Below are 60,948 nucleotides of genomic sequence, written 5' to 3'. Positions count from 1 at the left end.
TTTGGCAGACTGACTTCTGCTCTGAGCCTCACTTTCTTAATCTGTGAACGGTTATAACAATTATAATTTCCCTCTTTGGACTTTTGTAAGGATTAAATGAGATGATGCCTCAGACAGTGCTTGGCCAACATCATGAGCCCTAGGGATTTGAGAGCAGCTATAAGAACAAGGACGATGGCCCTGGCTGGTATGGCTCAGTGGATTGAGCGCCAGCCTACAAAGTAAGGGGTCACTGGTTCGATGCCCTATCAGGGCACATGCTTGGGTTGCTGGCCAGGTCCCCAGCAGAGGGTGGGAGAGGAGAAACAGATTGATGTTTCCCTCCCTCTATTTATCCCTCCCTTCTCCTCTCTCTCTGAAAATAAATAAAATATTTTAAAAAATATGATGATGATGATGACTGCTGGACCACACACCTCCGGACCACACACCTCCCAGAGGGTTACAATATCCTTGGGGGAGCAGCACTGTCCTTAGGCACGGTTACATAATTAACTCCCCAGGGGTGTGAGTTTCCCTGGAGTCCTTGGTCTCTCCAAGGAAGAGGCCTGAAACTTTTGAGGCACCCATGAGGGACTGCTGTAACTCAGCTAGGAACCCAGCAACGGAGGCTAGACTTGAAGCCCTAAGAACCCAGAGCTGACCCTGCAGGCCTTCTTCCCTCTGCAAGAAGGAGGGCGTCTTCCCTACGCCCTCACTGTAGCCTGACTCTCCCTGCCCATCTTCTGGGTTTCGGCCTCTCCGAGCAACCCCGTCGCCCATATTCCCAGTCTTCTGGTACCTCAGAGTCTTTTTTGAGACTCTGCCTCCAGACTTGGCCTATGAGTATTGCTTCTATGGGTCCTCTACGCCGTTGCCGGCTCCACATAGCCATCTGATCAGCTCTGATTTCCTGTTTCCCTAAGCCTCAGGCTTCATCCATTCCTGCCGGCTGCGGACAACAGAGACTTAACACGTCCCTACGCGCTGGCCTTCATCCTTAAGCCCTGCCTTCCTCTCTCCTGGCGACCCCCCAGTGCCCCTTGGGAGCACATTTGTTCCTACTCGGTTCGCCCCCTCGCATCCTGGTCTCACCCCCGGAACCCCCGGCCCTGACGGTGGAGGTGGGGTACCTCCGGTGCCAGCCTTGTCCCCAGGACAGCTGCAGCTTGAGGATGGAGGAGGGAGCTCCCGAATGCATTCTCTTTGGTCACTTCCTCCCCAGCTGGGATTGGGGCTATCTGGAAGGCCAAGACCCCATCCCGGAGGAACGGAGGGCACAGCCGCCTCCCCATTTCCGATGCTGGGAAATGCTTCCCACCCATTCCACCCCACCCCTGGACAGCTGCCCCCATTCAGACTCAGGGTTGGGGGTGGGCAGGGTAAAACCAGGCTGGGAAATGTGGTCTTGATCATCCTCCTGGGTCCTGACCGTCCCCATCCACCTAGCAAAGAAAATTCTGCCTTTTTTCAAAAGGTCTCTGCCTCCTCACTACAAGAGTTGTAGATCCCCTCCCTCAGAAGGTACCACCTTTCCTATTACGGGCTCCCAAAAGAAAATCTGGATTCCCGCAGTGGGCAGGCGAGGAGGAGGGGCAGCAGGTCGCGAATGTCGAGGACTTAAGTTATCTGCAGACTCCGAGTCTCCAAGAAGGGTCATGACCCCCGGGACCCCATCCCACCGCCACCCCCTCCTTCCTTCCTTCCTTCCTCCCCTGTCGCGCGGCCCCTTTAAGCCCAGAGCCGGCCAGTCCTCAGTGGCTGCGCGCCCGCGAGAGTGTGTGTGAGTGCGCTGGGAGGGGGCGGGAGCAGTGTCTCCATGGCGACGCGGCGGTGACGTCGCCGGTCGGGGGGCGTGGGCGTCCCGGCCCCGGAGTGCGATATTAACCCGGGAGGCGGCGGCGGGGAGGGGAGAGGCACTGAGAGGCGAGGCCGGGTGAAACGGCGAGGGCGGCCCGACCGACGCGGGACAGGACGGGACGGGGCAGCGCGGGCGCCGGGAGCTGCGGCCCGGAGTCGGGGCGTCTCGCCCCGGGTCCCCCAGCATGAAGACCCCGGCGGACACAGGTGGGGGCGGGGGCAGCACGTGTGGGGGAGACTTGTTGCCCTGGGAAACCAGGCGGAGAAACTTTGGGGGGGCGCCGAAGGGTTCCGGACGAACCCGAGGGATCCCTAGTTCTGGGGGACCCCCAAACACGCGAGACCTGTTGCATCTCACGGCATGAGCGGGGGGGGGCTGTTGCATGGGACCCCCAATTTCTGGCTCTGGGCGGAGTGGTTTACATACTGTAAGTCCTGGTTCTTTCCGTGTCTGGACCCCGAAAGCTAGGCTTCCCCACTCCCGGGATACCCGGGGTGGCGAAGTCCCTCCCCGCCGCTCTGTCACGTTGCACTCTGGGGGCCGGGACGTGTGCTGGGCGTGGGGGGGGGGGGATGTCCACGGGGCCCGCTATCCCTGGTTTCGTGCTACGCGGTCCGGCCCGTGACCTTCACCGCAGAGCGTGCCCTGCACCGGCTTAGAGTGGGACAAGGATGGCCCTTAGCAGGAGGGCGTGAGTGGGGATCCCGTACTTGGGGTCCGGGCTATGCTGCCCTTCCCCCGTCCGTCTCCGCCGGCTCCTCGCTCCCCCGCCCGCGCGGAGTCGCAAAGTTCCAAAGCGCAGCCCGAACGTTCGAAAAAGGAACTTTTTGTTTCCGACCTTAGAACGCGCGGCTTTAAGGTGGCTCAGGAGAGACCTGGGTACCCTCTTCCCGCCGCGCGGGGGGCTGGGGGTTGAGCGGAGTAGGGAAGGTAGTGTGGACGCGGAGGCTCCCCCCTCACCCCCCCCTCACCCAGCTCTTCTCTTTCAACCGGCCGTCTTGTCCCTCCGCCCCCCTCTTCCCCGCCAACTTGCTCCTCCTTAAGGGGCCAAGGTTCCCCTCCCCCCGCTCGGTTGGCGGGCGGGGGGCAGCGGGATTAACCCCCCCACTCGGACTTTCCCCCCCTCCCCTCCCCCGTCGCCCCCGGGCTAGAGCGGGCTGGACTTTGCGCCTGGGCGTGCTGGGGGGAGGGGTCCCAGCCGCCCCCCGCCCGTCTACCCCGTCGGAATCCGGCCCCGGGCGGGGACGGGGGAGGGGGAAGGGGGCCGGGCGCCGCTGTTCAAACTTGTTTCCTTCCCCCGGCGGCGGCTGCGGCTCTGCTCCTGTGTGCGGGTGTGTGCCCCGACCGGCCCACCCACCCACCCCGCCCCCCCCCCGCACGGCGGGTGGGGGCGGCTCTTAAAGGGCTCGGAACCGGGCTCTGGCGCTCAGGGATAGCCCTTAGGGATCCGGACTGAGTAGGGGGGCTGGGATAGGGGGGCTGGGGCAGGGGTGCGGAGTGCTGTAAGGGTCAGTCACGTGCAACCCACATCTCTGGCTCTTACGGGCTCCAGCGACGCTGGGCTTTGGGGGCAGCAGGAGACTACCCTTGTTCCAGGAGTGGGCCCAGGCTCCCAGACAACCCCGCCTCATTTTTCCTCCCTGCTTCGGGCCTTCCCCTGGTGGGACCGGCTGGGCCGCTCCCCCAACCCTGTCTTGGGGCCGAGCCGAGTGTGGGTTCTCAGGCTAGGGGAAGGGGCGGGGGCCTGGCATGGCCTCCTGGTCGTCTGTCGGTGCATTGGTCCGTCTGCCTCCTGGTCGGTGGCTGTGAGCCCCTCCATCCGATTCTCCATCCTGGCCCCTCTGTCCTGCCGCGGCTGTTTCCCACTTCCTGTTTTCTTCCCGGCTCTGGCGCCACCGAGGGCTGCCTGGAGTGGGGGAGGTGGTGGGCCCCCCCCAGGAGGCCGGCATGCTCTTCCTCTACCACCACTCCTCCCTTCCGATCCCCCTAGTCTCTTAAAAAAAGTTTGGACAGTCAAGTGAACTTGGGGGGGTGGTGTCCGGGAGTTCACTTCCCCCAGGTTTCCACAGTCTGTCAGGGAGAATCTCTGCTCCGCCTCTGGGGGACCCAGGTGTGCCTTCTGGGACCCCGCCATACCAGCCCTTCCTGTCTGTCTGCTGCTGCTTCTCCACCCTGTCTCAACAAGGTCCTGAACCCCTCTCAGTGTCAGCTGCTCTCTCCCTGCCGCTACTGTACCCCCATGCTCCAGAGGTCCTGCACTCCCAAGCTTTCTTGGTGCAGGCCTGGTGGTTCTCTGATTTAAGCACGTGGACTCAGACACAGCACACACTCACACACGCTCCCTGCTCCCCTTGCCCGTGCCTGGCTCCTGGCTCCAAGGCCTGGGGAACAGAGCCCCATTGAAACACCCTGACGTCACCCTCCCTTCTTCCTTCTCCCCCCAAAGCTGGGAACAGGCCCTCATGTATGCCATGTCCTATGAGGAAAGCTGGTATAGGGGTGGGTCCCTGCCAGGAGTGCGAACTTGGGTCCTGGCCCTTGAAGGGGGTTGTCCAGGAGAGGGTTTCACAAGGGGGCCTGGGACAGCCCTTTGCATGCAGCTTGAGGCCTTTCCAGAGTCCCCCACCTCCTTTCCGAGTTCCTTTGTGTTGCATATAGTCTCTCTCACTCCTTCTCTTCTGCAAAGTTTATTTTTAGCCTCCTGCTCCCCCGCTCCCAGGACTGTCGCTGCACACGTTGCCTGGTTACCGGGACAAGGAGGCTGGGGTGGGTGGGTTGGAAAGGGTGGCTTTAATTTGGGGGGCAGGGTGGAAGTCAGCACACCCCTCCAACCCCAGACTGATGTCTCAGGGGCCTTGCTCCCCCTGCCCTGGGTTTGAAAGCCAGATTGGGGTTTAGGTGGGAGGAACATGGAGCTTGGTGCCCTGGTGGAGCCAGGAGCTTTTTGGAGTAGGTTGGAGGGTCCATGGAACTAGAGATTTCATCATTTGGGTTCCCAAGGGTTTCTGGGGTCTGGGTTCTCTAGCAGGGTGAGTATAATGGAATGAATACCTGGGTTCCTGAGAGAAGGATGGGGCTATGGGCGCTAAGGGGTCCAGGGAGACGTTTTCAGGGGCTGTCACTTCTGAATGGAGCAGTGACTGCCAGTGTCTGCTGTAGGTTATATCCCTGGAGTCCTGAGGGGCTGGTTTGAGGCTGGGATTTCTGAATGGGGCAAGGGGTCAGTGGAGAATGCTGGCCAGGAGTGGGGGAGCTGGGTCTCTCTGGGGAAGAGAGTCAGCTCTGGATTTAGAGGGGGTAGTTCCTGTGGGAGCAGGAACTGCTTGCTGATCCCGTGTGTCCCCAAGAGGAGTCCCCTGTTGGATTCCAGACTGGGGTGGAGTCTCAGCATTGCCCCAGGCTTGGTTGGTACCTGCCTGAGCTGGGGCTTGAGCCAGGGCTAGTTTGGAGAGAGGCTGACCCACACAGCCTGACTAGGGCTTGGGACCCCGCCCACTCTTTGCTGTCTACCTTGGCCTTCTCCCTCTAGTGGCACCAGGGCCCCTGTCCTGCCTCCCCCCCCCCCTTTCCTTTCTTCCCCTTCCCTCCTCCCACCCCCTCCATTACCGGCTGCCTAGTGCTGAATTATTGATGGTCCCTGATTACCCGGGGGTTTGGGAAATGACAACAACCGCAGCCCCCTATCTCCTCCCCCCAAGGCTGCCCACCCCCTCCAGGGACTAGCCAGCCCACCACCAACCTCTATCCAAGGTTAATGCTGGGGGTGGGTAGGCAGGTGGGCAGGGAGGAAGCTGAAGATGAGAAGGCAGAAGAGGAAATAGGCTTGAGCAGTGCTTGTTCAAGACTGAGGCTTGGGTTGGGGCCCTTACCCAGGTTGGGCCCGTGTGCCCGGGTCCGGGGAGGGCAGTACAGTACAGAGGGTCCAGGCTTGGGGGGCCTGTCTCAGACAGTCTGGGTTTCACTCTCCAGGGAAGACAGAAGCTTCTGTGTGTGCAAGCGCTGACCTCATCGTCAACCAGCCACCCCACCCCTCCTGGTCCTTTTAAGAAAAAAATCCTCTCGGGTCCTGGGGTGGGAGTAAGGGCTCTGGTAGGTCTTGAGAGGGAGACAGTGTATGTTTCTAGGAGGGGACCAGAGGAGCTTGCAGAAGAAGGGGGGGCCAGTATGACTGGCCCTGAATGGCAGTGGGGGGGACCTGGGGGGCTCTTGCCCCAACCAGTCTGGCCACGTGTGCCCCTTCCTGCCCCTCCCCCACTGGCAGCCCTACCCGTCGGCCTGGCTTGGTGCCTGGCCCCCTGGCACTGGCCCCGGGACCCGCCGCCGTCGGTTTCCTGTTTCTCCCGGTGTCGCTGGAGCAGGCTCCAGCTTCCCCCCCTGCCCGCCCCCCCATCTAGACCCCTCACACAGACAGACGCATACACTGTCTCTCTTGCCTACCCAGGTCTTAACTTGGTTTAAGGGAGATGGATTTCCCCGCGTTGAAGGTGGGGTAGGAGGTGGGTCCTGGGAGGGGACCCAGAGCCCTGGACTTGGCACCCTCACCCAGGGCCACTCCCCTGCCTCCTGTCCCCAGGCTTTGCCTTCCCGGATTGGGCCTACAAGCCCGAGTCTTCTCCTGGCTCGAGGCAGATCCAGCTGTGGCACTTCATCCTGGAGCTGCTGCGGAAGGAGGAGTACCAGGGTGTCATCGCCTGGCAGGGGGACTACGGGGAATTCGTCATCAAGGACCCCGACGAGGTGGCCCGGCTCTGGGGTGTCCGCAAGTGCAAGCCCCAGATGAATTATGACAAGCTGAGCCGGGCCCTGCGGTGAGGAGGACGGAGCCCCTGGGCACATGTGGACAGCTCCCTGCCAGTTGGGGAGCCCTTGACCCGTGGGAATAAGCTTTAGGCTTGACTCCTGGCTCTTTCAAATGGTAGCTGTTTGACCTTGGGCAAGTCCTAAACCTTCTCTAAACCCATTTGTCACACAGAAGTGTCCTGAGGAGAGAATACAGTCATGGGTGTGGCCTCTAATCTGGCCCGAGACCTAAGGGGAGAGCTGGTCCCTACCCTTTGGGTCCTTGATTTCTCTTTTGTGGCTCAGGTTTCTTAGTCTCCCTTTATTCACAGCACCTAAGGCATGTCATAGTATGGGGGTTCAGACTTGGGTCCCCTGTGACTGACCACCGATTGTGTCTCTGCACTCACAGCTATTATTACAACAAACGCATTCTGCACAAAACCAAGGGGAAGCGGTTCACCTACAAGTTCAACTTCAACAAACTGGTGCTGGTTAACTACCCTTTCATTGACGTGGGGCTGGCTGGTGAGTACCAGAGTTGGCAGGCATGGCCTCTGAGGGAGGGGAGGGGTTGGTCTGTATGTCCAGGCTAGGCCAGTGGCCTTGACACCATGTCTCCTCTCTCCTGCCAGGGGGTACAGTGCCCCAGAGTGCCCCTCCAGTGCCATCAGGTGGCAGCCACTTCCGCTTCCCTCCCTCAACACCCTCTGAGGTGCTGTCCCCCACTGAGGACCCCCGCTCACCGTCAGCCTGCCCTTCGTCCTCATCTTCCCTCTTCTCGGCTGTGGTGGCCCGACGCCTGGGCCGAGGCTCAGTCAGTGACTGTAGCGATGGCACTTCAGAATTGGAGGAGCCACTGGGAGAGGACCCCCGGGCCCGACCTCCAGGCCCTCCGGAGCTGGGTGCCTTCCGTGGGCCCCCACTGGCCCGCTTGCCCCATGACCCAGGTGTCTTCCGTGTCTACCCCCGGCCCCGGGGCGGCCCTGAGCCCCTAAGCCCCTTCCCTGTCTCGCCTTTGGCTGGGCCTGGCTCTCTGCTGCCCCCTCAGCTCTCACCAGCCCTGCCCATGACGCCCACCCACCTGGCCTACACGCCCTCACCTACGCTGAGCCCTATGTATCCCAGTGGTGGTGGGGGCCCTAGTGGCTCAGGGGGAGGCTCCCACTTCTCCTTCAGCCCTGAGGACATGAAACGGTACCTGCAGGCCCACACCCAAAGCGTCTACAACTACCACCTCAGTCCCCGCGCCTTCCTGCACTACCCTGGGCTGGTGGTGCCCCAGCCCCAGCGCCCAGACAAGTGCCCGCTGCCACCCATGGCGCCTGAGACCCCACCAGTCCCCTCCTCAGCCTCATCCTCCTCTTCTTCCCCATTCAAGTTTAAGCTCCAGCCACCCCCGCTGGGACGTCGGCAGCGGGCAGCTGGGGAAAAGGCTCCAGCAGGCGCTGACAAGAGCAGTGGCATTGGCAGCGCCGGCAGCACAGGGGGGCTGGCTGAGGGGGCAGGGGCACTGGCCCCGCCCCCACCACCACCGCAGATCAAGGTGGAGCCTATCTCAGAAGGCGAGTCAGAGGAGGTGGAGGTGACTGACATCAGCGATGAGGATGAGGAAGATGGGGAGGTGTTCAAGACACCTCGCGCTCCTCCCGCACCTCCCAAGCCTGAGCCGGGCGAGACACCTGGGCCTGCACAGTGCATGCCTCTCAAGCTGCGCTTTAAACGGCGCTGGAGTGAAGACTGTCGCCTAGAGGGTGGTGGGGCCCCCACTGGGGGCCTCGAGGATGAGGGTGAGGACAAGAAGGTGCGTGGGGAGGGACCCGGGGAGGCTGGGGGTCCCCTCACCCCGAGGAGGGTGAGCTCTGACCTCCAGCATGCCACAGCCCAGCTCTCTCTGGAGCATCGAGATTCCTGAGGGCTGTGGGCAGGGGACCCCGTTCCCCCACTCCCAGTGCTTCTTTGCTGCCTTAACTCCCCGGTGTCCTGGAGGTGAGGGCAGCTCTAGTCTCTTCCTTGCCTCCTCCCTTTCCTTTCCCTGTATTTTGTATAAACTTATTTTCTTTTTTTTTTTTTTTTAAATTGTGAGGGTGGGTGGGGTACCCAGGGCTGGGGGCTATCCCATCTCTGCGGGTTTCTAAGCTCCAGGCAAAGTGGTGGTTGGGGGGAGGGAAGGGGGGCCAGCTCCATTCTGGGGAATTTATATATCAATTGAGGTTCTGGCCTCAACGCCCAGGAACTTTTTTATTACAATCACTTAGGAAGTAAAGCCTTGTCTCTCTCCCTGTTCTGTGCCTCCTGTACTCCTCCCCATCCACCTGCAGCCATTCTCAGCCCATATCCAGCCTTCCCTGCCCCTCCAGGGGCCATGAGTGCCTGGGTTTCTAACCCCACAGGGTTACAACGGGAGGGATGGACATTTATGATGAACCAAAAATTCCATGTGTGGGGGTGGGGTGGGGGTCAGAGGAGGGTGAGGGGTGCCACCATAGGCCACAAATCTCTACAAGTGCCTGCTATCCCTCTTCCACTCCTCACCCCAGCACTGGTCCAACCCCTTCACCCCCAGCTGCTCCTAGGATCAGCCCATAGGCAGGCAGGTGGGAGGGTGGGAAGGGTGTACCCTAAAACCAAACTGGAAGCCCCTTCTGCCTCCCAGCTGGGGCCCCTTGGGGTGGGGGGTCTGTGGTCAAGCCTTATTCTGTATTGGGGACGGAGGGTGGGGGGAGGAAAGTTGGGGGCTGTTGGAGAATGTATTCAAAACAATAAAACTTTGGACCTTTAGATGGAGTGATCGGTCTCACTGCAGAGCCCTATAGCCTGTGTAGATTTCTGAAGGATGGGCCTGGACTGGCTCCCCAGTGGATCTGTGGCCAGAGTACCTAACCCCACCTGAATGGATCAAATCCAGGCCTGGGAAAGGATCTCTTGTCCTCATGGTGGGGCACATTACCCCCAGGGCCTGATTAAAGTCTTGGGCATACTCTGACCATGTCATTGCTCTCCTGTCCTATGGGGGCCACTTGTCCTTGGAAGCATTTAGAATCTTTACCTGTTGCCTGAAGTGACTTTTCTCTTTGCCTCTGAATTCCTATCCACATCCCCAGGCTCTGGTCAAGGCCTGGGCCTCCTTATGCACTATACTCGAGAGCCCCCCAGCACATCACTGTCCTTACAGCACTTCTGAGTCTGGAGTCCTTTGGGGATAGGCCTGTAGTCTCTTGAAAGGTAGACCTTAGTGATCCCATGGAACCATGGGACTACCCTCCACCAAGTTGAGACAAGACTGGCTTAATCAGAATGGCTATTGATGGACCTACTGTACCCACTGTACCCAGGACCTAGTAAGGAATTGTGATGCTTTATCTCACACATCAAATGAGGTAGCAGCCAATGATTCAGTTCATGACTTGCCCAAGGCCATAAGACCAGCCAGGACTTTAAAAGGCATGTCTCGGAAGCTCTTCACCCTAATTTTCCTCCTAAAGCCAGGATGGTTGGGTCTAGACCAGTGTCTTTGGTTCTGAGGTGAGCTCATCAAGCTAGAATCCCAGGTTGGGGAACTCCCATCAGAAGTGAGAACATCAGAGGACTCCAGAAGACGTGCCTTTCATGACAGCCCAATTCCAGTGCAGCTGAGGTGCCTGAGGCCCAGAGAAGGAAGGAGTTCCCCAAGGCTACACAGTCACTGAAAGAGAACAGCAGGACCAGCCTGTTGGAATGGCTTCACTGAAACCCCACCCTGTGCAACTGAAGGGGAAGGAACTGGCAACTCCTGTCCACTCTCTCGAACCTCATTTCATGCCAGCCCAGGGTGGGTGGTCCTAGATGATGCCCTATTGGCAGTGAAGAGAGGATCCAGGGCTGGGGTATTGGCAGGAAACTGAGGATCCAGTGGCAGCCTGTGGGCAACTGCTCCCTCTCCTGGGTGATGTAAGTCATTCCCTGGGGTGGGGGCCACTGGGCTATTTCTGGAAGTTGGGATGAGGCATGTCTCCTGGCAACAGATACAGCTGAGTTGGTGGTGGTGATGTGATGGATAAAGGGGGGATGTCATCACTGTGGGGAGGGGGAAAGACCCTGGCTGTAGTCTTAGTGCCTTCAAAGCACCTCTATCCAGGTCTAAAATGGATTCAAAAGCCCTCAGTTCCAGAACTGCTCTCCAGGTCAGACCAGGCCCAAACAGACTCGCCCCCAATTCTATTGACTGGGATGTCACGGGTGGCCTCCGGTCTTGAAAACTCCAGTGGATCCTCTCATCTTTAATAACCTACCTAATTCTATGCATACGTCCTGCAAGACCACACCCTTGCTCCCTTCTACATCTTCTTGGATCTGATTCCAAGTAGACACTCCTATCAGACGTTCCCTTCATACCTATAAAGGACGCCCACAGACGTCCAAAGCTCCTTCATCCTTTCAGGTCGCTCAGAGATACCCCTCATTAAGCAGTACTTTCTCACATTCTCCCACAAACTGTTTAAAAACACCCCAAGTCCCCTCTGATTTCTCTGCTGGTCCTCAGTAAGGCCCCTTCTCTCCATGGACTCCCCTGACACCCATAGGTCCCTCAAAGATACTTACAACCCGCCTCAGTGCCACTCAAAGTTTTCATCCCACACAAACATCCTAGTTAAGATTTCCAGTCTCCCTTAGACTCCCACGGGTCCCAACCCCCTCCTGGCAGTTGCCTACGCGAGGTTCACTGTGCATGAACCACCGGTTCGGACCGTTAAGTAACCGCCGCTAGTCTGCCCCCTTCTGCTGCCCTTCTGAGCCTTCTTGGTTCAGAATAGGATTTCCCAGGTTTGGGGTTTGACTCAGATGATTGCTTTTCGACTCAGAGCTGCTGTTAGAGGGCAGTAGACACCGTTTGTCCGAGAAACTACAACTCCCAGAAACACCTGCTCCGGCCTGTTCGTCATGCTGCCGCATTCGTGGGGGGGGGGAGAGGAAGTGTATCTGCGCTTTGCCTTTTGGTTAATGTAGTCCGAAAAGGCTTTAGCGCTATAAGTCTGTCCCGCCCCGGGGGGTCAACGTCCATTGGGAATTAAAGTCAGGAACAAACAGAGGGGACTACACTTTCTTCAAACTTCAGAAAGGGCAAAATATTTAGTATGAACATAGTCCCGGATTAAAGTGACGTCTGGAGATTGCGTTTCCCATCATTCCACGAGGCAGGAGGAGCTTGAGGGTGATTTTTTCATTCTAGTCCCAAGTATTTCCGGGACACACACACATGAACTCTGTTTCCCAGCTCCCTTTGGTGCTACTGTCCTTATAGGTAATAATCGGTAAATGAGGAGACATAATACGTGCACAAAACCAAAGGCTTCGTTGTTCGGGATCTCTAAAATCCGGTAATTTAACAAGCAGGAGGACGCAAAAAGTGGGGGGTTTAAGGCAAAAATTATGTTTTTTAACGCTTCGCTCACCTCCTGGTACAACCCACAGTGACAGAAAACAATTACATTGTATCCGAAGGCTATAGTTCTGATAAACCAGGAACTTTGTTTCCCAAATCGTTTGGACGGAGTTTTTCCTTCTCGATTTGTGGAAACTTGGAAATTGGTCTCCATTTTCCAGCAACCCCTCATCGACTTCAGTTCTTTCTTAGGATCTAGGGGAGGGGAAGGAGACGTTAAAATACTGTTTGGTCTCCACAGGGAACTGCTGTCTTTCACCTCTCGCTCTCGCTCACGCTTTGTCGAAGGTATCCACTCAATTCCACTTTCCGGCAAGGGTAGGCAGTCTTATCTCACAGTGACTGGATCCGCTATGGCCTATTCCCCAGCATGCTTCGCGCTCATGGTAGATCCCTCCCCTCAGTCGATAGGAAGACTTCCTGAAACTCCATTTCCCAGAAGACACCAGGGCTCGCTGTAGCAACAGTTCCGAAGCCTTTGTGTTGACTACGTATCCCTGAAGACACTGCGGCCTAGCGTAGGGGGAAGGAGGAGCTCTGTATCTACCCCATTTCTTAGCTTGACTCCGGAACTGCAGTATCCACCTGGGGGTTTAGAGATCACATGGGACTCCATTTCCCGTCGTGCTTTGGGAGTCTCTTTACACCTGCAATGCAGTGAGGGTGTGGCGACGACTCCATTTCCCGGCTTGCCTTTAGATCCGACATCTGCGGGTCCTCCTGAGCCGACTCAGATTCCCAGAATGCACCTGGCACGGGGCGTACACACCCAATCGACACAGTGAACGACTAGACTCCATTTCCCGGCGTGCATCAGGTCTTTGACGGCGTGTTTGCGACTACATTTGTGAGACATAATGAGAGGCTCCCAGTTGCCGCAGAGGAGTGAGTGTGCGACTCTGACGCAGCTTCCCTTAGTACTTTAAGGTCCGTTGTGGACAGAGTCGACTGCCTTATTGCCAACAATATTTCCCGACGTGTAAGTGCGGTCTCCCTCTGAGGCCTTTGCGGACTCCATTTCCCGGCGTACCACACGGCTCTCACCGGGCAGAGGGCGGTGACAGCGGCGCGGAGGGCAGGCGGACTGCATCTCCCGGCGTGCCCCGCGGCGGGCGCTGGGCCGGAGCCGGAGCCCGAGCCCAAGCGGCGCGGCCTGGAAGAGGCCGGAGGCCGGGGGAAGCGGCGGCGGCAGCGGCAACCCGGGCAGCCCGAGCCCCGCGGCCTGGGCCTGCGCTCGGCGCCATGAGCGGCGGCGCTCCTTCGGCGGGCGTCTCTGTGGGCTCGGGCCGGCCGCGGACCAGCTCGTTCGCGGAGCCAGGCGGCGGAGGCGGCGGCGGTGGCGGCGGCCCTGGGGGCTCGGCCTCTGGTCCGGGCGGCAGCAGCGGCGGGAAAGCGTCAGTCGGAGCCATGGGTGGGGGCGTGGGGGCCTCGAGCTCCGGGGGTGGTCCCAGCGGCAGCGGCGGTGGAGGCAGCGGCGGCCCCAGCGCGGGCACGAGCTTCCCGCCGCCCGGAGTGAAGCTGGGCCGTAAGTATTAGCGGCGTCCCTGGTGGGTGGAGATCAGGGTTCCCGAAACCCCTCAGTCATCGATCAGATTCTTCCATATGCCCAGATAAGAGCTCGAGGTCACTGCCTCCGAAAAACTGGGATCTGAGACCTCCCCCCTCCCAGAAAAGGATTTCGCGGGGGGGCGGGTTACCGTCACTTGGAGTTTAGGGTTAAAGTTAGTAACCCTCAAAGAAACAAGGGTCACAGGTTACTGGTCTTCCATTACTGAGGTCTTGGGTTTTTGAGGCTTAAAAACAGGCATCTGACGTTGCCCTGCATTAGATAACAGGATCAGGGGTCATCGTGGCTGGCTTACAAATGGGGCTCAAGGGTTATTGTTCCCAAACAGAACAAGAATAAAGCCACCACCCAAAAGGGGGATCTGAATTTGCTTATCTTAAGAAGATGGGGATATGGAGTGCATATTATTTAGGGTTACTTGTCTCCAAAGAACAGGGTTACAACTTTCCAAACCTGGTACCCAGGTCATCTTCCCCTTTAAAACGCAAGACCTGATCTCATTTTCTGTTCATTATATCTGTATTCCCAGTGGTGGAAATTAATGGTTGCCGTTTCTTAGAAATAAGGACAAGTTGGGAGTCAGACTCCCAACTACACTTCCCACCAAGTAATAGCTACTGTTCTTCAAAACACATGGCTTGGTGGGCAGAAATGGAATGGGCAGAGGGAAGGGTCACAGCCCCCCATTGATATGGATCTGGGTTGTACCCCGTTTATTATTCTGTGGGGTGGTGTTCTTGGCTCTGGGAAAATAGCTTTATAGGATGATTTCTTTCAAAAGAAGGTGTCAACTGGCCCTTCAACATGGATTTGACTCATCAGTGACCCCTTTTCTTTGGGAAGCCTTTCATCAAGTCCCTGAAGAAAAGGGGTCACTACCCCAATGAATTCCATGGTGATTTGCTGCTCTTCAGAGATTAGAACTGGAAATTACAATCTTCCTATGAAGGACTGAGGCCGGGCTGGCCTCCTGATAGAGAGATCAGGTCCACCAGTCTCACAATTCAGTGTTTATCCATTCCTGATCACTCCCATACAGAAAGGGGTCTGGGGCTGGACCACACTGATGAGATCAGGTCAGTGCCTTCTCTAATCTCAAAGTACTTGGGTAAGGGCTAACTGTCCCCCCAAAGTGAGTCAGGGCACTAGCACTCATGCCAGGAGGAGTCATTTATTTCTGTCACTAGAACGAGTGGCGAAGTTACATGCTCCACCAGGGAGGACGTAGAGGTCACTCTCCCCTGAGCTGTGAGAAAGGTTAGTGCATTCCTAAAGTAGTACCTCAGGGTTACCGCCCTCTTAAGTGGACGAGGTTAGGTCAGGCTTTCCCAGTCAGGAGGGGCCTGAGGACAATGAGCTTGGATAGATTCAACATCTGGGAGTGTCATTGGCTCCTCAGATCAAGAGGACCCAGTGGTTTGCTGCTTACCAGAAGTGGAGATTAGGGATCAATAAGAGGTTTAGGTGTCAGTATTTTCCTATAAGGGGGGAGGGGCCCCAGAAAACTTCTTGTGGAGATCCCCACCCACCCCACAGCCCCAGAATGGGGGTTGGCCAGAGGAGAAAGGTCAGTGGATTTTGTGTCTCCTTTGCTCCCCAGGCGACAGCGGGAAGGTGACCACAGTGGTAGCCACCTTAGGCCAAGGCCCGGAGCGCTCTCAGGAGGTGGCGTACACAGACATCAAAGTGATTGGCAATGGCTCATTTGGGGTCGTGTACCAGGCACGGCTGGCAGAGACCAGGGAACTGGTAGCCATCAAGAAGGTTCTTCAGGACAAGAGGTTCAAGGTAGCCTGAGGGGAATGGGGACACGGAAGTTTAACTGGTTATGATTGGTGAGAGCCCCAGCAAGGGGATCTGAGCACGGGCCAGAGGAGAAGAGAGAAAGAGGGGAGTGAGTTGTGTGGAAGATAGATGTAGGTTCTGGGAAAGCCCAGAGCTGAAAGTTCATTGGCTTTTGCTCTTTATAAGTGTTTTTTGCAAGTTTTTCTTAGTTTACATAGAGATTGTGTGGAGTGTAGGTACTGTTGTTATTCCTATTTTAATTAAGCTGAAACTGGAAACTGAGACTCAGATAAGAGAATTGCGGGAGGTCAAGACTATATTCTTACTCCCAAGCAGTCCTCCTTAATCACTAAGTCAAGTTTCTGCTCGGAGGAGAAAGGAAGCTGGTGGCGCTGATAAGTGCCTCTGCAAAGGTCTCACTCTGCCTCAGGTGCTTGGCAAGTGCAGGGTGGAATCCAGCCTGCCCAGGGCTCACCAAATCACGTGCCTTGGCGTGGGGCTCTGTCCTTCTGAAAAAGGGGGCGTCTGTTCATACAGAGGTGCCTCGGAGTGAGAAGGAGATGGAGAAGTGGCAGTCGAGGTATAGTTGGTGTTTGAAGGACAGTTTTGGAGGCTAGGCTAGTCTGGCTGGAGGAGAAGTGAGCCTAGGCTGGAAGGGAAACAGGTCAGGCCCCCGTCTTGACAGTGGATAGTGTCAGGGGCAGGCGGATCCGGGGCGTCAGTCAGTGTTTGACTAGTGTTGAGTCCCAGAAGTGAGATGGATCTGAGGATGGGGAGTTCTGAGGTCCCAGAGGGGAACAGAGAATAAGGAAGAAGACTGAGGCTGGGTCCTCTTTGGGAAGATGAGAATTGGAAGCCTGGAGTCTCCAACTCAGGCTCCAAGCCAGGTTCGAGGGCTCAGACGCATCCAGGGGAACAATAGGAGTGAGGACTAGCGGGGACTAGTGGATGGCCACTGCTCCTCTGTTGTTGCCTAGGCCATGCAAGGAGGCAGGCCCCATGTGGCCATGCGGCCACATCGTCTTGATTTTTCAAGAGAAGCACAAAAATGGGGTTTATACGTGAAGTTGTTTGATTTTTCAAATATCAACATTAAATTGAACACGTAAAACAGTGGGCTGAAGAAAGCACATCTGTGGTCTGGGTTTAGCCCTTGGGCTTCCAGCTTGTGTGTGAGGGAGATGGGTTGGGGGGGTGAGTAATTAGGGGCTTCTCTAGGGGGGTTGGGAGCCTAGACACAGGGAGTAAGTAAATGCCCAGCTCTGTTGGCAGGAATGGGAGTGTAGGGCTATAGTGAAGTACGTACGGAAGGCAAGGAGAGCTGGTGGTTTTCTGAGGCTCTCTCCTTTTACCCCCAAGAACCGAGAGCTGCAGATTATGCGGAAGCTGGACCACTGCAATATTGTGAGGCTGAGATACTTTTTCTACTCCAGTGGGGAGAAGGTGAGACCTTGGGGGTGGGGGAATCCTTCACCTTAACCCATTTTCCTGTTTGCCTTTCTCACAACTACCAGTCTTTCCCCCATTTTCCCCAAACCTTCCCTCCCCTGTTCCCGTTTTCTTCACAATGCCTCACACTTGTCTTTTGCTCTACACAGAAAGACGAGCTTTATCTGAATCTAGTGCTGGAATATGTACCTGAGACGGTGTACCGGGTAGCCCGCCATTTCACCAAGGCCAAGTTGACCATCCCTATCATCTATGTCAAGGTGGGCAGGCGGGCAGGCTGTTGGGGCCCAGGCCCACCAAGCAGGAGCTCTGGACCCTCCTGCTTCCTGTGGGTTCCTTTGTTCTCCAAGTTCATGTTGGTCTTTGGAGGCCTTGTGCTTCCTGCCCTGGTCCACATACCCCAGAGATGGAGCTTGCCAGTACAGAGCAGCCTGACCTGACACTTGACTGAATCAGGGAGGCAGGCTGACCAGGACAGGGGAGGCTTTAAGGTACTTGCTTGGGTCTTTCCTGGGAGCCCAGTGACACCAGTGGTGTTGGAAGAAGTAGCTCAGAATCAGGTGCTGGTGGCGGAGAATATGGGGGGAACACGGTGAAGTCTCAGAGAGGAGTGGGAAGGAGGCAGGGTCGGAGGATGGTTGGTGTCCTCGGAGCCAGGAAAGCAGGCTCCTTCATCCATTGTCTCTGCAGTTCCTTCCCCAGTACCTGGCGCTGAGAGCCTTGGGTGTTTCTGTTCCTCAGCAGGTGTTTGAATGAATGCATGCATGCACGAGCCTAGAGACCCTGTGGAGGAGAGGCTGGGGCAGCTTGCTGCTTTGGGAGGAGGTGGTTGGGTCCGGGTTTGCTTGAGGTTGCTCGGGGTCCGGTTGCTCCTCTTGGTGAGCCATAGGGCCCTGCCAGTGGTTGGTGCTGTGGGACTTCGCCTCCCAGGAGGGGAGTTTTCTGTCCATTGGCTACCTGTGTGTCAGGCTCAGCAGTGAGCAAGTTCAGAGGCCCAGCTGATTAAGATGCAGACCTCGCCTTTGAAGCTTCTCAGTGTGGTGGGGTAGAGAAGTATCATCACAGGGGACTATAAAACTGCTAGCAACTGCCTTCCTAGAAGGAGCACAGGGAATTCTGGGAACACAGAAGGCTCCCAGCCCTGCCTGCTTTGGGGCAAGAGGGATCAAGAAAGGCTTCTGGGAGGAGACCAGGTGCAGGGTGAGGAAGTGGTACCTCTGGCCAAGGGCAGCAGGAACAGAGGAGGAGGGGGCTCAGGAAGCAGGTTTGAGCAGTTATTACTTGCCAGGCTTTGTGAGGCAGCAGTGATGGAAACACAAAGATCACTCACTGCTCTGTTGGCACGTAGGTTCTAGTCAGGCAGTGGGAGAGTGGCAGGGAAACGCAGCTGGAGAGGGGCTGCTGTGGGCGGTTTGACTGGTGGATAAAGGAGGCTGCGCCCTTCTTCCAGCCAATCGCTTTGGGTGAGCTGAGTGCCAAGGCCTCTCTTGGCTTACCAGGCGTCTGTTGAGCTGTGGGACTGAAGTGGTTGGTAGTTTTGACAGTGTGGACCAGCACCAGCACTGGGAGTTGTTGCAAAAGCGCAGTCCTGAAATTACAAAATCAGAAACTGGGAGTGGGGCACAAGAGTCCTTTTTTTTTTTTTTTTTTTTTTTTAAGATTTTATTTATATTTAGAAGGGAAGNTTTTTTTTTTTTTTTTTTTTTTTAAGATTTTATTTATATTTAGAAGGGAAGGGAGGGAGAAAGAGAGGAAGAGAAACATCAGTGTGTGGTTGCTTCTCATGCACCCCTAGCTGGAAACCTGGCCTGCAACCCAGGCATGTACCCTGACTGGGAATCAAACCAGCGACCCTTTTGGTTTGCAGGCCGGCACTCTGTGCACTGAGCCACACCAGCCAGGGCAGGAATCTTATTTTAAAAGGTTTCCAAGTGATTCTGATGCACGTGAAAGTTTGAGAACAAAGTGGGTGTGGAAGAGTTTTCAAATTGGAGAGAGGGCCTGGAAGTGCTCTTCGGGCTGAGAGCACGTGCTGTGGGGAGAGCTTGGCTGGAATTCTGTCCCCTGCCTTTCCCAGGTATACATGTACCAGCTCTTCCGGAGCTTGGCCTACATCCACTCCCAGGGTGTGTGTCACCGTGACATCAAGCCTCAGAACCTCCTGGTGGATCCTGACACCGCTGTCCTTAAGCTCTGTGATTTTGGCAGGTGAGCCTGACCTGGGGTGTGTTGGTTGGCTGACAGGGTGAGGAGGGCCCTTAACCCTTGCCTTGTGTTTACTCTTGCCCACCTCTTCCCACAGTGCCAAGCAGCTGGTCCGGGGGGAGCCCAACGTCTCCTACATCTGTTCCCGCTACTATCGGGCCCCAGAGTTGATCTTTGGAGCGACTGATTACACCTCCTCCATCGGTCAGACTTGCAGGAGGCTGGGGCGGGGAGGCAGTCATGGTGGTTTTGAGTTCTGTGTGTCGGCCAGGCTTGCTGAGAAACGCTTAATGTTTATTCTTTTATGCAGTCCTCGTGAATTTTGGAAGGTCCTGCTGTTGATTTAGGTACAGTCTCAGGTTTAGAGGGCTGAGGCCCCCTGCCTGCAGTCACACTGCTGGGACTGGGCAGGGTTGGCCTTTGAAAGCTGACCTAACTCTAGAATCTGTGCTGGCTCTGGGACCTCCCAGTCAGCCCTCTCTTCTCCAGGAGGAATGGTTGATTGTGACCTTGGAGGAATCTGAGGTGAGGCTGTAGGGTGTGACCGCCCACAGGGCTCTGTGTCCATCCCTGTCATGGGGAGAGGGCCTGAAGAGCTTGGAAGAGAGTGTGCTTCAGTGGTGTGAGGAAACCGCCTGGTCCTGAGGTGTGAACTGGTGTGGGGTACAGCCAGGAAGGGATGAGAGTACCAGGTCGCAGTTGTTCACCTGGACTGGAGAGTGCAGTGCAGTCAGGCAGACCTAGAGGTTCAAAGTCAGGCTCCAGTATTCTTAAACTGTGTGACTTTGAGCAAGGCACTTGTCTCTGAGTTGAAAAAATGGGCCTCTTGGCCCCTCTCAGGATGACCATGAGGGACAGAAGGGTTTGTGAGGGGACGGGCATGGTACTCCTGACCCTCCTCCATTCCCCTTCAGATGTGTGGTCAGCTGGCTGCGTACTGGCTGAGCTCCTGCTGGGCCAGCCCATCTTCCCTGGGGACAGTGGGGTAGACCAGCTTGTGGAGATCATCAAGGTGAGGGCAGGGCCTGGTGGGCAGGGGTGGGGCTGAGTGATAGGGATCTTGGCTCAGACCCCTCCTTTTCCTACAGGTGCTGGGAACACCAACCCGGGAACAGATCCGAGAGATGAACCCTAATTACACAGAGTTCAAGTTCCCCCAGATTAAAGCTCACCCCTGGACAAAGGTTGGGCAAGGCTAGGGCCTCAGGCAGCATGGCTGAGGTCCCCGTCGGAGACCCACTGGTCTGGGGATGTGGCTACAAGGTCAAGGCTTGGGCGTGTGTCAGTGACTTTCATCACATTTCACTCAATAGAATTTTTAGTAGTCTGGAAGTTGAGAACCCATAGTCGATTCCAGAATCCTGTTTTTCTAGTGGGGAAACAGACTTACAGCAGAGCCCCGACAGTCATGGGGCCTGGTGGGCTGCGGCACTGGTACAAACTGAGCTTTCCCTGGTGGTTAGGCCTCAGTTTTCTCATTTGGAAAGTGGGTTTGGGGGAGGCGGGCAGTCACATTGCCGCCAGCACTGGGGCAGTGAGGTGCAGGAGCCTGCCACTGCCTCGGGCCTCTCATCCTTGTGACTTCTGCCCTTCCTCGCCAGGTGTTCAAATCTCGAACGCCACCCGAGGCCATCGCACTCTGCTCCAGCCTACTGGAGTACACACCGTCCTCGAGACTGTCTCCGCTGGAAGCCTGTGCCCACAGCTTCTTTGATGAACTGCGATGTCATGGAATCCAGCTCCCCAACAACCGCTCGCTTCCCCCCCTCTTCAATTTCAGTCCTGGTGGTGAGGGCATAGCCTGGGATCTAGAAAGCTGAGGGGGTGGTGACAAGGAAGGCCCGGGCATGGTAGAGGCCCCCACAATTTAGGGAGCCCCAAACCTGATTCACCCATGCCTTGCGATCTCCTGTGCTAGGTTCTTTACAGCTGTTCCTTGGAAGTGTTTGGTGGCCACACGTGTTTGGCAAGAGCTGAGTCCCTATTCAGTTCCCTTTTCTAACCCGAACCAGGTGTGTAGATGCCCTGCCCTGCCTTCTGACCAGGCAATGTCCATTCCTCTCTCTAGAACTCTCCATCCAACCATCTCTCAATGCTATTCTCATCCCTCCTCACTTGAGGTCCCCAGCGGGCACTGCCACCCTCAACCCATCCTCACAAGGTAAGTCGGGGTAGAGCAGCAATTTTCAGTGGAGGGGGTGTTCTTTTAACAGCCCCTGTGTTTCTGTAGGCACTTAAGAATTGCTGATGGTTTGAATACAGAAAACATACTTTACAGCACGAGAAGGGTCACTTGTGTTGGGCATTATCGCCTGTGTTTGCGTGGAAATGCTAACTGGAAAACCCAGGACGTGTTTGGCTTACACAAAGTTTAATTTGTTGCCCACATTTAAAAATTGGGGCCATTCTATGTACAGATCTGGGTTTCCTGTTTCTCTTGGGGAAGAAAATCAGATGGGATGGCAGGGCTGCCTTTCCCCAGGGCTGAGATCCAGTCATCTCCTTTGAGGTGGGGCCTGGCTCCTTGGTGATTCACTCAGTGACCAACCTGGCCTTTTGGCATTTGAGTTTGCGATCCCGGACCTAAAATGACAGCTTTCAATTTCTGATGTGGCATCTCACACAGACTTCCTGCTTATGGGGGGTGGGTGGGGATTGAAAGGCAGAGGCTAACCATCCACTCCTCCTTCCTCCTCAGCTTTAAGTGAGGCCCAGACCAGCCCGGAATGGCAGCCAGCTGATCCTACAGACCCCCTCACTAACTCCTCCTGAGGGCCCTGCCAACTACCCTTCTATCTGGGAGCCCCAGGTGGGGCTGGGAAGGGGGGGGGCGTGGCTCCTGCCCTGGCTGGGCCCCTAGACTAGAGGGCAGAGGTAAATGAGTTCCTGTCCCCTCTTCTTGTCTCTCCCTCACCAGCCTCACCCCTGTGGTGGGCTTTTTAAGAGGATTTCAACTGGTTGTGGGGAGGGAAGAGAAGGAAGGATGGATGGGGTTGGGGGCATGAGGACCTCCTACCCCTTGGTCCCCTCCCCTTCCCCCAGGCCTCCACCTCCTCCAACCCACCCCCTCCTCCTGTGTCCCTTGTAAATAGAACCAGACCAGTCCCTCTCCTCTTCCCTTCCCTGCCCACCCCCGTCCCCCAGGTGTAAATAGATTGTTATAATTTTTTTCTTAAAGAAAACGTCAATTCGCACCGTCCAACCTGGTTCCTCTCCCTCCCATAGCTGTGTCCCCTCCTGTCCTCTGCCCTAAGGTCTCCTTCCTCTCCCCACCCTGGAGGGCCGGGGTAGGGGTGGTGGGGGGATCCTGATGTCTTAGTTTCCACAGTAAGGTTTGCCTGTGTACAGACCTCCGTTCAATAAATTATTGGCATGAAAACCTGCTTCTGTCTGGCTGCCTGTTTCCCTGGAGGTGAGGGAGGTGCCCAGTGGGACAGGAGCGGGCTATATCTCAGGCAGGGGGTGGGGTAGAGTGAACCCAGGCTGGGCCATCTGAGGCCTGAATCTGGGCCCTGGCTCAGGTGCCCAGCCTTCCTGTGTGAGGATGAACAGGTCTGGCTTATATGTTGCAGAGGCCTGGGAGGAGCCGCCCCCTGGACCCAGCATGCTTCCACCCAGGGAGGGAGAGAACTGGAGACCAGAGAGGTCATGGTCACAGGGCATAAATGGCAGTCAAGACTTCGACAAAAAGCTGTCTCAGTCCCTGCAGCTGCCTGCTGCTTCAGGGTCTGGAGGATACAAAACTTAGCCTGATATAGATTCAGTGGGCATGCATGGGGGCAGAGGTGCTGTCCCCAAACCCTAGCAGATCCCCAAGCCTTCATTTCCAGGTCTCAAACAGGGTACCTGCCTGAGCCACCTCCTATGGATGCTGGGAAGTGACACCCCTGAAAGGCTGGTGCAGAGAGCCTGGCTTTCACCCTCACAAAATATGCTGGGCCAGACGGTGGGGCCACTAGGAGAGTGCCATGGTACCTCTTCCATGTGGTGCCAGCTGTAGCCAGGGCAGAAGCCCCAGGGGAGGAAGAGGGTCTCGGGAGGAGCAACTGACAGGTACTTTACTGGTCAAGAAAGACCGAGAGGAGCTTCAAATGTTGCAGAGGAAGTTCAAGGACCGTTCCGTGGCGTCTGGGCTTTTATCTGCTCAGGCCAGCCCTAGGGGCCATCTCTATACTGCTCAAAGCAAACCCTGGCCTTCCCTGCTGAACACCATCTGGGTATCACCTTTTTTGGGCTATGAAGACATAAAGCAAGTGGACTACAGTAGGGGAGGGCTGGTCTGGGCAAGAGGCAGGCCTTGGGGGTCCTGGGGACCCCTTCCCAGATGCTTACATCTGGTCAGCCATGAGGTCACCGCCCCTTACTGTCCTCCCACGGCCTCAGCCTCTGCCAAGCTCTGGCCTGTTCTCTCTCCCTCCTGGACCATCTTCAGTCTCCCCCAACACCCCACCTTGACTGCAAGGAGCCCTAACCCCCAGTTAGGACCCACCCCTTCTCACACTGCCCCACCTAGCCCAGCTCTGAAGTCCTTCTGAGGTCTAGCCCTCCCTCCCAGACACACAGCCACAGCCCTGCCTCATTCTGCCTGGCCTGCGAGAGTCCCTGGATCTGTGGAGGCCTGGGGGGAGCCTGCCCATGATATATGGCCCTGACCTGCCATATATCATGTTTAGAGACAGGATTGTCACGTAAAGGAATCTTTGGAAAGGTTGGGGATTCCTTCCTGCTCCCAAGATCACTGACCTTTTAAAAGACCCTTCAAACACCACCTTCTCTGTGACACCAGCTCACCTTTCCTCGTTACAATGAATCCCCTAGGCCCCCACCTCCACAAAGGTTTCACCGGTTCTGGACATGGGCTGAAGGGATGGGCTGAAGGGATGGGCTGGGTGCAAAGCCTCAGCAATGCCTCTGTGAGACCTTGGGCAAGTCTGCTCATTTTCTCGTCTGTACAATACGGATAATTCTTAGATCACCTCACAGACTCTTCGGGATCACATTGGTAACTGCGGTGCCTGCCACGGCGAGGGACTCAAATGTTCGCTGTTATTGTAATTATGAATAACTGGATGGTCTCCAAGTATACTAAGAACTCACCCTCAGTGCTGTCTGCCTGGAAAGTTCTCTTCTGCTAGCAGATTCCTACCTCCTCTATAAGCCTCTGACTCCTGACCTCCCACCACCGAGCTTTGTTCCCTCTCGGGGGCCCACTGTCCATGTGCATCCCCACCACAACCCTGAGGAACCCAGAGCTGCGATCCGTCTGCCCTCAGGCAGCGTGGAGGCCTGACTTGTCTCTAGCCCCAAGCACTGCCCAGCACTCAGGAAGGACACCCCAGGTGAAAGAATCAACGAAGCACACTTAGTAAGGCCATCTGTACTTGTGTGTGTTCTTCCTACCACACTGCAGGGGCGGAGCCTGCGTCTGACTCATTCCTTGGTCTCCAGCATCACATCTTCACCTGAACCCCACCTGGGAACCTAGAGGTTTCCTTCCACATTGTTGAAAGTGAGATTAAGGAAGCCCAGACCAGTGTGTTCCTCCTGGGCAGAGCCGCGTCCTGGGTGCTGAGGTCCAAGGAAGCCTCAGGCCGGGGCAACAGCAGAGGACCCGAAGACATACGGGGCATGTACCTGAGCACACAGCCCAGGCTCAGAAAAGGTGACCTGATGTTGCTGGGCAGCAGGGTCACACAAAGAACCCTGGCAAACCCTGCTTTGTGGGTGACCTGGGACAGATCCTATCACGTCCCAGGGCTTCAGTTTCCCTTCAGGCAGAGAAAGGCGACAAGAGAAACCTGGCAGGGCTGTTCTGAGGAGTTAGTGGGTAACAGGCTGCAGTGGATCCTGGCACCCAGTGGGTGCCAGAGTGGCTTGCCGGGGGGTGGTCCCCTTCCTCCCCAGAGGTGCTCATACTTGCTGTTGCAACAAACTTTTATTATTGCTCTTTGTGGTGTCACACGAAGGCCGTGTCCAACTGCAACAGCCCGCTCGCTTCGCTGGCTCCCAGTGCTGCCTGGCACAGCTGCAGTGTGTCCTCAAGTGCCAGTGGCTGGGATGTCTCGATGATGGCGATGGTCTCCCCAAGCTCAGTGCACATGATAGTCTGCTGAGGCTGGGGGGCCGGGGATGGGGCGGGAGGTGGTGATCTGGGCTGCAGGGTCATCATTCGAGCGCGAGCATGGACCCGCTGATGCAGGCGCAGGCCCGCCATGGCACGGAACCAGCGGCCACATGTCCCGCAGTAGTAGGGGCTCTTGTTGTAGAGACCAGTGATGGGGAGGCGGGGAGCACGAGCGAAGGCCACGGGCCGCAGGTGCAGCCTCCGGTGCTGCTGCAGGTTGGAGCTCTGTGTAAACCGTTTGCCACAGTCTAGACATTGATAGGGACGCACCCCTGTGTGGGTCAGTTGGTGGCGACTGAGATTGGCCAGAGAAGCAAAGGTCTTGCCACAGGAATGGCACTGGAAGGGCCTCTCACCTGTGTGTGTCCGTAGGTGGTTGTGCACATGGACCAGCTTCTTGAAGCCCTTGCCGCAAATCCCGCAGCAGTGGCGCCGCTCGGGGGGGCCGTGGACCGTGCGCCGGTGCCGGGAGAGGCGGGAGGCTGAGGCAAAGGACTTGGAGCACTGTGGACAGGGCAGCTGGGCAGGCGGGGTAGGAGGCGGTGGCGGTGGCACAGGCTCAGCTGGAGCTAGGGAGGCTGCTGCAGTGGCGGGAGGCGCCCCGCTCTTGCCGGCGTGGGTGCGCCTGTGGTAGAGAAACTTGGTCATGTTGCTGAATGTCTTGCCACAGCGGCAGCGATGTAATGGGTTGGCGGTGTGGGCCCGCCGGTGGGCCACCAACGTGAGTTCTGTGCTGAAGCCGCGACCACAGTCCACACAGAGATATCGAGCTTCCCCACGGTGCAGCCTCAGGTGCTGCTCCAGGGAGGCTGCTTTCTTGAAGACCTTGAAGCAGGTGGTACACTCGTGTGTGCCACCAACATGGGCCCGCCCATGAGCCAGCAGCCGGTTTGCTGAGCTGAAGCAGCGCTGGCACTGGCTGCAGCGGAAAGGATGGGCTGTTGACCCTGGGCCATGGGATGCCCGCCGGTGTTGCCGGCGTGCTCCTGCTGAGGTCCAGTGTTGGTGACAATCCCCACAGCTCTGGGCCCGGCTGGCTGCGGACTTGTCACCTCCTATAACATCATCACCAACCTCTGCTGCCAACTCTTCCTCCTCTGTTTCATCATCTTCTTCATCCTCTTCATCTTCCTCTAGGCCATTGCATTCCTCTTTCTCTAGGGAATCAAAGTGGGTTCCCTGATGCTCCAAAAACTCCTCAGGGGTGGCACAGAGGGTACAGCACTCAGGACATTCGTAGGGCTCCATCTTGACTCCAGGTGGATCAGGGGGTAGAGGTGGTGGTGCTGGGGGAGGGGGAGGGGGTGGCACCGGTGGTCCAGCGGCTGCAGTAGAAAGGTGCTGGGCCTTCCGATGAGCCACCCACAACTCAGGTGAGGGGAACAGCTCCTGGCAGTCCCCACACTGGTACTGGATCTGGCTTGCTGACTCCTGGAGGTGGGCGTCCTGGTGGGCCAGAAGCTCACCACGGGAGAGGATGAGCTGGCTGCATTCACCACACTGGAAAGGCCCATCCTCAGTACCTGGCACTAGCTCTGGCTCCAGGCCAGCATCCTGGGTGGTCAGGGCCTCCTCCTCTGTTACAATGGGTACATGCTGCTCCTGGTGTGAGATGACTTCCTCCAGTGTGTTGTAGAGGTTGCCACACTCAGAGCACATGAATTGGTGGTGCTGGAAAAAGAGGGATGAGGAGAGGGCCTCCCCAGGTTTCATCTCAGCCACCTCTGCTGTCATCTCTGTTATCTCCCTGAACATTGGTATCGACATCTCCATGGCCTCTGGTGACATCTGTGTCGATATCTCGGCCATGTCAGCCACCTCAGCCACCATGTCTGCCATTGTGGGGAAGGCAGTGCCTGGAGAAGGAAGGGAGCTAGTGAGACACCAAGAATCTAAGAGGAGAGGGGACGTCTCAGGAATTCCCTTGCCCATCCTGTTGCTCACTAGTTTCTATCAGTCACTCAGTCTAGATTCAGTGTTCATGCCTCAGTCTTCAATGAGCCTGTGAGTCTAAAGCTGACACATGTCCCATGACACCCAGACATCTGCAGGAGAGAGAGAGCCTTCCTCTGCCTGGCCTCTGATGCTGCCTTCCTGACCCAGAGGGCCAGCCACACTGCTTCTGAGAATACATGTCTTTTCGGGACTCTTGGCCTTTACTTGTGCAGTTCCTTCTCTCTGCAGCACCTTTCCTCCTTCTGCATGGAGACACCGAGATGCAGCAAAGCAAACAGATTAAGAGCCCAGGCCCTAGAACCAGACTGCTCTTGGCTTGAGTCTGAGCTCCACCACTTACTTCCTCTCCCTCAGACTGTTTTCTCACTTGAGAAATGGAGCTAAAAGTAGTACTGATCACAAAGTCCCGGTACTTCATAAAGGCTAGACAAAACCACTCGTAGTCATCCAGAATGTTTTTGGACCTTAAGTCCTGATGCTGCTATTCATGATGCTGCTATTCATTCTTCCACCAAGAAAGTCCTTTCCTCCTCTTGTCTAGCAACCCCCTCCCCAGCATTTCCTTTGTGAAGGCTTTTCTGACATGTCTACGGTCATAAGCCGGTGGCCACTCCTCTCCTCCTCAGGGTTCCTATGGCATCCAGTGCCACCTCTGTCATAGCAATTATCACTAACTTAGGATGAAGTCTCTGTGCTCCCCACTGAGCTTATAGGCAGGACAGGTTTGATTCATTACAGGACTGTTGTCACCAACATAACCACAGGCCAGGGACAGGGATTTAGCTACTGCCCTAACTCTAGATGTGCGGGCTCAATCCAACCCAGGTCCCTTCAGCAAGTGACTGCTCCCCCAAACCCCACAAGCATAGGTGTAAATTTCCCAAATTCAGTTTCCATTTTCTCCATCTCTTCTTCAACTCATCTGTTAGTGCCAGAAGGCTAGTGGAATTCAGTTTATAGCCTGGCATATAAAAGCTGCACATATTAAGCTCCCAGAGGGCAGAGATTTTTAGTCTGTTCATCAGTGATATATTTTCAGTGCCAAGAACAATGCTTAGCACGAAACAGGCACTGAGTAGACATTTAGTGAATGAATAATGCTCCCTCAGGAAAGGGAGGCCCAGAGAGTTTAACTGTGCCTTTGCACCTTGCACCTCTCCCACCAGACCAACTCTCCTATTAGACCGGAACTCCCAGCACAGGGCCCTGCTTCCAGTTTGGGCCCAATAAATGCACCTTGAGGAAACAATTCACTAAAAGGCCAGAAGCCAAACTTTCCTTAACTCCCTCACTAATTTTTTAGTTGACAGGGCCATGCACACAATAGCCATTCAATAAAGGGTCTTTCTGGAAGTAATCAAGCAGGGGCCCGAAAGTTCCATTTTTCCTCGTATACAGCCTCACTCCAGCCTCTAGGGTGAGGCCCGGTGCATGGCATGAAGCTTACACAACGCAGGCACCCAGGAAATGTCCCTCTAGGAGGTAGCCCGAGAGATCTAACATTTGGACTTTCTCTTTTACATTCCCCCACCCCCGCCCTTCCCAATTTTGGACTGTAAACTACTGGGGGAGGAACAGGAGCTTTCTATACAGTACATCGCAAGTCCTTCCAGGAAAGAACTCACCAGGGGCCTGGAAGTTCAACTTTTCCGCTGCACTGCTACACATCCCTTTTTCTCTGACCTGATACATCAAGTCCATAAAATAAGAGTTCCCTGCAAGGAATCGGGGAACGGCGAGCTCAAGCGCTGGGTCCTACACTTAGCGGTAGCTCAATGCTCCAGGGCACATAGGAAGGAGCTCTCTCCTTCCACTCCCGCCGTAGCGGAGGCTCCAAAGCTCTCTGACCCCGGTGTTCCCTTCGTTCTCCCTGCACTCTCTCCGTTCCCCTAGGGCTCTCTTCCCCCGCCCGCCCCGCGGCGCCCCTCACCCGTCTCTCTTCACTTCAGCAGACGCCGCAGCTCTTGACACAGACCCCCTGCTCCTGGCGTGCGGCACCCCTCACTATCCACACCTCCCATTGGGCGGCGCCCTCATCTCTGATGGCCAATCAGAGCTGGCAGCGTAGGGCAAGCGCCCTTGAGCCTGCGTGTTGAAGCTCAGGCGGGGCTGGGGAGTTTCTCCACGCACACAGCTGTGCCCTGTGGGCTGGGCTCCGGGCTTGGAGAAGCGCTTGCGCAGTTCTTCTGTGTGCTTCTCTGCCAAGTCCGAAAGTTAAGTGGAGAGAAGCTGATAGGCACTATTGGAAAGTGAGGGCCCTCGGAGTGGTCTGGGCGGCGGGAGCACTTGACAGAGGTGTCATTTCATAGCTGAAGAGACTGAGCATCTCTGAGAGCTCAGCTTTGGAGCCAACAAACTTGGAGTACTTCCCCTCTCTCGGCCTCACTGTCACTCCTGTGTAAAATAGGCTTGAATCATATTCAAGGTTGTTGAAGAGACTGGATGAAATCAAACACACAAAAATGCTCAACACAGGGCCTGATACACCGTGGGTGCTCACTAAAACCCATGTAACATGTACATACTCCTTCCCAGTGTGTTTCCCCCCCCCGCCCCCGCCGCCGCAACTCTTCTGTTGATTTAATGATATTCACTTATTGGGCACCAACGTGTGTCCGACCCAGAACTGGGTTTCGAGAGAGTTTACAACTGCCATCAGAGGAAGGGACTCTTCCGAGGTCACTGTTGCAGTCCCAGCAGAATCAGTGCTTGCTGAGCCAGTACCAGGCAGGACCTAGCTCTCCCGCCTCCTAAGGGGTGCTAATTCCGGGGGTGGGAACCGGTCCAGGAGGGAACCTGTCTCAAGGCAGGTATGGGCCCTGACCTTGAGTCACCTAAGTGGGGGGCGGGGTAGCCGCCACTCCCAAAACTCCGCCTTTATGAAGACGCTTATACTCGCAGCCTGGACTCTAGATCTTCTGATAAGACGCCCACTCTCCCCAAAAGAAACTAATAGATTCAGGTTAGAGAGGGGCTATTGGGAGGTCCTGTGACCTTGGAGGTGCACTGTCACCTCCAAATGGAGGGGTTTATTGCAATCAGGAAGGAGGTACGGGTTCCTAACATGAGATGCGGGAGTGCTTGTCTTGACCAGGGGAAAGAACTTACAGATGGGGGTTGAGGGTTGTGTTGGATAAGGAGGGATTCCAGTTGAGATCATGAGATGGCACAGTTGGGTTGCAGGTTTCTTGTTGCCAGTAGGAGTAAGGGGCAGTCAATCTAAAAGAAGAGCGTCTAAATTCTGATCATAAGGGCCTGGGCACTATTCAGAGCCAGGAAGGCTGGTAGTGATTGTGGTCTTTGCCATGGGCAGTTGGGGGCAGTGGTACTGTGAGAGCCTAGGTCGTGATTAGGACGGGATTAGGAGTAGTTCCAAAAGGTCATGACGTGGGGTAACAAGAACCCAGAGACTTAATCACGAACTGGCAGAAACACCTCAGCGCCTTGCACAAACTCCAAACCATACGCGTAAACCGCTCTCTCTCTGCGCAGGCGCAGCACAGGACAGCTCAGACGCTACGGTTGAGGGCGGACCCCAAGGGGGTGGGACTTAAGCGCCTCACTCTGCGCTTGCGCCTAAGGGGCGTGGCGGTCGCACCTGCGCGACTCAAGGGAAGGAGGAGGGGCGAGGTGACGCAGGCGTAATAATAGAGAAGGTGCCAGAAAGATCCAAAACAAGTGGCTGCGGCCGTCGCCCAGGAGTCATCAGACGCCGGATTTCGGTGAGGATCCAGAGAGGCTTATGGGCGACTGGTGGCGGGTAGACGAGACAACCTGGGTGCTGGGGAGAGGGTGGTACCATCTGTACAGTGCGCTGGGGTCGGGTTCAGTCAGCACCACCTGTATCGAGGGTGAGAGCTGGTTTGGTCGGTCCCACTTGTAGGGTCGGGGGGGGGGGTTACTTTCGGACGATATCATTCGGGTGGAGCCCTGGGCCTGATCGGATAGTACCGCTGGACGGAGCCCAGGGGCACGTCCGGACAGTACTAACCAGAGTCAAAGGTCAGTCGTTAAGGTGCCCGGGGATGGGCCCCCAGGCTTGTTCGGACCGAATCACCTGGGCGTTTGGCCTCTGCGGCCCAGTCGGAGGTCCGGTGAGGTCTGGCGTCTCGACTTGTTACTAGGGGACCTTGGACGATACCATGCCCTTCGGGAGGGGGCGGCTGAGATCTCTGGGGTGTGAGGGTGGCTCTGCACCGCAGGTCGGGAACTGGGGGACGCAACTGGCGAGGTTGGCGTTTGGGTCCCCACGTTGCTGATCACTGCCCCCTCCCCGCTGAGTGGGTTCTAGGCCCTGGCTCGAGCTTGTCCACCCCCTTCCCCGGGTATGGCGCTGTCTGGGTCGACCCCTGCCCCGAGCTGGGAGGAGGATGAGTGCCTGGACTACTACGGGATGCTGTCGCTTCATCGTATGTTCGAGGTGGTGGGCGGGCAGCTGACTGAGCGCGAACTGGATCTGCTGGCTTTCCTGCTGGATGAGGCCCCCGGCGCCGCCGGAGGCCTGTCCAACGCCCGTAGCGGCCTGGAGCTGCTTCTGGAGCTGGAGCGCCGCGGGCAATGCGACGAGAGCAACTTGCGGCTCCTAGGGCAACTCCTTCGAGTGCTGGCCCGGCACGACTTGCTACCGCACCTGGCGCGCAAGCGGCGCCGGCCAGGTAAGGTTGAACGCGAAGGTGATAGGCTTCTGGTGGGGATAGGGCCTTGCTCCTCATTTGAACCTTCATGGTGCCCTGATATGGACAGGGCTGAATCAGAAAACCTGTGTCTCATCTACTATCCCCTCCTCCCAGAGTATCGATGAGAAACACAAGAGGGAGGAGGCAAGGCTTTGAGAGGGGAGCTTGTGGAATTTGGCCAGAGCAATAATGTTGTTTGTGGCCACTGTTTATGGAGGGCTTGTTTCATGCCAGACACAGAGTAAGCCTTTCATTATAAGCTATCACCATATACCCTCCTGGTAATCCCATGAGGAAGTCCTTTTACTTCCCACTGGACTGGGAAAACAACAGGTTCGGAGAAGTTAAGCAGCTTGCTCACATAAGAGGTGAGTCCTTGGTGCCTGGCACAGAAGATACAATGTGTCGGACTGACAGAGTGCTTATTGGTGAGGCATACGTTAATGGGGGAATCATATAATAAAACAGATAATGTATTTCTGCATCTGGTATATATAGAGAAGGGAGTCCTAAGTGAGGGGAGGTACCCTTGTTATTGAGTAACCAGTCAAGACCTTTCTGAGAGGGAGACATTTTAACTGAGGCTGCGATGCCGCCACTGTGCATAGAAAATTCCACGGAGAGGAAAGGGCAAGCTTTGAAACCCTGAGGCAGGACTGAGTTTTGAGTCATTAGAGGCCAGTGTGGCACAAGCAGAGGGGACTGAAGAAAGGGCAGAGAGGTAGGTGAGAAGCCACATCACAGGCTTGCAGATAATACAGCAAGAAAGTGAGAGCTAGGATTCATACACAGCTGGTTTGTGTCCAGAGTTGATGCCCTTAATCCTTGTGAGGGAAGGACAGCAGTCTGAGAAGGCCAGGAGCTGGGAGGGTTTAAGGCAAAGGAGCCCCACATGTGCATAGGCCTTGAGCTGTTGAGGCTTTGGCAGGATTACTTGGTGAGGTGCGGGGCTAGTTTGGGGGAGGAGGATCTTGAGGCTTCCCTGCCCAGAATAAGCCCGTAGGATTTGGATAACCAGGGGAAGGGCAGAACTAGGGAAAAACTGACATTGCTTTTGGAAAAATAGGTCTGGAGGTCAGGCTTTGGAAGAGAAGATTTGGGGAGCCTGAGAAGAGGCCTGCTTATTCCTTGGGGCCTCAGGGAGAGCTGGGGGCAGTTGATGGCAGGCAGCATTGCAGGGGTCCTGGCCATGACTCAGTTTACAAGATAACTCTGACTGGCTCCTCCTTTGTATTGGGAGGCATTGAGCAACACTGGGCAGGAGGCGGTGGGGAGGGAATGGGTGTCTGGACTCTGACCTCTGGGGAACTCAGGCACCCTGTGGGGCAGGTGTTCCTCTCAGGGGGTGGGAATTGAAGGCTGGGCCTGGGAGGGGCCAGAGGCTGCGAATATTTCTTTCCATTCTTCTCTCCCCTCAGTGTCTCCGGAACGCTATAACTATGGTACCTCTGGCTCTTCTACAAAGAGGTCGGAAGGCAGCTGCCGTCGCCGTCGGCAATCTAGCAGTTCTTCAGATGTTCAGCAGGACCAGTGGGAGACGGGTGAGTCCAGCTGGGTGGGTGTGAAGGCACTTTCCCTCTCTCCCTTCAGAACCCCGATGAACTAACTGCCCCCATCTTAGCCCATCAGGAAGATGGCATAAGGGGTCATTCTGTCTCATTTTTGCTTTGTGTGTTCATTGTTCCTACAAAAGTACATGTCCAGAAGCAGTGTATAGAGTTGTTTCTAGTGGTTTTATAATTCATCTGAATGACATCACATCATGGGTTTATTGTTCTTCATATGGCTGTCTTTGCTGGACATGTTTCTTAGATTTGTTCATGTTGAGTAACTAATTGGTGTTTTTTGATTGTCATACCAATTAATAATTTATCCACTCTCCCCCAGCCCGGTTTTTCATTAATTATTCAAACATAATTTCAAACATACAGAGAAATTAAAAGATTAGTACTGTGAACACGTTCTTCTCTTCCTAGATGCAGTAACTTGAGATACATTTTGCCACTTTTGTTTTATGTATAGATATGTAATTCTTTTGTTGGTGAACTCTTTGAAAGTAAGTTCCGGTCATCAGGACACTTGACCCCTAAATTAGCAGCTTTCTTCTGATACTAAGGAGATTCTTCTCTACCGCTTCAAGACCATTACCATAACTGAAAAAATAAACAGTTCTCTGATATTCTAATGGTCCATTTTCATATCTCTGTAAGATTGTCTTTACTTTCAGGATCCACTTATAGTTGAGTTGTTAGTTACTATGTCTCCTTGGCCTTTTACTGTAGAAATGAAACTCCTCCCCCACCCATACCCTTTCCTTTTCCCCTTGACATTGACTTCCTCATCCTACCAGGCCACTTGTTTTGTGGAGTGTCCGGAATTATTTCTGGAAATGTGTACTAATTTTCTAGTGGTGTCATTTTTTAAAAATATTTATTTATCTTTAGAGGGGAAGGGAAGGAGAGAGGGAGAGAAATATCAATGTATGGTTGCCCCTCATGCGTCCACTGCCAGGAACCGGGAACTGGCCTGCAACCCAGGCATGTGCCCTGACTGGGAATTGAACCATCTAGTGGTGTCATTTAACTTGTCCCTTTGTCCCCTATATTTCCTGTGAAGTGGGAATTGGTCTGGGGGCTAGATTCAGTTAGGGTTCCATGTTTTGGGTCGTAATGCTCCTTGGTTGATGCCATGTGCTTCGCGTTGGAGCACATCAGGAAGCAGAAGGTCTGGTCTTACTGTCATGTGTGGGCAAGTTTGATCACTTGGTTGAGGTGGTGTCTGCCGTATTTGTCCTTTGCAAAGGGGCATTTCCCCCCCTGTATGGTTAGTAAACAGTCTGTGAGCTGATGCCTTGGCGCAGCCTGTTTTCCCGTAGGATCCCCAGTGGGCTCAGCAGCCATTCCTGCCTGAACCAGTTATTACATCGGTGTTCAGAAAATGGTGATTTTCTAATTGTTCCATTTTCCTACATCTGTTAGCTGGCATTTTTTCAAGAGGAGTTTTTCTTTCCACCACCACCACCCCCTTTTTTTTGATGGGGAGTATCACTATGGACCCACACATTCTTATTTATTTACTGTGTTATAATCAATTAGTCATTGTTTAGATTGGCTAGCTTCTTTGTCTTTCTGATGAGTCTCCTTCATGTGCTGGGTGCTGCCTGCTTTGTGGCATTGCAGGATGTCGCACTCACCTGCACTTTCCCTTCCCCAGTCTGTAGTCAGCTCCTTGAGAAGGCTGGTTTCTTTTAGAGGCAGTGATATTTAGAGACCAAGACCTGGGTGCTGAGTATGTGCATCGTTTCTAGGCTTTTTCAGTGAGCAGAGTCAGAAACTGCTTTTTTAAAAGTTCATATTAAGCCCTGCCCTTGCTGGTGTGGCTCAGTGGATTGAGTGCTGGTCTGAGAACCGAAGGTTGCCAGTTCAATTCCCAATCAGGGGCCATGCCTGGGTTGCAGGCCAAATCTTCCCAGTTGGGGGTGTTCGAGAGGCAACCAGTCGGTGTATCGTGTATCGTCTCACACATCGATGTTTCTCTCCAACACTTTCTCCCTCCCTTCCCCTCTCTTTAAAAGTAAGAAGATAAAGTCTTTTAAAAAATAAAATTAAAATTCCTATTAGGCCTTGACTGGTGAAGCGCAGCTGGTTGGACATCATCCTACAAAGTGAAAGGTTGCCAGTTAGATTCCTGATCAGGGCACATGCCTAGGTTGCAGGTTCGGAGGCAACCAATCAATGTTTCTCTCTCTCATTGATGTTTCTCTTCCTCTTTTTTCCCTCCTTTCCTCTCTTTGGGAAAAAAGTTTATATTAGTATTTTTAAATTTTTAAAAATTTTAATACTGATTTTTAGAGAGAGAGTGGGGAAGGGGATGAGAGAGACACACATACATCAGTTTGCTGTTCTACTCATCTGTGCATTCACTGGTTGATTCTCATGTGCCCTAACGAGGGGTCGAACCCAAAATCTTGATGTATCAGGACATGTTCCAATCAACTCAGCTACACAGCTAGGGCCGAATTAGTATTTTCAATTCAAAATTAACATAGAGTACAAGGATTTTTTCTTCTACACTGAAAATCTTGGTGTATTTTTTTAAAGATTTTATTTACTTATTTTTAGAGAGAGGGAAGAGAGGGAGAAAGAGAAGAAGAGAAACATGAATGTGTGGTTGCCTCTTGTGTGCCCTGCATCAGGGACCTGGCCTGTACCCCAGGCCTGTGCCCTGACTAGGAATCAGATTGGCAACCCTTTGGTTCACAGGCTGGTGCTCAATCCATGGAGCCACACCAGCCAGGGCAAAATCTTGGTTTTTAATAACATTGAGATATGGATTTATTTGCTTTATTGTATAACAATAAAAAAATGGTTTCAAAATTACAGTGTCAATACCACTGCTGACTGTCTATTGAAAGAAACCACAGGTTTGTGGTTCTAGTCCTTGGGAGTATTTCTCACTGAGAGTTTGCATTCAGAATGATCCTCCAAGTAACTTGAAATAATTCTCCACCTGTTTATGTTAGTTTTGTATAGGGTTGGTTTCATTTGTCTCTGTATGTAATTGATTTTATGGTTAATCTTTAAAAAATTTTTTTAAACCTAAGTATCTGCAGTTCTGATTGGTTTCTTAGTTTGTTATCCAGATTTTCTGATGCCCACTATCATTTTTTTAGAGGGGAAGAAAGGGAGAAAGGGAGAGAAACATCAGTGTGTGGTTTCCTCTTGGGCACCCCCAGCTGGATACCTGGCCTACAACCGAGGCATGTGCCCTGACTGGGAATTGAACCAGCGACCCTTTGATTTGCAGGCTGGAACTCAGTCCACTGAGCCACACCAGCCAGGGCTAAAAATTTCTGACTAATCTTTCAAAAAAAATTTTTTGACTGTGTCAAAACTAAACTATGTAAAAAAGATATTCATAGGAGTATCACTTCTTTTGTTCTTTCCTCCAGTAAATAGGTAATGAATTTCATTAATTTCTAATTTATATGCAAAAATAACAAATGTGTATATATCTTTGTTTGCTCTCCTTTTCTCCCCCTCAAAACTTTAATAAAAATCTGCATCGCATTTCAAAGTTCAGTTCTATGTAAATTCACAAAGTCCAGAAACCAAGAACATTTCCAAAAGTTCATTTCCATTTCCAAAGAGGAGCAAGATGATAAAGAATCTGTCAAAGGCAAAACAAAATTAGGACTACTGTGTAGAATTCACCTAAATAGTTGAATCTGAAACACTGCTATCCTGTAGCACTTAATACATGAAACTTAAATATTCAGGAGCCATGTGGAGTTTCTAAGACTATATTCTCTGTACATGGTTTTAAATAACTTAAAAATAAATGGTTACAACTGCATAGTATTTAGGAGCACAGAATGTAGATTAAGTAAACTTGGGTTTGAAACCCAGTTTCACAAGATAACTGTTTTATCTTGTTAGGTGTTTAAATTATTTAATTCGCATTTACTTCACTAAGATGGGGCTAAAAACACCCTTGCTGCGGCATTCGTGGAAGGACTGTATGACACACATGAAGGGCTCGGCACAGGCCCCCAGAAATCCGTACATCTTAGCTGTAACGGGAGTTCAGTGAGGGCAGGAACGTTTGTGTCCTTTGATCACTTCTGAACATCCAGAACAACAAAATGTTCAATACATATTTGCCGAATGAAGGAATAAATGAGTGAATGAATATTACAAATAACTATTCTAAGAATTTCCCTTGCAGTATCAGCCTAAACAGCCTAACCATGACGCGGTAGATTCTCATTATTCACTGCAGTTATGTCCCACAAAGTCAATGTGAGCCCCAGTTAGTGAAAAATGAACCTGCCTCTAGGGGAAGTGAAGTGAGAGGCTCTGGTCACAGTATTTTCACTTATCAATACGTAACCTTGTTTTACATGTGTTTCTTTTTAAAGATACTTATTTAATACGCATTTTTGACTCATTAACATTGAATTCCCAGCCAATAGCACTCTGACTGAAGCCTGAGTGAAGCTTACCTAACACACACGTATTGTTTTTATGGCTCATCACAGCCTTCCTTCACTTGGGCACACTACATAGCACATTGGCACTATGCTTTTACACTGCAAAATCTCCAAAAAGAAAACACAAAAGTAAAAAAAATGGTCACACAGTAGACTACAAACAAACAAACAAAAAACCCAAACCTTCCTTTATACCATGAGAGCAGGACCCAGAAGGTAAAGCGTCACCTGATTTGACCTCAGCTGGAAACGTGCATGCCAGGTGACTAAAATTTGCCACCACTGTGCAAGTCCTGTGAATGACTGTCAAGGAAACATGAACATTGATTTTGGAGTTCCCAGCAAAATTTTACAAGTAGGCAAATGCCCAGATACAGAGTCTGCAACTAATGAGGACTGTTTATCTAAACAGAATATAAAATATATAATGAGTACACTTTCTTTTTTTTTTTTTTTTCTTACTCTCCTTTTTTATATGAAGTAGAGCAAGATGCAGATGTCTCTTTAGCACCTTAGCTGGAAATTACTTTATTGTTTTTGTTTCACGTTTACATTGATTTCAGGTGCATGCAGTTGCAAGCTATGAACAAAGCCCTGTGGCTGTTGCCATGCTGGTCGCCTGGTGTGAGAGTGCAGAAGTTTCTGTATGCTCACATCTGGGAGTGGCGTTGCTGGGTCAGGGGATGCTTGCCTGCCCTTCTAAATGATGCTAGGTTGTACTTACCCCGTCATATGGACAGGACCTCCAAGGCAGAGGTGCACACCCAGAGTCTCACTGCACAGGGACCAACCTCGAACTCTTCCTCGGGCTCTGGCAACCTGCCTTGGTGCTCTACCTGTCATCTGGTCCTTAACCATCCCATCTTTCTCCCTTCAGGCTCCCCCCCAACCAAGCGACAGCGGCGGAGTCGGGGCCGGCCCAGTGGTGGTGCCAGACGGCGGCGGAGAGGGGGCCCAGCCACCCCCCGGCAGCAACAGGAGCAGGCCAGACCCACCTCGGAAGGCAAAGTGACCTGTGGTAGGTGTTTGTGGGGCTCAGGTAGTGCATGGCTAGTGCCTGGGGAAGGCTGCTGAGCCACAGGAGAAACGGGGATATGCCTAGGGACTGGTACACCCAGTGACGTCTAGCAGGTGGGCAGCAGTTCTTCTCCCTCCGTTTAGCAGTGGAATTCTTGTTCCTCTGTTCATCTTGCTTATCTACATTCTGCCCATAGTAAGGATCATATCCTATATTACCTCCTCTAGAAGCCTTCCCTGACAACCTGCTGCTTGCCACCAATTACATTTGTTTATCTAGCAAACATTTGCAAGGGTGTATTTATTCAGCAATCAATTCTTCTGCAGGGGCGAAAATGGTATCCTGGGTTAAGCTGCCTGATTTACCTCTTGGCCTTAGCTGTCTGATTTTGGGCAGGTGACTGAACCCCTCCACACCTCAGTCACCATATCTGTAAAGCGAGGCTGATAATGGTACCTTCCCACCAGGGTTGTTGGAAGAAAATGAGCTAACACATGTCATATACGCGGAACAGTGCCCTGCCTGGGCCTGTGTACCAGTTCTCCCTTCTCACTGTCGCTGTGCCAGGTACAGGAACGGCAGTGAGATCCCTGACCTAGTGGAGGTGACCCTCCTTCTAGTAGAGTGACAGACCAGTGAAACCGAAGCTCATTTTAGACAGTAAGCCCCAGGAAGAGAGGGCAGGGGTCGCGGGCATTGGCTAGAGCAGCCCGGTAGGCCTCCAAGTAGGTGGGAGTTTGGCTTTTGTTCCATGCAGCAAGTGCTGCCAAGGGATTTGAGCAGGATCTGAAGTGATCTGATACCTGTTCTTAAAGGAACTCTGACCCCATCTGAAAAACCAGGTAACAGGTGAGTTAGGGTTTGTAAAATGCTTAGAATAACTCTGGGCACGTGGTGCATGCCCTGTCGGGTGTGGGAAGTAAATTAAAGTGGGAGCAGCAAATGAGCAACAAGGCTGCTCAACTCCAGTGAGCAGGAGAGGTGATCGCTCTGGAGAGGGCGAGAAGGGGGTGGACTAAGGAAAGAGGGATGTCCAGCCGACCGGACCTGCAGGCAGGTTGGGTTGGGTGTGTTGAGGGGACTGTGCTATGGAGACGCAGGCTCAGACCTTGACCTCGAGAAACTGCACCTGTCCTGAGGGAAGGGCACAGGCCTGGGTGGGCACACTCTCACACTTCCCCCTCACATCTCTGGTACATCCTCTGAGTCGGGCAAGCCTGAGGACATGGGATCTGGTGGTAAGGTGCTCAGGCAGGGGTGGGAAGGTCCCAGGTTGAAGCAGCCCTACGTTCCCCAGAAAACCTCCGTCCCAGGTGCTCCCTCTGACTCTCTGCAGAGTGGCCGTGCCTGCCACTCCCAGTGTCTTGCCTGGCCACCCCTCCGCTGAGGGCTACACATTGGATTCCCTGGGTGATACTGTGCTGGGCAGGTTGGAGGAAGAGACTGGGAGACCTTGAAGGGTGGCTGCTTTGTCATGACTCTGCCCTGCCCTGCCCTGCCCTGCCCCCCAGTCAGGGATAATTACCAGTCACCAGGCTGGCTGGGCTGCCCAGGGAGTCACTGCCTCCCTAGGGAGCAAGCCGAGCTGAGGCTTGGGAGGGGTTTTGCCGGTGGAGGCATCAGGTCTCTTCCTTGAGGGCAAGGAGGTGGTTCATAGGGTGTGGCTGGCCCTTGGTGGGGGGATGGGTAAGCAGGTCTGAGTGCTGACTCACCAGGCGGGGTGGGGCTGGACTGAGGCTCTCCTCACTAGGGCCCTGGTTTTTCCCTCTGAGAGCAAAGATGGCTGCCCTTTAATGAGGCCCAGTCCCAGGGGTGATAGAAGACCTCACTCCTTTAGACCTGAGTGAGGAAGGATCCTGCTGTTCTTGTCCCTTCCTCGCCTGTAACAGCTCTGGGGGTTGACCTTCAGTCAGCTGCACTCCACTTAGTGGTAGTGTAACCGAGCAAATGGGGTCTTGGCCATGTGGTGCTTTTACACACGACCCAATTAGTGTTGAAGGAAACAGATTTTTGTTAATAGGATTCCACCCTTGCGGGGGTGAGAGCCACCCCTGTTCAGAGCCCTGTTCTCCCATGAGACCCGGCACTTACCTTGTTCTCCAAAAGGAACCATTCCCAGAAGTTCCCCATATCCTTATCTCTTCTTAAGTTGGCTGCAGCTACGTGAACAGATCTCCATCCTTTCAGGAATGTGCACTTATGGGTCCCAGAGTCGCCATCCCCTCCCCACAGCGCTCTCCTCCAGGGCCCTGGGTGCGCTGTCCTCATCTCCATGTAGTAGTCCAGGCAGTCACGTGCCGTGTTACACTGCATCACAGTGGGGTCCAGGGAGGCACACACCCCAAGAGAGTGGCTTCTCTGTAGGCCCTTCGGAGAAGCAGGGGTCTGCATTCCCAGTCACAGTTTACAGTTCAGCTCCAAACATCTCCCACAAATCCATGCTTGGTCAGGCACGTCCCTGCATGGCCCCATCAGCTCTCTCCTTACTTTCTTTTCTCTTGCATGGTTGTTTCCTTGCTCTCAGCCTACATGGCTTCTTCTCTCTACACCCTCAGACCTCATGGTGGACAGGGCCCTCCTCTACCCCCTTTCCTCCTCACAGTGTCCACTTCTTAGTCTCTCAGCCCACCCTTATTTTAAGTGCTCAGCCCGGAACTCCCTGTGTGATCTCATATCTGGCCCCTCCTATGATGTGTTCTTTTTGCCAGTTCTCCTGTATCCTTTTTCTTGTTTTGGCTGCCATCTTTAATCAGGGCAATAGTTTCCTGTGACACAGGGACTTCAGGTGGGCATCCACATTTGACTGTGTCACAAGTCACTATAGGCCCTTAAAGACACATGTACCTTTTCTGGGGGTCTGCACCTTTTACCCTGGGTGGCAGCATAGCAGTTAACTTGCCGTTGTTATGTAAAGCATTTTAAAGGCCGTATCCCACTCTCTCTTTCCCCCCCCAAGGATTGTGGGGAATAGGCTCTGTTGTTTCTGGGGACTCCCACTCTGCACCCCGGTGCAGTAGAACCAGACTAAATTCCTGAGGGCCATAGAGTGTGAGGAAGCAGGCACGGGGGTGGGGTGGGGTCCTGAGCTTGGACACATGCTCTCAGAGTTTCCCTGTCCCTCTCAGGGCCATCTACGGGGTACTGTCCCAGTGTACTACCCGCCTGATCTTGAATTCTCAAGACAGAGTTGAGGTATAGGGGTGATGGCCCTCATTGTGCAGAGAGATGGGTGGGGCTGGGCCAACTCGGGTCTGTTCGTTTGGTTATCACGTTAGTATTTGTAGAGTGCTCTTCCTAGGTGCAGCAGGGGCTGGAGGCTCTTGCCTTCAAGGAGCTTGAGTTCTGATGGGAGGAGAAAGCCAAGGGACGGAGATGCCTGATGTCAGCCAAGGAGAGAAAGGAGGGCAAAAGAGGGTTGAGAATGATGGAAAATGTGGTTTTAGGTGTATTTTCTAGATGAGGTGAACTAGGAAGGCCTCTTGGAGGGGCGTGTGGACGGCTGGGGTGGAGTATTTCAGGTAGAGGGGCAGCAGGAGCCCAGCCCAAGAGGAAGTGAAGTGGTGGTGCTGGAGGAATGGTAGCGAAGCTGCAAGGCTGGAGTGGGGGACATGAGGGGAGGCTGCTAGGAGGGGAGGGCAAGAGAGGTAACCAGGGGCCATCCTGCAGAGCCTGTGAGCTGTGGCCTGAGTTTTGCATTTATTTATTTAGTTTAATTTTTATTTTTTAATCCTTGCCCAAAGACTTTTTTTTTTTAATTACTATTTTGAGAGGGGAAGGGAGAGAGAGACATGGATTGCTTGCCTCCTGTATGCACCTAGACCAAAGATCGTCTGTACCCACACTGGGGATTGAACCTGCAACCTAGGCCTATGCCCTGACTGGGAATTAAACCCACAACCCTTCAGTTATGGAGATGACGCTCCAACCAACTGAGCCACATCAACCAGGGATCAGTATTTTTAATGATGGGAAACAATTAGAGCATTTGAATGATAGGTCGACCGAGCTTTGTTTTTCCGTCAGCATTTTCTGTGGAGAAGATAAAGAAGCAGACAAGACTTGTGTAACGAACCCCATCTTCCATCACCCAGCTTTGGCGGTTGTGCACTTATGGCTGCTTTGATACTAATATCTTAATATCAAATATCTAATTAATGCTCACATTTCCACTTGTCTCACAAGAGTTGGTTCTCCTAAGTCTCTCCTAATCTTTTGAATTCCCCAGCCACCTCTGTTTTCTCTCTTTCCCTCCTTGCATGTATCTGTTGAAAGAAGTTGCCTCAGCCCTGGCGGGATTGCTCAGCTGGTTGGAGCTCTGTCCCGTATAGCAAAAGGTGGTGGGTTCGATTTTCCTATCAGGGCATGTAACTAGGTTGCAGGGTTTTTTGTGTTTTTCTGTATAAGATTTTGTTTGTTTGTTTGTTTGTTCTAGGGCTAAAGTTTATTTTGTATTCTTTGTTGATTATGTTATTATAGTTGTTATTTTTTCCCCTTTTCCCTCCTCTACCTAGAACCTCCCACCCCCTTAGGTAATCCCCCCACCATTGTTCATGTTCATGGGTCATGCATATAAGTTCTTTGTATTTGTTTATCTTTAGGGAGAGGGGCCGGGAGTGAGGAGGACAGGGAGAGGAACATCAGTGTGGGAGAGAAACATTGATCAGTTGCCTTCTGCATGCCCTCAAGTGGGGACTCACCCAAAACCCATGACCCATTTGGTTTGTAGGACAGCACCCAAACCACTGAGCTATACCAGCCAGGGCCTAGGTTGCAGGTTTGATCCCAGGTCAGAGTGCATGTATGGGAAGCAACCAATTGATATTTCTTTTCATTTAAAATTTTTATTTTTTTAATTTATTTTCAGAGAGAGGAGAAGGGATGGAGAAAGAGAGGGAGAGGAACATCAATGTATGGTTGCCTCTCACATGCCCCCCACAGGGGACCTGGCCTGCAACCCAGGCATGTGCCCTGACTGGGTATCAAACAGCAACCCTTTGGTTCACAGGCCGGGACTCATTTCACTGAGACACACCAGCCAGGGTTGATATTTCTCACATTGATGTTTCTGTCTGTCTGTCTGTCTCTCTCTCACTCTTGTCAATGAACATATTCTCAGGTGAAGATTATAAAAAGAACAAAGAATACTAATCCCACAGCCAGTTTCATTTTTCCAGTTTCATCCTGTGCTAGGGTTGATGGAATGTGTTTCTCCGTTGTATTTCCTAAAAATTGGTAGTTGGTGCTGGAAAGGCTTGATCAGATTCTGGTTTGAGGTTTTGTTTTTTCAAGCTCACGTCCTAGGTGTTGTGTTCTTACTTTTCTCTGACATTGGGAGCAGTTTCTTCTCACTGCTGTGATCCATTGCTTCAGTAGAGGTTGAAGAACTTCTCATTTGGCATCTTGACTCTGGCTGTCTCTTGGGGAGGAGACTGGGGAAGGGAGGGGCGCTGCTGTTGTCCAGAGGTGGGCGGTCCTGGCCCTGTGTGGCAGTGGAGGGCAGGAGTCTTTTCATTGGAGCGTGCTGGCTGCCTCTGTCCAGTGAGCACCGTGGGAGCACAAGTCACCTTGTCCCCAGCTGCCCTACTGGGAACTCCCAGAGAGAAGACCTGAGAGAGATTATCTCTGGCCCACACCACACCTAGTTTAGGGATTAGCATGCAAGCTGCTCACCTGTTCACGTGGCCCAGGGCCTATCCCTCGTCTTCCCTGGTTTCCCACTGGGAAGTCCCTCCCATTTTCCTCTGAGGCCCACCTGAGTGCAGGAAACAGGAATAGCTCTCCTCTTTAGGAAGACACACCCGCACCCTCTGTCCTGGGGACGGGGAGCTTTTCCCTACAGCTGCCCAAGTGGAGTGGGACTGCCGGCAAATGCTTGGTGTTTCTGGCCATAGGAAACAACTCAGCCAGCCCCCAACCCAGGTCACGTGCTTGCTGGGTGTTCTTCCTGCCTCGCCTCTCACCGTCACACATGGGCCAGTCTATCCACTTCTTTCTGTGTTTTCTACTTCCATCTGGGACTGCTGCCCTACCCTGTTCCTGACACCCTGATGCCCTTGAAGGATAAAACGAGTTCCAGGTACCAGCCTCAGCTGTTCACCTGCATTCAGCCATGGAATCCTCACAGTGGGCCCGTGAGAGCAGGTGCTAGGGTGGGGACATCTCAGAGAGAAGGCTACTGAAGTGCAGGGAGGTGTGGTCACCGTGGGAGGGCCCCGACTCCCTACTGTGGCCTGCCAGGGTGTGGTCAGTTCTCTCCCTCCCGTTGTCCCCTTGTGCCCTTCTCCACTGTGAGGCAGCCACACTGGATCGTAGCTGTGGAATGTCCCACGTTCATTTTCTGCCCCTGGATTTTCGTGTGCCTTCTTCCCCTCGGGAGTGCTGCTCTTCTCTCCCCCAGTGTTTCTGTCGCAGCCTCCTTGTCCTCATTCACATTTTACCTCCAGGGTCATTTCCTGGAGAGGTCCTCTCTGATCATTTCAATCTAAGCGACACCTCGTGCCCTGTCATTTTCTCTCCTCACCCTCAGGATGTCTTTTAATTACAGGTTCCTGTGTGTGGTGGTGAGAGGCAGCAAGCGAGGTAGGGGCAGTTAAGAGCTCGGGCCTGTAGCCAGGCACCTCAGTTGGAATGCCTTCCCCGCTCTTTCCTGCCTTTGTGGCCTTGGGCAGGTGACTCATGTCCTGGGCCTCAGTTTCCCCATCTGCAAAAGGGATAACAGCACTGCCTCATAGCACGGAAGGAATGATCACAAGGGTCAGTCTGTGTGAAGTGTGTGCCAGCCTTCAGTCAGAACTGCCGGTGTGTCACCCATCGTCACTGAGTCATCGGTGAGGAGTCCAGGGGAGACTGCACGTGTGCTATGACCCAGGACCAGGGACGGAGCTACAGCTCAGATGGCGCGTGGCCTCTGTGTGCTATTCTGCTGTGTTCGACCCAGTTGGACTTCACTCCTCTATAAACGTGGCAGTGAAGGTTCTGTGAAGACCTGGGGGCCTAAGACAGGGAAGGGACTTGGGTAGGACTAGGTCCATGGGAAGGGCTCTTTCCCTGGGGGCTACACATCTTCCAGTTTCTCCTGTGGCAGGGTGCTTGTGTCACTCCATGTTGCTGGCACTCGGTGAAAAGAGCTGTTTAGTGAAAGAATGAATGAGACTCACGCCTCCATCCTGGTCTGTCTTCCTTCTACCCACCCCCGTGTTGTGGGGTGGCCTCTGGGTGAGTAGGCAGTTTATGCCACAGGTCTCATAGCAGCCTGTGCTGAGGAGAAAGATTACCCGAGGGGGGATTCACTTGGGCAGGGCATGGTGGGCCAGTGGGTAGTTCTGGGCAGAGAAGGCTGGCAAGTCATTTTTGTGAGTGAGTGAGTGAGTGAGTGAGGCTTGTGCTGAGAGCACTTTCCTTGAGACTGGAGAAAAGGGCATGGAAGGATGTGGCTGGGATTGAAAGAGGTGAGGGAGGAGGAGTCTGGCACAGGGGCGCAGGCAAGAGAGGATAAGACCTGGGCATTAGAGGTGGGTGTCAGAATCCTAGTTCCTGTTTCTGAGTGCCTTGAGTGTTGTAGGCCCCGAATCAGGCATTTCACAAGCTGCCTCAGTGAATCCTCATGACCCCACTGTGTAGCAGGGACCTCTTGTTTGTTTGTGTTTTTCAGGTGGGGAAACGGAGGCTCAGAGAGGTGAGGTCACATGCCCAAGGCCTCACAGCTAGAGAGTGGCAGAGCCGGGACTCGCCTCAAGGTCTGTCTGACTCCGCCACCTGGCTCTGTGCCTCTGCCACTGAGCAGCCACGTGTGGCCTTGGACAGGTGCTACTCCTCCCAGTCCCCTGTTCCCCAGCCCACACCAATTGAGAGCACGGTCAGGCAGTCAGAGGAGTCAAGGATGTGAGCCCTGAGGTCTTAACAGGTCCTTGGGTGGAGGGAGTTTCCTGTGAAATCCTGGGGGTAAGGCCAGGCAGGCTTCCCTGGGAGATAGGGTGAAGTTCCTCTCAAGGCAGAAAGAGGAAGGGTTTGGAGTGAGAGGAGGAAGTGGGTGGTGCTGAGAAGTCATCTCCGAGTGCAGGGACCTGCTTTCTACTTTCCCCTCTGCTGAAAGGTAAAGGGAGTCCAGGATATGACACTTCCCCTCCCAGAGCTTCAGTTTCTCATATGTCAGAGGGGTTGAATGTGGCCTCTGCCCCACAGGGCTAACCCTACTGACTCCCCTGAGGCAAAGCGTCTGGCACATTGGAGCTGTTGGAGGCTACTGTTCTTGGAGAACCTGTGGGCATGGTGTGTGCACTGCCCTAGCCAGTTTCTTTCTATTCTTTGCCCTTTTTAATCCTCTTAACAGCCCTTCACAGCAGGGATTGTCTCCCAGTTTAGGCAGGAAACTGGGCTGGGAAAGACCGACTCCTCACAGGTCAGATAGCTAGTGGATGGGTTGGAATCTCTCCGCTGACCTGAGCTATTCTTCGGGGCATGAAGGGTTCAGCAGCTTTGGCCCTGTGCTGCCACTGCCCAACCATGTGACCTCGGGCAAGTCACTGCACTTCCCTTTGCCTTGGTGTTCTCATCTGTGCAGTGGGGTTGGTGGTGGGGCCAGCCTCACCAGGTTGTTTGTGGATTCAGTGACTTCACAGGAGTCCAGTGCTGAGTGGCGCCTGGCAGGTAGTCGGTGCCATGCGGTGTGGACTGCTGTTTCTGCAGCTGACCCTCTGGGCGGCCGGCGCTGTGTGCTAGTAGCCCTGTTCACAGGCGCAGATTCAGTAATCCCAGAGGGAGGTGATGATCCTGCAGTCACTTTTGTAAGAGTAAGCCGTAGAAGTCTCGTGTCTTCTGTCCACCACACAGAGCTGCTGTCTGTCTTGTTTGGGCGGGTGAGGGCAGCATCATAAGTGACAAAAACTCGACTCAGGCTGACTTCAGCAGAAAGGAAGTTATAGCTGAAGCTCCGGGTGCTCTGCGGCTCGTGTGGTGAGCTCCGGAGTCCCTCCCTCTGTACCGTTGGCCCTGCCTGCATAGGCTTTGTTTTCTCCCCTCCTGGGGGCAGAGGGCCCTCAGCAGCTCTGCCATTTTACAGCCCACCGTTCTAGCAGCTTCTGGAAAGAGACTACTTGGTTCCTGTAGGGCCAGCCCCGCTGGAGCCTCAGCCTCCTGGGCCTGGTGCTTGCTTGGTGGGTGGGGGCTGGGAATGTGGTTGGCTCACGTGAATGTCACTGTTTGAGGGCGGAAGAGGGATTAGACTGGTTGCCTAAAGGGGAGTCATTCATTCGTGCTTTGATTCTTTCGTAAATATATATCAATTACCTACTGTGTGCCACAGGTCTGTGCAGGTGGACAGAGGGCTACAGAAACAAACACAAAAGTCTGTCCTTCAGGGAGCGTGCATTGTGGGGAGGTGGGTGATAAGGATGACAGGAAGGGAGAGCGTAGAGTAGATGAGAAAGAGGTAAGCACTTGGGGAAAATGGAGCAGGGTATGGGGAACTGGGGGTGTTGGGAGCCAGGATGGTGGTAGTAAAGCTGTAACTGCCATGGTTGGGATAGGCCCTGTTGGGGAGGTGACAGCACAGACCTGAAGGAAGTGAGGGAGCAGACTTGGTACAGAGCATCCCTGTACCAAGAACATCCCTAGAGCATCCCTAGAACCTGCCTGGGGGTGGGCGGAGTGGGCAGCAAGGAGATGGTGAGGCTGGAGTTGGGGGCATGTGAGGGGAAGAGGAGGGCGCAGGGTCGGGAGGTAACGAACGGGCCAGACCACAGGAGGAAAGCCATGCGAAGGTGTCACCCATAATTGGGTGTGGTTACCAGAAGGGGGAAGGATGTGGGGCAGGTGCAGTGCAGCCCACAGGATAGTGGGAGGGGCCTGCAGAGGAGGCCCAAGGGAGGGAGGAGGAGTGGCAGGGTCCTCGCGCATCGTGTTGGGTATCCGCCCCTTACTGACGAGTCCTCTTTCTCCACAGACATCCGGCTCAGGGTGCGAGCAGAGTACTGCGAACATGGGCCAGCCTTGGAGCAGGGTGTGGCATCTCGGCGTCCCCAGGCACTGGCACGGCAGCTAGACGTGTTTGGGCAGGCCACGGCAGTGCTGCGCTCCCGAGACCTGGGCTCCGTCGTGTGTGACATCAAGTTCTCGGAGCTCTCCTATCTGGACGCCTTCTGGGGGGACTACCTGAGTGGTGCCCTGCTGCAGGCCCTGAGGGGCGTGTTCCTAACTGAGGCCCTGCGGGAGGCCGTCGGCCGGGAGGCCGTCCGCCTGCTGGTCAGTGTGGACGAGGCCGACTATGAGGCCGGCCGGCGCCGCCTGCTGCTCATGGAGGAGGAAGAAGGACGGCGCCCCTCGGAGGCCTCCTGATCCTGGATCTGACAGGACTGATCCCACCTTCTAGCTTTCGGGCTACCTTCCCGAGAGGATAAAGACCATCTCTGCTCCTAGGGGACTGTCGTTCCAGCACCTTTGAGGACTGAGACAGACAGATGACCAGCCCCCCTGACAGCCTGGCTCATTGACAGCTTCTCTGACAGGATGTGGGCTCTGAGGCCTAAACCACTTCCAGCTGAGTTTCCTTCCCAAGCTACCCCCACCCCCACCCTCAGGTGTGTTCTTTCAGCTCCAGGAGGCCAGGGGCTCCAGCATGTAGATTCCAAAGGGAAGGGCACATAGCCACATGGTCACCAAGGGTCTCTTGCATATTGTGTCCTTGACCCTGAGCTGTGTGCACACATTGCCCCCATGGAAATCTCTCTTGGGCTCTTGCCCCCGCCTGCTCCACACACTTATTTGGCTTAAGGGCTTCTCTCTCAGGATCTCTGATTTTACTGCCCCCAACCCTGGGCTTCAGCCCCCCTGGCACTGGAGCTGAGGCACACACGGGGCCTGTTCACCTTGCCCACACATCTCTGCAGCAGCCAGGGCTCTGCCCACCTTCCACACACATACCTGGCACTCCACCTTCCCTTGCTCCCCAGAGCTGGGCACGGACTTGTGCAAGGGCCTGTACCCAGAGTGTGAGGTGTGTTGCCAGCAGTTACCAGACCATGTGTGCTGTTGCCTGTGGGGCCAGGACCAGAAGCCAACTGCTTTCTCAGAAGGAGAAAGGCAAAGGCTTGGGGGCTGATGGGAAAGGTCTTTTATTAAAAGTGGCACCAATAAAACTGCCCTGGAAGGGGCATAGGTGGGCATCAAGGCTCTCTGGGACTCTTTCTTAATGGGCTGGAGGAAGGAGCTGATGAGAGCCTGGTTCTAGTACCAGCCCTGGAGTTGCTGGCCCAGAATCGGGCTGGAGGGTGAGCAGGATGTTGTGTCATCTTGTCAGTGGCCACCACAGGCTTGTCCTCTTGTCTGGGCTTCAGTTTCCTCATCTGTCAAAGGAAGTACAGTCATACCTCAGTACTCATCGGCTTTAGACCTCGTCAAGACTGGCACTCGGTGCATGTTGATGAGAAAAGAGTTTGGAGACTCGTTGCACTTGCTAGAACTCATGTGAGTCATGGTGCTGCCGGCAAAAGGAGATGCTTCACTGGGCCCGCACTGGTTCCAGCACTCCTCACGATCTGGTTACCGATGAGTACCGAGGTGCTGCTGTGCTGCCTTGGAGTCGCAAACACTGGCAGCCCTGAGGACACATGCTCTGCTCCTTGGGAGTACCAGCATTTTTAACTCGTCCGGTGACGTGCACCAGCTGTCTGTGAGGCTGGCAGCTCGGAGGTTTGGAAACCAAACAGAGGCAGCCAGGCTTGGAATCCCTCCCCAGGTGGTTCCCCACATACCTACCGCCTTCTGGAGAGTCACCTCCGATCTGGATCTGTTCTTTCTCCCTGAAGTCAAACGCTTCTTCCTGCCCCCCTGTGGCTGCAGGAGATTGTGGCCTCCTACTCTTGCCCCACACTTGTTTACAGGCTTAGGAACTCAAGTTTCTTACACAACACCCAGGGGTTTTCTTCCTGATGGGGAAGGGAACCAGGATGGGGGAGCTTGGGATGGGGTAGGCAGGGATTCTAACTCTTGGCCTCTCCTGGGGGAGAGGGTGGACCTGCTCACACCTGGGAACCTGTCCTGGACCCTTGACCTGTGTTGACTTACAAGGGATAAAGCATCAGGTTTAGCGAGTGAGTCCTGGCCAGGAGTCAAGACTTGGTCCAGCCACTCACTGTGTGACCCCACTTTTTCTGCACCCTCTCTGGGAGGGAGCTCAGGTCTACTGGGTGTGCTCAAGATCCATTTAATACTTAGCATGCTGTGTGAAGTGAGGATTTTACCCTCAGTTTGACAGGAAATGGGCTCAGAGGGGAAGTGACTTGCCTGGGGGTAAAGCAGCAGCGCTGAGGTGAAAACAGCACCCCCTAGTGGGCTAGGTCGGGTTGGGCGGGTGACGGGAGCTTCTGCGCTCCTTGAGCTAGGGGACTCTGGCTCAAGGGTTACATTGGGCTTTCCTACCTTCCCAGGTTTGGGGTTCAACTTTACTTGGGGCTGCTTATGCTTAAGGGTAGGAACTGCTGCCTGTTGGCTGAGCTTAATTCTACAGTGTGCTTTTCTTTTGGGCCACGGTGCCTGTCTCAAACCCTAGTGAATGATGGGCCCCGCCAATCCCTTACTGGACAAGTCAGGGCTGTCCTCTGCTTCAGTTTCCGCTGTGTGCCTCAGCCCGAAGTATTCCTTAGGCTCCTCCCATGCACTCCGCCCCCTTTCTCTAGGTTCCCTTTTTAGCTCCACAAGCTGCTGCTTGCTGGTGGGCACGTGCATGTGGGAAGTAAGAGGGTAACTTTGAGGCCTTTGGAGCGCGCAGGCGCAGTGCAGTCGCGGTGGCCGGAACCTTGAGGCAATGCCTCATTCCTGTAAATCCTCAGTGAGCGCCTGCATCGTGGAACCCGCCTGGGCTTGCCAGAGCTGGCATGTGGCGCTAGGGGTGACCTGACCTCAGAGGCACAGAAGTGGGTCAGACCCAGGCCTTAAGGATAACCCAGGGAGATCAAAGAGCTTCAGAAGTCGAGAAAGACTTCTGAACAGGATGCAGCCGAGGGAAACGGGGTATTGTGGGAGCTCAGAGGAAAGCAGGCCATGGTATCACGGAGAGGAGCCTGCCGCTGGCTCTTGAAAAATGAGTAGGAATTCAACAGAATGACAGGAGATATCCCAGGTGGAGAACCTCGGTTAGATGCTAGGGCACATTCCTGAATGGGATGTAGAGACACAAAGATGGACAGAGTTGAAGGCAAATGGCACTGTACAGTCTGCCACCTCTTCACTGCGTCAGCAGCCACGTGCTGCCACGTGCTGGCAGACAGCCATGGGCCCGGAAGATTATATCATAAGGTGGAAACCTGAAGCAGGCCCAGTGTGCCTAGGGCATGGGAGCCCAGGTTCCCCAAGACCTCCCATGGGCCAGGCCCTGGGCTGGCTTCTGCTGGGGTTCCTGAGAGGACTCTCGACTGGGTGCTGGCTTCTGCTCTGGTGGATGAGCCAGACTGGAGCACTGTGACTCACAGCCCAGAGTTGGTGACTGAACAAGCAGCAGAGGCTGGTGGAGCCCTGGGGACCTGGGTGGAGGGACCCAGGAAGGCTTCATGGATTGGGAAGTTCCTGTTCACTCTATTGAAAATCACCACCACCATCACCATCAAGATACATTTTAGTTGTGAATATAACATTCAGAGAAGTGCATAGAGCATGAAAGTACAGTTAAGTTGTTGTGAAGCATCTGGGCCTCCCACGTTAAGGGGTACATGACCTGCACCCCAGAAGCCACCCCCACCCGTGCCACCTTTCCATCATGTGCTCCCTCCTGGTCACAGCTCCTCTCTTTTCTTAGCTGGGAACACTGCCCTGACTTTTTGAACTTGGTTTTGAGGGAGAGACACAGATAGACATCGATTTGTTGTTCCAGTTATTTATCAGTTGACTCCTGTGTGTGCCCTGACCGGGGACTTCAGTCCCGGTTGAACCTAGAACCTTGGTATATCGGGACAATGCTTTCATAGACTGGGCTACCCAGCTAGGGCTATCCTGACTTTGACAGTAATAATGTCTTGCTTTTCTTTAACTTTCTACTTTTACATTGCTCAGTGATATAGTTCATTTTATCTCTCTTCTGCACTTGACATAAATGACATCATAAACTGTGTTTTCTGTTGTGTCTGGTTTCTTTTGCTCAATATTGTGTGTGTGAGGTTCTTCCATGTGTTTATTTGTAGTTGACTCTTTATTCTTTACTTTTATTTTTTAAAATATTTTATTTATTTATGGTTAGAGAGAGGGGAAGGGAGGGAGAGAAACATCGAAGTGCCAGAGAATTGGTTGCCTCTCACGCACCCTCTTGCCCCCAACAGGGGACCTGGCCTGAAACCCAGGTATGTGCCCTGACCTGAAACCCAGGCATGTGCCCTGACCTGGAATCGAACCTGTGACCTTTTGCTTTGTAGGATGGCACCCAACCCACCGAGCCACACTGGTCAGGGCTGTAGGTGAGTCATTTTTATGAACACCCCACAAGTAGTTCACGTATTGCACTGCTGATGGCTATTTGGGTTGTTTCCAGTCTGGGGCTGTTATGAATAATGCTCTGAACATTCATTCTTCTGCATGTCTCTCGGTAAATGCAGAATGTAAGAGAAATGCTCACATTTCTCTTGGGAAATACCTACAAGTGGAATTGCTGGGCCTGGGACGACTAGGTTCAGGTTTGGTAGATACCGACACTGTTAGTTTCCCGGAGCTGCTGTGACACATCGCCACAAACCTGGGGGTTTAACAGAAGCGTATTCTCTTGTAATTCTGGAGGCCCGAAGTCTAAAACCAGTTTCATTTGGCCAAAATCGAGTTTGTTCTCAGGCCCGTTCTCCCTTCGGGGGCTTTAGAGAAGAATTTGTTCCTTGACTCTTTCTACTTCGAGTGGCTGCCAGCAATCCTGGGTTTGCGGCTGCATCGCTCCCATTTCTGTGTCTCTGTGGTCACGTGTCCTCCTCTTCCGCCTGTGTCAAATCTCCCTCTGCCGCCCTCTGACGTGTGTGACTGCATTTACGGCCCACCTGAATAATCCAGGATAATCTCCTCATCTCAAAATCCCTCCTTCAGTCCTGGCTGGTGTGGCTCAGCGGATTGAGCACCAGTCGGCAAACCAAAGATTCACCAGTTCGATTCCTAATCAGGGCACAGGCCTTGGGTTGTGGGCCAGGTCCCCAGTAGGGGGCGCATGGGAGGCAACCACACATAGATGTTTCTGTCCTTCTCTTCCTCCGTTCCCCTCTAACAATAGATAAATAAAGTCTTTTTAAAAAAATTCTGCCCTGGCTGGTGTAGCTCAGTGGATTGAGCACAGGCCTGCGAACCAGAGTATCAAGGTTCGATTCCCAGTCAGGGCTCATGCCTGGGTTGTAGGCCAGTTCCCAGCAGGGGACACACTAGAGGCAACCATACATTGATATCTCTCTCCCTCTCTCCTTCCCTTCCCCTCTAAAGATAAATAAATAAAATCCTAAAATAAAATTCTTACTTTAATCACATCTGCCACATATGATAACTCACAGATTCCAGGGAATAAGCCATGGCCATATTTTGGGTGGACATTTTTCAGTCTACCATACTCACAAACTTTTCCTAAAGTGTTGTATCAGTTCACTCTTCCACCAGCACTGAATGAGAGTTTTCATTCTTTACATCCTTGCCGATATGGTATTGTTAGACACTTTAATTTTGCCAGTCTGGAGGATGGGTGGTAGTAGATCATGGTGGTTTACTTTTATTCTCTCTGATGATTCATTTTTCCTTATTCTTGAATGAGGAATGGAAGGTCTTTGGGTGGACAGAATGGGTAAAGGTATTCTAGGTAGGTGAAATAGGCATAATGGTGGCAGAGAACATACATTTGAATTGGACAAGCGTTGTTTTTTCTTTTCTTTTCTTCTGTTTTTAATTAAAAAAAAAAAATGCAACTCAGGCACGTGTCCTGACTGGGAACTGAACTGGTGACTTTGGTTTGTAAGACGATACCAAACCCACTGAGCCACACCAGTCAGGGTAAGGGGTGGGGTGTTTTGTTGTTGTTGCTTGTTTGTTTAGTGATTAGGTTATGTAAATGGAATAAACCAATGCTAAGTAAGATGGACAGGGAAGGGAGGGAAGGCAGGAGGGGTCTGGCTGGCTGTCAGGAAGCAGGGGGGGTCAAGGGAGTGGAGCCCTCTGTGAGCTGAGGCTGCAGGGGTGATGGCCGCGAGGGCCTGCCAGGCCTGGAAGGCAGGTGCTGGGATCAGAGCTCGGGCTACTGGGTCTCCGACACACAGGACAGGAAGCACTGTGTTGTGGTTAAAGTCAGGGCTTCTTAATTTGGGGCCCAAAGAGTTCAGTGTTGGCAGCCTGGCCCTGCCACTCTGCCACATGTCACCCAGTACCGGTCCCTTTCCCTCATCCCCAAGTCATTCAATAACCCCCCACCAAGGTGTGCGTCTGTTCTAACTATTGGTCAGGCCCAACCCCTCTCGGGACAAGCTTTGTTGTGGTCCAGTACGTGGTCACTGTGGACATCTCAACGGGGCCAGGCAAAGAGCTGTGGGAACTCAGCTGAGGCAGATCCCAGCTCTAAGCTGGCTTCACAGAACTTGGCTTTCTTGAGCATTAGGTCCTCAGATTCTACAGCCCTCTGTCCCATTTCCTCAGTGACATCTATTGACTCCCTGGTCACTTCCCCTCATTCCTGAAGACTATAGCACCTCCTCACAGACTTCCCAGCCCAGCCCCTGCTGGGACACTTCACCCCCCGTGATGGTCCTCCTCCCTGTGACCTGGCCTCTCAGTCTCTTTCCACCTCATCTCTGCTCCCTGTCATCCCACTCCATCGGTCCGTCCCTGTGACCACGCCTTGGACTCAGTCATTACCCAGAGGTGCAGCACACGGCGCAAACACTCACTGAGCACTTACATCGAACGCCAGGCACTGTGCCAAATGGGTTACATGTGTTTACCCTCCCCAAACCTGTAAGGTGGGTATTAATATCCTCACTTCAAAGGTGGGGGGTGGACACTCAGGAAGGTGAAGTCACTTCCCTGGGTGACATGTGGCAGAGTGGCAGGGCCAGGCTGCCAACACTGAACTCTTTGGGCCCCAAATTAAGAAGCCCTGACTTTAACCACAACACAGTGCTTCCTGTCCTGTGTGTCGGAGACCCAGTAGCCCGAGCTCTGATCCCAGCACCTGCCTCCCAGGCCTGGCAGGCCCTCGCGGCCATCACACCTGCAGCCTCAGCTCACAGAGGGCTCCACTCCCTTGATCTCTCTGCTTCCTGCCAGCCGGCCAGACCCCTCCTGCCTTCCCTCCCTTCCCTGCCCAACCAGAGCTTCGCATGGGACCATCTGATCTCTCTCGCTAGCTCTCTGATAGCCAGGGTCCCAGCAGGAAACACAGGGCACCGCAGCTGGGATTTTGAAGATAACTTCATGAAGGGACTCTTCGCTGAGGTGTGGGCCGCGTTGGGCGAACCAACAAGGGAGGCGAAGGCAGCAGGAAGCTGTGACCGCCCTTAGGTCTGCATGGGCAAGGAAAGGAAGTGATGGTGTTACTGGAGCCCGGTGACAGCCATGGAACGTAACCCGCGTGGCACCGGAGATATGGAGAACACAGCAGCTGCCAGAACCAGAAATATCCCAGATGATCCTTTCTTCTCCCGCTCTCTACCGCCCTCTGCTGGGGCTTCCCACGGGGGGGGGGGAGGCCCTCTTGGAATGCAGAGGGCAAGGGAGCTTGGGTAGGGTAGACCGTGGGCCTGGACAGGAAAATGGGAAATGACCAGTACTTCCTTGATTCCCTTTGACCCTTGGCTTTCCGCCTCATCGGTCACCACGTTGAGAACCTCGGTCCATGTGGCTGAGACTGGCTCAGAGAAGAACAGTGGCAAAGCGGCGCGCACAGGAGCCACCCCAGCCTCTCGGTCAGCCTCCTCTCAGCCTCCCTCCATTCTCCCGCGAATGGTATCCCCCACCCCACCCTTTCAGTCACAACCAGTCAAGTTAAGACTAATCAACTTCATCGATTTTCTTCAACGTCCTATTCAAACCTACACCCAGATTTACATCACGTCTCCAGGTTCTGCTTTGGTCCACCCTCCCCACCCATGGGTCACCCATCCCATCGGGACTTCCAGACCATGACTCCACCATTCCCCCGTTTTCTGTTTCAACAGTCCTTCCGTCTCTCTCTTCCTTCCTAGTTTGAAAACTATCCAAGTTTCTGCCACCTGAAAAACTAATAAAAGACCTCTAGCTTTCTGTACTGTGTGCCTGTTCTCCTACTCGTCTCGTTCAAAATTCTTGAAGAGCAAGGATGAGTTAGGGTTCTTTGGCAGCAAGCAACAGGAACGGACCCCTGCTGATTCATTTAAGCAAGCAAGGAGTTTATTAGAAGGAAATGAGGATGGCACCCACAATGGCAGGAGAGATGGAAGAACCAGGCTTTGGAAAGGACTGGGACCAGGTCAGTGGCAGGAATGGAGGCCGCAGGAAGGAATGGCAGCTTCCGTAGGGTCCTGACTGCCACGTGAATCAGGTCTAACCAGGTTCCGGCCTCCTGTCACGTAAGCTCATAATTCGGATTCCAGGGAGAGCTTCTGATTGGAGCAGCTTGAGTCACGTGGCCTCCCCTTGGCCTGTGGACAGCGGGGCACACTGATGGGCAGTCTCATAGAGTCGTATCCAGGAGGCCATGGGTGGTTACTCAGAGAAAAATCAGGGCGATGTCGTAGACGATGGGGAAGTGGATGCTGGGCGGGCAGAACAGCGGGCCTCTGCAGAGCACTCCTGTTCTCTAGCCCTGGCCTTCACCTCCCATCGGAGCCTCAACTCTCTGAAACCGTTGGAACCCAGCTTGGCAATGACCTTTGCCACATCTGAGGACATTTCCCAGCGTTTACCTGCAGTTTTAACTCCATTGACTAGGACCAGCATCTCTCTCTCTCTCTCTCTCAGAAATCTTTTCTCCCTTGGCTTTTGCATAAGAAGTAATCCCAACCAGCCTCTCAGAACAACAAACGTGTATTATCTCATAGTTTCTGCAGGGCAGGAATCCATGAGCCCCTCTGCTAAGGGGTGTAGTCTCTGCTTAAGGCTCCAGCTGTGTGTGGAGGGGATAGCAGGGCATAGTTTCGCCCAGGGTGAGTGACTGGAGAAAGAAGGGGGTTTGGGGAGTGGAGAAGGACATGCCTATACGTCTTTTTGTAACCTAAACTCAGACATGACATCTCATTCCTTCTGCCATATTCTGCTTGCTAGAAGAGGTCCAGCCCCCATGCGTGGGGAAGGGATCACACAGGGGAGTGAGGACCAGGCGGCGGAGGCACTTGGGGGCATTCTTAAGGCCGCCGGCCACTGCTTCCATGATCTAGCTCTCAAGGATCTCCTTCCTCCCTAAAAACTCCTTCTCTGGTCCATGGAAGGTCTCCTCTTCCTTCCCCTGCCTTCAAAGCATGGTTCTTCCCCTGGGCCCCTTCCTGGGTCCACAGCTCTTCTCCTCCTACATGTCCTTTCTGAGGGACGTCATCCACTCTCACGATGCTAACTACCACCTGTATGCTCACGTTGCCCAAATCTTCAGCTCAGATCTGTCTCCACGATACTGCATGTGAATATACCCTAATACTGACTGTAGAACCGACATAGACTGCTGGGTGCAGGGCATGTTCCCTGGCCACCTCGGACCTAAGAGGTTTCAAAAAGACTTCACTGAATACGTGTTCTGCCTCCTCCTATTTCCTCCCGGCTCCGTGAATGGCGCCTCCCTCCACCTAGGCATCTAGGTGAGAAATGTCGCCATCACCTCTCCCAGCCTTATATCCAAACACAAAGCCTGCTGACTTGACTCACCTCAAGGTTTCTCACTCCTGTCACCTCCTCTGTTCCCGTGACACCGATATCACAGTACCAGCCTTTAGCACCTCTTGCCCGAGCTGATGCATCACCTTCCTGATTTTCCCCCGTCTCTCTTCTTGCCCCCTCGAAGGCGTGTCTCAGAAACGCCGAGTTGTCCTGATGCAACCCCCATGGTCTCTGAGACCAAAAGTTGCTCAACGACTCGGCCCCTCCAGCCTCTCCAGCAACATCTTTCTCTAGGAGCTCACGCGTTCGCAGCTCCACTGCCTGCCTGCTCGCGGTTTGCTCTCCGTCACGTATGCGCTTCGGCTTACGCTGTTCTCTCTCAAGTCAGTGGTCCCCCGACTTCGGAAGAACAGTTTCCCTTTTAAAACTCAAGAAAATTTCCCCGGGCTGGGTTCATGTCCCAGCAGATACTGTTGTTTTGATTTATTGATGCGCTTGTCTCTCCTACTGGCCCTGGAGCTCCCAAGGGCAGCAACCGCACTGTCTCCCCCTCTGCTGCCCCGGCACCTCCTCCCATGGCGGCTGCACTTACACAGGTTCTCCAGCTGTGTGTACTGGTGCATGAATGCGTCAACTGGACGCTTGTGATAGCCTCAAATCTGTGAGCTGGTTCTTGAAGTTGAATAGGATTGCCAGTGGGAGAAGAGTGGGAAGAGCATTTTGGTTACAGGGAATGGCATGTGCCAAGGCCGGGCGGTAAGAGGATGCAGCTTCGAGGAAGTGGTGGTGGTCTGGTGTGGTGGGAGTGTGGGGGGCGAAGTGGGCCGTGCCTGGCGGGGGAGGGGAGCCAGATATGGTGAAGGGCCTGACGAGTTGGCCGAGGAGTTGGGTGTTTATCCTGTTGGCGATGGGGAGCCCTGAAAGAGTTTGAAGCCAGGGAGTGACTCGATCAGAGCCAGGCTGTAGAAAGAAAGCCTCAGTGGCCCATGTGCAGGATGGACGGAAGACTGGGAGGCCAGGCGCCACAGGTGAGCAGGGGATGCGGAGGCCTGAGCTGGGACAGGGCAAGCAGGGAAGAGAAGAAGAGGATGTGAGAAGCACCAGGTTGAATTCTATGAAAGTCCCGTCTTGTAAGATAAAGCCGGTTCATGATGGGCAATTTTCCTATCATTCACCGTAAGACTCGGGAAGGAAATGCACTGGATGGGATCTGGGGCCTGACTTGGGTGGGTGAGGAGCAGCTGCTAAGGCTGGAGGCCACCGTTCTGACCCGCAAGCCGAGCGGATGGAGGCGCCTCCACGGGGGGAGGATCCCAGGCCCGGGGCGCGTGGCGGGGAAGGGGGCCTGTTCAGGTGGAATGTGTGGGTTTTGAGGTGCCTTTGGGACCTTCCAGAGGTGGCCAAATATCTGGGTCTGAAGTTCAGGGGAGAGGGCTAAGCTGGAGACGAATGTGGGGGCTACCAGCACAGAGAAGGCAGTCGTGGGAGGGGTGGTTCACCCTGGGAGAGCCTCCGAGACCCAGGAGGAGAACTGAGGGAGTGAGCTTCCTTAGATCCAAGGAGGATTTTTTTTAAAAAAAAGATCTAATTGGCCCTGGCTGGCGTAGCTCAGTGGATTGAGCGCGGGCCTGCGACACAAACGATCACGGTTTGATTCCCAGTCAGGGCACATGCCTGGGTTGCAGGCCAGTTCCCTGTTCCCGGCAGGGGATACATGAGATGCAACCATACATTGATATTTCTCTCTCTCTCCTTCCCTTCCCCTCTAAGATAAATAAATAAAATCTAAAAAAAAAAGAGATCTACTTGGCCCTGGCTGGTGTGGCTCAGCAGAATGAGCGTGGGCCTGCGAACCACATGATTGTGGTTCGATTCCCAGTCAGGGCACATGCCTGGGTTGCAGGCCAGTTCCCAGTTCCCAGCAGGGGACTCATGAGAGGCAACCATACATTGATATTTCTCTCCTTCTCACCTTCCCTTCCTCTCTAAAACTATAAATAAATAAAATCTTTTAAAAAAAGGATCTAATTGGATGCATTAAGTGATACATGAATTGGCAGCATCCCATCTAACAACAAGCTCCCCAAAGAGGATTTTTAATGCGGTCGTGGCCATGTACTGTAGAAAAGGAAAGTGGGATAGGACTGAAAAGCCTGTTGGATTTAGCAAGGCGGAGGCCGTCTGGAAGAGCGGACTGCAATGGGAATGGCTTGGACTGAGCCCCAGAGGGACAGAGACTAGGCCTGGCCTTGGGACCATCCTTCCTTCCTATGTAATGCACCACTTCAGGCACCAGGGGGCAGTGGCCACACAGAATCCGGGTGGGAGGGATTCGCTCGGGCCAGGAGCTAGTGGGTAGAGG

The 60,948-nt window shown here is 53.9% G+C and overlaps 4 protein-coding genes and 1 long non-coding RNA gene across 7 annotated transcripts; 3 read left to right on the top strand and 2 right to left on the bottom strand.

The window, feature by feature from the left end:
- Window positions 1–1,873: 1,873 nt before the first annotated feature.
- On the top strand, window positions 1,874–9,400 carry ERF (ETS2 repressor factor). The gene is made up of 4 exons (XM_037065502.1): window positions 1,874–2,046; window positions 6,414–6,648; window positions 7,032–7,147; window positions 7,255–9,400. Exons 1-4 carry the CDS (start codon window positions 2,025–2,027, stop codon window positions 8,532–8,534), a joined length of 1,653 nt encoding a protein of 550 aa, XP_036921397.1. The 5' UTR covers window positions 1,874–2,024; the 3' UTR covers window positions 8,535–9,400.
- A 3,732-nt stretch (window positions 9,401–13,132) lies between these two features.
- On the top strand, window positions 13,133–22,430 carry GSK3A (glycogen synthase kinase 3 alpha). The gene is made up of 11 exons (XM_037065501.1): window positions 13,133–13,566; window positions 15,209–15,396; window positions 16,753–16,836; window positions 16,992–17,102; window positions 18,920–19,050; window positions 19,145–19,251; window positions 19,962–20,059; window positions 20,136–20,231; window positions 20,649–20,835; window positions 21,116–21,208; window positions 21,746–22,430. The coding sequence occupies exons 1-11, from the start codon at window positions 13,284–13,286 to the stop codon at window positions 21,817–21,819; spliced, it is 1,452 nt and encodes a 483-aa protein (XP_036921396.1). The 5' UTR covers window positions 13,133–13,283; the 3' UTR covers window positions 21,820–22,430.
- A 2,533-nt stretch (window positions 22,431–24,963) lies between these two features.
- ZNF526 (zinc finger protein 526) lies at window positions 24,964–29,142 on the bottom strand. Of its 2 annotated transcripts, none has more exons than XM_037065500.1 (2): window positions 29,058–29,142; window positions 24,964–27,027 (listed from the first exon to the last, which is right to left on the bottom strand). In XM_037065500.1, exon 2 carries the CDS (start codon window positions 27,008–27,010, stop codon window positions 25,004–25,006), a length of 2,007 nt encoding a protein of 668 aa, XP_036921395.1. In that variant the 5' UTR covers window positions 27,011–27,027; window positions 29,058–29,142; the 3' UTR covers window positions 24,964–25,003. The 2 variants fall into 2 exon arrangements, with proteins under 2 accessions (XP_036921395.1, XP_036921394.1); XM_037065499.1 differs by lacking the exon at window positions 29,058–29,142 and adding an exon at window positions 28,753–29,018.
- Window positions 29,143–30,724: 1,582 nt separating this feature from the next.
- On the top strand, window positions 30,725–49,972 carry DEDD2 (death effector domain containing 2). Of its 2 annotated transcripts, none has more exons than XM_037065498.1 (5): window positions 30,725–30,849; window positions 31,419–31,782; window positions 33,222–33,344; window positions 38,673–38,813; window positions 48,754–49,972. In XM_037065498.1, exons 2-5 carry the CDS (start codon window positions 31,455–31,457, stop codon window positions 49,143–49,145), a joined length of 984 nt encoding a protein of 327 aa, XP_036921393.1. In that variant the 5' UTR covers window positions 30,725–30,849; window positions 31,419–31,454; the 3' UTR covers window positions 49,146–49,972. The 2 variants fall into 2 exon arrangements, with proteins under 2 accessions (XP_036921393.1, XP_036921391.1); XM_037065496.1 differs by lacking the exon at window positions 30,725–30,849 and adding an exon at window positions 30,862–31,129.
- Window positions 35,672–52,789, bottom strand: LOC119000487 (uncharacterized). Its single transcript, XR_005069334.1, has 3 exons — window positions 52,779–52,789; window positions 48,440–48,443; window positions 35,672–35,811 (listed from the first exon to the last, which is right to left on the bottom strand). It is a non-coding gene; the product is annotated as an uncharacterized LOC119000487 (long non-coding RNA).
- Window positions 52,790–60,948: the final 8,159 nt, after the last annotated feature.

Source organism: Sturnira hondurensis, unplaced genomic scaffold, assembly GCF_014824575.4.
Source record: "Sturnira hondurensis isolate 20B ecotype Veracruz unplaced genomic scaffold, ASM1482457v3 Scaffold0015767, whole genome shotgun sequence".
Taxonomy (NCBI): Eukaryota; Metazoa; Chordata; class Mammalia; order Chiroptera; family Phyllostomidae; genus Sturnira; species Sturnira hondurensis.
This window is presented reverse-complemented; position numbering and strand designations above follow the sequence as displayed.

What these genes read in the sequence shown, in the direction of transcription:
- ERF (XM_037065502.1), top strand. Translation starts at nt 2,025, where the DNA reads ATGAAGACCCCGGCGGACACAG. An exon ending in GAAGACCCCGGCGGACACAG is followed by an intron (nt 2,047 to 6,413) that starts GTGGGGGCGGGG and finishes TCCTGTCCCCAG; the next exon opens with GCTTTGCCTTCCCGGATTGG. An exon ending in CATTGACGTGGGGCTGGCTG is followed by an intron (nt 7,148 to 7,254) that starts GTGAGTACCAGA and finishes CTCTCCTGCCAG; the next exon opens with GGGGTACAGTGCCCCAGAGT.
- GSK3A (XM_037065501.1), top strand. Translation starts at nt 13,284, where the DNA reads ATGAGCGGCGGCGCTCCTTCGGCGGGCGTCTCTGTGGGCTCGGGCCGG. An exon ending in TTCAGGACAAGAGGTTCAAG is followed by an intron (nt 15,397 to 16,752) that starts GTAGCCTGAGGG and finishes TTTACCCCCAAG; the next exon opens with AACCGAGAGCTGCAGATTAT. An exon ending in TCTACTCCAGTGGGGAGAAG is followed by an intron (nt 16,837 to 16,991) that starts GTGAGACCTTGG and finishes TGCTCTACACAG; the next exon opens with AAAGACGAGCTTTATCTGAA.
- ZNF526 (XM_037065499.1), bottom strand. Translation starts at nt 28,828, where the DNA reads ATGGACTTGATGTATCAGGTCAGAGAAAAAGGGATGTGTAGCAGTGCA. An exon ending in GTTGAACTTCCAGGCCCCTG is followed by an intron (nt 27,028 to 28,752) that starts GTGAGTTCTTTC and finishes TTCCTTCTCCAG; the next exon opens with GCACTGCCTTCCCCACAATG.
- DEDD2 (XM_037065498.1), top strand. Translation starts at nt 31,455, where the DNA reads ATGGCGCTGTCTGGGTCGACCCCTGCCCCGAGCTGGGAGGAGGATGAG. An exon ending in GCGCAAGCGGCGCCGGCCAG is followed by an intron (nt 31,783 to 33,221) that starts GTAAGGTTGAAC and finishes CTCTCCCCTCAG; the next exon opens with TGTCTCCGGAACGCTATAAC. An exon ending in GCAGGACCAGTGGGAGACGG is followed by an intron (nt 33,345 to 38,672) that starts GTGAGTCCAGCT and finishes TTCTCCCTTCAG; the next exon opens with GCTCCCCCCCAACCAAGCGA.